Source organism: Beta vulgaris, chromosome 1, assembly GCF_026745355.1.
Source record: "Beta vulgaris subsp. vulgaris cultivar EL10 chromosome 1, EL10.2, whole genome shotgun sequence".
Lineage (NCBI taxonomy): Eukaryota > Viridiplantae > Streptophyta > Magnoliopsida > Caryophyllales > Amaranthaceae > Beta > Beta vulgaris.
The window spans coordinates 44,362,195-44,434,283 of record NC_079202.1 but is presented as its reverse complement, the minus strand read 5'-3'; the positions used below and the strand labels follow the sequence as shown (position 1 = coordinate 44,434,283).

At 37.6% G+C, this 72,089-nt stretch overlaps 2 protein-coding genes and 2 pseudogenes across 2 annotated transcripts; 1 reads left to right on the top strand and 3 right to left on the bottom strand.

Annotated features, from left to right (window-relative positions):
• Window positions 1-19,687: 19,687 nt before the first annotated feature.
• LOC104885115 (heat shock 70 kDa protein 18-like) lies at window positions 19,688-24,184 on the bottom strand (annotated as a pseudogene).
• Window positions 24,185-24,757: 573 nt separating this feature from the next.
• LOC104885114 (heat shock cognate 70 kDa protein) lies at window positions 24,758-28,565 on the bottom strand. The gene is made up of 2 exons (XM_010669825.2): window positions 27,965-28,565; window positions 24,758-26,663 (listed from the first exon to the last, which is right to left on the bottom strand). Exons 1-2 carry the CDS (start codon window positions 28,179-28,181, stop codon window positions 24,985-24,987), a joined length of 1,896 nt encoding a protein of 631 aa, XP_010668127.1. The 5' UTR covers window positions 28,182-28,565; the 3' UTR covers window positions 24,758-24,984.
• A 21,001-nt stretch (window positions 28,566-49,566) lies between these two features.
• On the top strand, window positions 49,567-51,576 carry LOC104894303 (heat shock 70 kDa protein 4-like; annotated as a pseudogene).
• Window positions 51,577-53,654: 2,078 nt separating this feature from the next.
• Window positions 53,655-56,583, bottom strand: LOC104893116 (heat shock cognate 70 kDa protein). Its single transcript, XM_010679199.4, has 2 exons — window positions 56,159-56,583; window positions 53,655-55,376 (listed from the first exon to the last, which is right to left on the bottom strand). The coding sequence occupies exons 1-2, from the start codon at window positions 56,373-56,375 to the stop codon at window positions 53,920-53,922; spliced, it is 1,674 nt and encodes a 557-aa protein (XP_010677501.1). The 5' UTR covers window positions 56,376-56,583; the 3' UTR covers window positions 53,655-53,919.
• Between the last annotated feature and the right edge of the window lie 15,506 nt (window positions 56,584-72,089).

Here is a 72,089-nt window from a genome sequence, read left to right as displayed (position 1 = left end):
AGGGAAAGTTGGGAAGATAATCTAATGCGGTCCTCTTGTGGACTGCATCAGATTAAAAAAAATGATGCGGTTTTTTAAAAATCTGATGCGGTTCAGAGGACCACATCAGATGTTTGTTATTTTTCTCTCAAAATTCTTGGCCCAGCACGGTGAACTCAGATGGCCCAGCACGCAATCTCTCAAAATCCTTGGGCCAGCACGCTGAATTCGGCCCACGCACGCTTTATGGATAGCTTCCTCACTCTTCTCTCCTCCGATCCTAACCTTAACATCCCTCCTCACTCTTCTCTCCTCCTAACCTTAACACTCTCCTCTCTCTAATCAGATACACTCTCCTCTCTCTCAACTCTCACGCCACCACTCTTAACCCTCATCACCCTAACCCTAGCAATTTGCTCTCGAAACAATCGAATATAGATCTGAAATAATCGAACCCTTAATAATCGAATCCACAAGCGCCATTAAAGAAACTCGAAGAACGAAGCGCCATTAAAGAAAATCGAAGGAAGAAGCGCCAATAAAGAAAATCGAAGGAAACGCGAAGGAAGAAGCGCGAAGCAAATTTAGACCTGAAACTAGTGATTGTTCGTGTAATTTCTTTATTTTTTTTGTTTAATTTATCTAGTTTTTTCGTTTAATTTCTGTAGTTTTTTCGTTTCATTTCTTTTTATTTATATTCTCATTTTCTGGTATTTTCGTTCATTATATTTTTGTTTGATTTTGTTTTTATTCTGTTATTAGTTTTTTTTTGTAATTTATTTTCGTTTTATTATGTTATTAATTTATTTGTATTTTTCTTTTTTTATCTGTTACTAATTTTATTTGTAATTTTTTTTTGTTTTTATTCTGTTATTAGTTTTATTTGTAATTAATTTTCTATTGTTTGTATTTTCTCTTAGATTTTATTCTGTTATTAGTTTTTGTTTGTATTTTCTCTTAGATTTTTATTTATTATTTCGGTTGATTTTTGTATTTATATGCGTTATTAATTCGGTTCTAGATTTATTTGTAATTTTTTTTAATCGATTTTATTTGTATTTTTTTGGCAATGATATGAACATTGTAACATGTTTCATCGGTTTTATTTTTGTAATTTTGTAATTGTTGTTGTAACATTGTTGTTGTTGTAACATGATATAAACTAATGCGGTGAAAATGAAACGTAGTAGTGCAGACCTGCAGTTTGCAGGTCTACACTTTTTTCTTTGACATTACTTTAGACAATCTGATGCGGTTCTTAGGTAAAATCGCATCAGTAAATATTTTGGATCTGCTGCGAGCCTACCTGATGCGGATCAAAACTGCATTAGTACGTCCGATTTTGACCGTATCAAATGGGCTTTTTTCTATTAGTGTTGTGCTTGTTTTTTTTAGAACTTTGAGATATGTATTGTATGGTGCTGAATATTTTTAAAGATGATTGTCTTTTTTAGAGAGTCTTGGTATTAAGAATATATATTATTTATGTTCAGAAAAATTTGAAATCTAATATATAAAATTAATAAAATAATTTGATAAAACTTGAGTAATAGTTAATGGTTAACCGAAAAACCATACTGAAAAGTCGGTTAACCGTTTATGTGATTACCAATTTGAACAGTTACGAATACGGTTCACAAAAATGATGAACCAATACTTTCGGTTATCGAAACGAAATTTTATATCGTGACGGTTAACCACCTATGTACACACCTAGATGAGAATATCTAGGTTATTTATAACAAAAATATGGTTAAAACTTCGATTTTTGCCAAAAATTAATAAAAAAGATATAGTTAGGCGTTAAAAGGCTGTGTTTCGCAAAATAAAGTAGTATTTACAAAGGTTGTTTCTAATACTTCCTCCGTTTCATATTAAGGCCCTCTTTTATTCAATTTATTTTAACTTACATAAGATCTTATAAGATAAGATAAGATAAGACCAAATAAAATCTGATAAAATCAGATAAGATGTTTTGTTAATTTAATTATCTTCACTCATTTCAAAAAAAGATAAGATAAGATAAGTTCAGATAAGATAAGAAAAAAGAAAGTGAATCAAACAGACCCTTACACTTTCTATAATAGGGTGTTTCAAAATATATGCTAGACTTCCTTTCTTGGGAAATAAATCATCTTTATCTCTCTCCTATCACATGGGTCTCCACTTTTTCTTTCTCTTTATCTCTCTGCTCTCAAAAAATTGTCTCGGAGTTCGCAATTTTGAAAGTATATCATCTAATATGAAATGGAGGAAGTAAAAAAAACACATAAAATATAGGATTTTTTTTACAGAATTATAGGATTGTTAATTCATAGTGTTTACCTTTTTTTTTTTTAGGAAATTGATTTTTAGAGTTATTTTGTTTGGTTGGCTAAGAAAATTATGAGAATTTCTATTTCTGAAAAAATGTAGGATGGGGTTGTTGTTTCCTTGGCAAAAAGTTTACAAAATGGGAGGAGTAAAACTTCCCATGAAAATCTACTTCCTATAAATGGAGGGAATTAAGTAGCTTACTTATAAGTGTGTGGGCCAATCTGGCCCAGCCCGCCTCTTGGGCCTTGTGGGATGAGCCCGCAAAAATCCCATTCTAGCCCAACTCGAACTATGAAATTGGTGTGTGGACCATGAGCTGGATTTTTTTAGTTCAACCCACGAAAGCTCGTTAATAAAAACCACCCACTCGGTCCACACGAAACCAGTCTAGCTCGTGAAGGAGATTATTAATCATAAAATCCATATAACCATGTAAATCCATAAAAGGTATGAATTCGATTTGATTGGAAAACTTACATTGAGTCTCCATGGCAGCCATGAGATAGATTTTTCAACTATGTCTCTCCTAATTTCAAATGCTCTATTATGACTTTCCAGTATAATATTTTTCTAATTTTTGGTGATGTTTCTTGAGTCTTCATAGATGGGATTATAAAGACCCAAAACTTGTAATGGTTGAAGGTAAATAATTAACTCTCAATTACTCTCCCTTACCCATTATAACATAATAAGCCTTATGAACATCCTTATTAAATACACACTGGGGCCATAACCACAATCTAATAAAATCACTTATTGCAATATTTCTAATTTGATCTGTCACCGAATTAGTGATATTGCTCCATTATCTAATTGTTGTAGCCTGAAAATCAATGGCTCTCCAAGGAACATGTGGATCCATCTGGAGCGTCCACGTTTCTCCTATCTGCAAAAGAAATACAAGGCAAAAAGAAGATGACTGAAGTACAAATTTCCACTAAGGGAAAGTACCAGCCATCTTTTTGGCCTGACATACATCTATCCACAAACCTCAAAAAACAAAAATATATGATTGGTTGATGTGTACTCCCCAATCATTGTCCGCCACATGTCATGCTCTAATTGTCTGGCCAATTAGGTGCCCTTAAATTAGGGTGACCTCAAAGTACAACAATTAGACTCCAAACACTATAAATAGTCCTTGAAATCAGGAGAAATGTACCGTTTTTTAGCAGTGTGTACTATTACTCTCTGAAAACTCTCTCTACTTTCTCTCTCTAAATTCCACCTTTTCTTATTACTCTTGAAACCTGACTTAAGTTTTAGAGGGGGAGCCACCACCCAAACCTCCAGGGTAGGTCCCTTTTTGCAAGTTCGGGAACGAAGCTCAGGTTTTGGATTATCTCACCAGGACATCGTTGCACAAGTCTCCATTCAAGAACCTGTTGAGGGATAAAGTATATTTACTAGTCCAAAACTACGTAATAATAATTATTTCATGATAATTACAACTTTAAGCCAAGTTAAATTATTCATGGACCACTTTAGTTACCTTATTTATATGACAATTCACATTTTAATAAGTAACATATGTGGCTCTGTAATTTTATTCTAACAGCCCGACCCATGAACCGGCCCAACCCTGCCTAGGTAATTATTCAACCAAATCGTGAATATTTTAATCGAATTGCATATATTATAATTCAATCAAATTCAAAAATAATGAAATTATTCACTAATATTAAATTATTGTATATATTTTAATTAATTTTAAAGGTTTTATGTAACAATTGGTAGGCGTGTCGCGCACCTAACAAAAATAAATAACCTAACTAATCCTCCTAACTATGTAGTAGGGTAAGTTAGAGTCGATCCCACAGAGAGAAAGTTATTTCTATGATTACTCTTAAATAATGGTAAGACTAAGGAGATTAATATCAAGAATAATGTGAATTAAACTATACTAATCAATATATAAATAAAAGACTCTACAGTTAAGTATCCCCACTAGCACGAAATAATACAAAATAATTTCTACCCCAAACTAATAAATTAAATGTTCACAAGGAAAAGTACACCCTATAAAGTACCATAGACCTCTCCGAGTATCTATGGCTTCTCTAATATTACTCCCGTGGAATCATGCAAATTAAAGACATTAAACACGACACTTTAACTTCCTAACAATCCATTCTACCTACTCCCGTGGAGAACTTCATGTCCTTAATTGAAATACTCAAATCCGTCAAAACCAACTCCCGTTGTGATCAAGACAATGGAATCATAACAATACTAGTTATCCCTAATCTAGTATTGGCATATGCACAATCAATTAAGCAAGAACAATTAATAATTAATATGAGAATTTAAAGAAACAATCAGAATTAAATCATACTAGGGTTCAACTTAACCATAGATAAAAGAAACTACTCTATCATGAAATAAATAATGAAATCTAAAACTATAAAAGAAACATAATTAAAGAAATAATGAAAGAATAATAAAGACTCATGAATTAATGAAAAATTATGAAAACTAGGGTTTACACTAAAAACTAGAGAGAAAAAGAAGAAGAGAGAAAACTAAAACCTAAAACCTAAAATAACGTGAGAGGGGGGAGGAGAGAGAAAGAATGAAAACCTATATAAATAAATATTCAATAACCTAATATAACTTGGAAAGTAATTTACAAGATAAGGAAAATCTTAAATAAATCATTAATACGCGGATTAGTGATCCGCGCGTACGCGTGCATATTCCAGCAGAATCAGTGCAATCTTCCGAAAGGCATAACTCCTTGACTAAAGTCTCCTCGGGGCGTGCCACCTATCGTTGGAAAGCTCTTCAAGTCTAGTTTCCAAATCTGGTGGAATTACTCGATTCTAAGAATCACATCAAAAGTTATGATCAGAAGAGTAGACGTGACTCTTTTTCACATTTCTTCTAATGATTTTCCGCTTCGTTTTTGCTCAAACTCGTACTATGCATATCCTACGATCCTTATGCATTGTAACTCCTTTCCAAGTGCTCCTAATCCTCAAGTTTATCTAATCATATACAAATACGTTCTCAATGCCTGAAATTCATCAAAAACAAGAAAACATACCGAATAGAAGTAAAAAATAACTTAAGAATATAATGCAATAATGAACCTAAATATGAAACTAAATGCTCTAAAATGCAACCTAAATGCACTAAAAATATATAAAAATGACTTATCAAACTCCCCCAAGCTAAACCATTGCTTGTCCTCAAGCAATAAGACATAGACATTGGAAAAGTTAGACAACCTACAATATAGGACTACAACAGGGCTAAACACTCAATTGAAAACACAAGAGATATAATCACTAAATAAGCCAAGCATCGAAACAAGCTCGAACAAAGCCGCATAGCATGTCATGTATCGCAATCGACTCTCCAATCAAACCACAAACCATCTCTCCCAAACTGGATTTAACCAAACCTGTAAGACCTCACTATAGTTATGTGCACTCAAATCTCTCATGTGTTTAAGGGATGAAATAATGACTCTCAACCTAAATCAGTCGACTCAGATGAAGCAAATATTCTTTAACTTTGACTTTTTGACTCACTTAATACTCAACAATACAATACATAATGATCAAGAGGACTTTTAAGGGTTGTAATGGGGCTGAGGTTAAAGGTATGGAAATAATTTGGGAATTGTGGTGGAAAAACCAAGAAGGGGGAGCATCATATAACTGAAAACATGACCATAAAAGGTCATAACAACTCCATGCAACAACCAACATCTCCAAATCTAATCAACAACCTTTTTCACTTAAGAAACTCAATCATAACCCTTTTTATTTCACTTTATTCACAACTCTTTTTTCACTTCTTTTTCATTTCATTTTTCACCTTTTTTTTGTGTTTCTTTTTCACGAACATTCATTTCAATTTCCAAGCTCACTAAAAATATTTTTCATCCTTCTAACCACTAATAGAGCACTTCAATTCAATACAAACTAAACCAAAACTAATACTCGCTCCCCCAAGCTAGGCTTGGGACAAGAATCAAATGAGGTCAATGGCTTATAATGTTGGTATCAATCAAACACAGTCAGAAAAGGCTCAGCGGGGGTAAAAGGAATGATAATATGAAAACAAGAATAACTCTGGAGCTAAGATCATCAAATGAAACGCCTCAATCATATCAAAATATAAGCACTATCAAATATCAAGGAGTACCAAGTCAAAGTCAAGATCAATGCAACAACGAGGAACTAATCACACATGAAATAATAGAACTGACACAGATACGTCAGTTTATAGGCACAAAAGCTCACTTAGGTTAAGGGTCTGCATAGTAATGTTAAATCGAGCCAGAGAGAGATCAACAATCTTACCACAAACAATCAGTTGCGAAACAATCGTGCTATGAAGTATCATGAACAAGATGATGACACTTAACAAATGTAGTAAAATATCAACAAGGTTCTCAACAAGTTTTAGCAGTAGTCCCATAGATGCAACTAAAATGAGATGAAATCTAATATGAGATGAAATATGCTAATGCAACTAAGAAAGCAGTACAATTTTTTTGGTTACACGTAAACTCCCACTCCTAATAAGTAGTACAAACCGTGCAACATCCTACGAAAGCAATAAAATCTACACTAAAAAGCAGTAAAAGATAGAATATTCCTCCCCCAAGCTAGAATTTGCAGTGTCCTCACTGCATAAACAAGTTCAGAAAAGGAACGAAAACCAACCCCGAGATCACCAAATCACCAAAGTTGCCCACCAAAAGCCACAACACACCACCAAGATCACACACAAGTCCCGAAAATCTGGCAAACTAAAAATCAATTAATGTACAAGATTCTCAACAAAATGGCATCAAAACAAAAATCCAAGCAAAAATCTGAGATGAACATTAACAACAATTATAGGTGAGAAAAGATGTACGACCCAATTAATTGGGAGAAGACTCAAATATTCTCAAAAATTATGTCGTAATGCTTCACGAAGGTGAACTTGAATCAATTTGGAGCCGTTTGAATAGAATCCTGTAACAATCATTGATAAAAACAAAAAATTAGAAACTCATGGGAGAAAAGTAATAATAAAGAAAATTGAAAAGAAAAAGAAAGGAAGAAAAGAAAAAAAAAAGAAACAGATTAAATGATTTACAAAAGAACAGAAAAAGAAGATGAAAGAAAGAAAGAAAGGAGAAATAAGAAGGTGCGGCAGTGCCATGAGAAGACAGGCCGTATGGAGGGTGGTAGGCCGACGGCGATGCTGCGCGGAGATAGGGTGCGGCTGTGCGGGCAGGAGATGCGAGGGAGGTGGGAGCGTGGGGGGTGTCGGCCGGTGGATAGCAGAAGGGCGGTAGGACGGTCGTTGCGATGTGGTGGTCGGTTGTAGGGCCGTGGTGGGTTGTGAAGAGGAGATAGAGGACGCAGGGGTTGGTATTGGGAGAAGACGAGAAAGGAGGGAGACTCGTTAGTGGTGGCGATACGCGGATAGGAGAAAGGCCGGTGGTCTGGCAGTGGTGGTCGGGGATGGTGGAGAAGATGAAGGGTTGGTGTTGACTGAAGCAGGGAGGACGACGGAGTAAAACAGGGGAAGGGGGCTCGAAAAGAGAAGGGTCGTGTGTGGTATGGACGCGCGGCGATAAGTCCGGTGGTAGTGCGCCGGTAAAGGTGACGGTGATGGCGGGGTGCCTGAGAAACAAGAATTGCGTGCTGGGCAATCTGCTGAGATTTTTTTTTTTTTTTTTTTTTTTTTTTTTTTTCTAAAACTCGCTCCACCTAAAAAAACACATCAAAGTGGTTAAAAACACTAGAAACAAAGATGAAACAAAGTCAAAAATCAAAAAAAAAAAAAAAGTAAAGAAAAGAGAAGAGAAAATAAGTCAAAACTCGGGTTGCCTCCCGAGAAGCGCTAATTTCAAGTCTTGCATGACCGCTGAAGATTAGTAGATCACTCATTTTAATTCAACGCTCTAAGAAGCTTATCATATGTTCCTGCAGACATCTCAAAGCATATTATATAAGAGTGAAAAGGAAAAATGAAAAAAGTTAGTACTAAAAAATTACTAAAACTACAAAAAGAAAAATCAAACGAAAAGTTATATTTACAAGAAGAAAAAGAAAAATCGTTAGTCTTTTTACATGACTCAAAAGAATGAAAAGAAACGAATTGTACATTATTTACATTATCATGAAAGTCATTCAAAAGGGGAGAAAGAAGGAACGATGGAGGATATATATAGGGGAAGAAGATATAAAATCAAGTTTCTCAGAGAATGGAACATGAGACTCAAAAACAATAGGTGATACCGATAAAGACTCATAAATCACCTCACGCTCAACTTGAGTTTCCTCCAAAGAGGAAATTTCAACCATGGCTTCTTCCTCCCGCAAAACATCCATCACATTAGTCGTTCTTTCAATCTTTTCATCATCCCAATAGCTCTCATTTATTATCCACCCCTCATTATCATCATAAATAAACGGATCGGGGCTAGAATTCTGAGCAGATTGACATTCAAATTGGGAAGAGGGGTCGAAACCATCTATTAATGTCACATCACAAGAAGAAAAATCATGAGAAGTAGACTGACAATTCGAACAATAAGGGGGTGGTGACATGTAAGTTTGGGGTGAAAGAGCAGATGAAGACATCTCCCACTCATAAGTATCTCTAGCCAACCACTCAATTAAATCCCAACAATAATCAGGCGATTGGAATAGAAATCCTCCATCACACGTAGATTCTACCACCATCCTAGTTTCTTCATTTAACCCCTCATAAATCACTAGGCACATATCCCATAATTCAATTCCATGATTAGGACATATAAAATCACCAAGTCTGTGATAGTAATTCCAAAACAATTCATTCTCATATTGAGGAAAAGAAAAAATTGCTCTAGAATTACTAGCATATACATGGGATTCACATAACATATGAGGTAATTCAGGAGAACTCATGCAAAAATTGGGAGGGTTTTGATATGCATCAAAACTGTAAACATGAGAATCCCAAGAATTTCGACTATGTTTCCTAGCAAAAGAATTATTCCCATCATGAAAATAACATGACTCCATGATACAGAAAAGTTATAAAAAAAAATATTCACAAAAGAGAGAAAAAAAATATATTTACAATTTAGTCTCACCAACAATAAAAAAAAAACTAAATAGAACAAAACCGTCTCCCTGGCAACGGCGCCAAAATTTGGTAGGCGTGTCGCGCACCTAACAAAAATAAATAACCTAACTAATCCTCCTAACTATGTAGTAGGGTAAGTTAGAGTCGATCCCACAGAGAGAAAGTTATTCTATGATTAACTCTTAAATAATGGTAAGACTAAGGGAGATTAATATCAAGAATAATGGTGGAATTAAACTATACTAATCAATATATAAATAAAAGACTCTACAGTTAAGTATCCCCACTAGCACGAAATAATACAAAATAATTTCTACCCCAAACTAATAAATTAAATGTTCACAAGGAAAAGTACACCCTATAAAGTACCATAGACCTCTCCCGAGTATCTATGGCTTCTCTAATATGCAGTCAAGCCTACTCCCGTGGAATCATGCAAATTAAAGACATTAAACACGACACTTTAACTTCCTAACAATCCATTCTACCTACTCCCGTGGAGAACTTCATGTCCTTAATTGAAATACTCAAATCCGTCAAAACCAACTCCCGTTGTGATCAAGACAATGGAATCATAACAATACTAGTTATCCCTAATCTAGTATTGGATATGCACAATCAATTAAGCAAGAACAATTAATAATTAATATGAGAATTTAAAGAAACAATCAGAATTAAATCATACTAGGGTTAACTTAACCATAGATAAAAGAAACTACTCTATCATGAAATAAATAATGAAATCTAAAACTATAAAAGAAACATAATTAAAGAAATAATGAAAGAAACTAATAGAACTCATGAATTAATGAAAATATGAAAATAGGGTTTACACTAAAAACTAGAGAGAAAAGAAGAAGAGAGAAAACTAAAACCTAAAACCTAAAATAACGTGAGAGGGGGGAGGAGAAGAAAGAATGAAAACCTATATAAATAAATATTCAATAACCTAATATGACTTGGAAAGTAATTTACAAGATAAGGAAAATCTTAAATAAATCATTAATACGCGGATTAGTGATCCGCGCGTACGCGTGGCATATTCCAGCAGAATCAGTGCAATCTTCCGAAAGGCATAACTCCTTGACTAAAAGTCTCCTCGGGGCGTGCCACCTATCGTTGGAAAGCTCTTCAAGTCTAGTTTCCAAATCTGGTGGAATTACTCGATTCTAAGAATCACATCAAAAGTTATGATCAGAAGAGTAGACTGACTCTTTTTCACATTTCTTCTAATGATTTTCCGCTTCGTTTTGCTCAAATCGTACTATACATATCCTACGATCCTTATGCATTGTACTCCTTCCAAGTGCTCCTAATCCTCAAGTTTTCTAATCATAATCAAATACGTTCAATGCCTGAAATTCATCAAAAACAAGAAAACATACCGAATAGAAGTAAAACATAACTTAACAATATAATGCAATAATGAACCTAAATATGAAACTAAATGCTCGAAAATGCACCTAAAACTATATATAAAATGACTTATCAAACTCCCCAAGCTAAACCATTGCTTGTCCTCAAGCAATAAGACATAGACATCGGAAAAGTTAGACAACCTACAATATAGGACTACAACAGGGCTAAACACTCAATTGAAAACACAAGATATATAATCACTAAATAAGCCAAGCATCGAAACAAGCTCGAACAAAGCCGCATAGCATGTCATGTATCGCAATCGACTCTCCAATCAAACCACAAACCATCTCTCCCAAACTGGATTTAACCAAACCTGTAAGACCTCACTATAGTTATGTGCACTCAAATCTCTCATGTGTTTAAGGGATGAATAATGACTCTCAACCTAAATCAGTCGACTCAGATGAAGCAAATATTCTTTAACTTTGACTTTTTGACTCACTTAATACTCAACAATACAATACATAATGATCAAGAGGACTTTTAAGGGTTGTAATGGGGCTGAGGTTAAAGGTATGGAAATAATTTGGGAATTGTGGTGGAAAAACCAAGAAGGGGAGCATCATATAACTGAAAACATGACCATAAAAGGTCATAACAACTCCATGCAACAACCAACGATCTCCAAATCTAATCAACAACCTTTTTCACTTAAGAAACTCAATCATAACCCTTTTTATTTCACTTTATTCACAACTCTCTTTTTTCACTTCTTTTTCATTTCATTTTTCACCTTTTTTTTGTGTTTCTTTTTTCACAACTTTCATTTCAATTTCCAAGCTCACTAAAATATTTTCATCCTTCTAACCACAAATAGAGCACTTCAATTCAATACAAACTAAACCAAAACTAATACTCGCTCCCCCAAGCTAGGCTTGGGACAAGAATCAAATGAGGTCAATGGCTTGTAATGTAGGTATCAATCAAACAAAGTCAGAAAAGGCTCAGCGGGGGTAAAAGGAAGGATAATATGAAAACAAGAATAACTCTGGAGCTAAGATCATCAAATGAAACGCCTCAATCATATCAAAATATAAGCACTATCAAATATCAAGGAGTACCAAGTCAAAGTCAAGATCAATGCAACAACGAGGAACTAATCACACATGAAAAAAGAACTGACACAGATACGTCAGTTTATAGGCACAAAAGCTCACTTAGGTTAAGGGTCTGCATAGTAATGTTAAATCGAGCCAGAGAGAGATCAACAATCTTACCACAAACAATCAGTTGCGAAACAATCGTGCTATGAAGTATCATGAACAAGATGAATGACACTTAACAAATGTAGTAAAATATCAACAAGGTTCTCAACAAGTTTTAGCAGTAGTCCCATAGATGCAACTAAAATGAGATGAAATCTAATATGAGATGAAATATGCTAATGCAACTAAGAAAGCAGTACAATTTTTTTGGTTACACGTAAACTCCCACTCCTAATAAGTAGTACAAACCGTGCAACATCCTACGAAAGCAATAAAATCTACACTAAAAAGCAGTAAAAGATAGAATATTCCTCCCCAAGCTAGAATTTGCAGTGTCCTCACTGCATAAACAGTTCAGAAAAGGAACGAAAACCAACCCCGAGATCACCAAATCACCAAAGTTGCCACCAAAAGCCACAACACACCACCAAGATCACACACAAGTCCCGAAAATCTGGCAAACTAAAATCAATTATGTACAAGATTCTCAACAAAATGGCATCAAAACAAAAATCCAAGCAAAAATCTGAGATGAACATTAACAACAATTATAGGTGAGAAAAGATGTACGACCCAATTAATTGGGAGAAGACTCAAATATTCTCAAAATTATGTCGTAATGCTTCACGAAGGTGAACTTGAATCAATTTGGAGCCGTTTGAATAGAATCCTGTAACAATCATTGATAAAAACAAAAAATTAGATCTCATGGGAGAAAAGTAATAACTAAAGAAAATTGAAAAGAAAAAGAAAGGAAGAAAAGAAAAAAAAAAGAAACAGATTAAATGATTTACAAAAGAACAGAAAAAGAAGATGAAAGAAAGAAGAAAGGAGAAATAAGAAGGTGCGGCAGTGCCATGAGAAGACAGGCCGTATGGAGGGTGGTAGGCCGACGGCGATGCTGCGCGGAGATAGGGTGCGGCTGTGCGGGCAGGAGATGCGAGGGAGGTGGGAGCGTGGGGGTGTGGCCGGTGGATAGCAGAAGGGCGGTAGGACGGTCGTTGCGATGTGGTGGTCGGTTGTAGGGCCGTGGTGGGTTTGTGAAGAGGAGATAGAGGACGCAGGGGTTGGTATTGGGAGAAGACGAGAAAGGAGGGAGACTCGTTAGTGGTGGCGATACGCGGATAGGAGAAAGGCCGGTGGTCTGGCAGTGGTGGTCGGGGATGGTGGAGAAGATGAAGGGTTGGTGTTGACTGAAGCAGGGAGGACGACGGAGTAAAACAGGGGAAGGGGGGCTCGAAAAGAGAAGGGTCGTGTGTGGTATGGACGCCGGCGATAAGTCCGGTGGTAGTGCGCCGGTAAAGGTGACGGTGATGGCGGGGTGCCTGAGAAACAAGAATTGCGTGCTGGGCAATCTGCTGAGATTTTTTTTTTTTTTTTTTTTTTTTTTTTTTTTTCTAAAACTCGCTCCACCTAAAAAACACATCAAAGTGGTTAAAAACACTAGAAACAAAGATGAAACAAAGTCAAAAATCAAAAAAAAAAAAAAAAGAAAAGAGAGAGAAATAAGTCAAAACTCGGGTTGCCTCCCGAGAAGCGCTAATTTCAAGTCTTGCATGACGCTGAAGATTGTAGATCACTCATTTTAATTCAACGCTCTAAGAAGCTATCATATGTTCCTGCAGACATCTCAAAGCATATTATATAAGAGTGAAAAGGAAAAATGAAAAAAGTTAGTACTAAAAAATTACTAAAACTACAAAAAGAAAATCAAACGAAAAGTTATATTTACAAGAGAAAAAGAAAAATCGTTAGTCTTTTTACATGACTCAAAAGAATGAAAAGAAACGAATGTACATTATTTACATTATCATGAAAGTCATTCAAAAGGGGAGAAAGAAGGAACGATGGAGGATATAATATAGGGGAAGAAGATATAAAATCAAGTTTCTCAGAGAATGGAACATGAGACTCAAAAACAATAGGTGATACCGATAAAGACTCATAAATCACCTCACGTCAACTTGAGTTTCCTCCAAAGAGGAAATTTCAACCATGGCTTCTCCTCCGCCAAAACATCCATCACATTAGTCGTTCTTTCAATCTTTTCATCATCCCAATAGCTCTCTATTATCCACCCTCATTATCATCATAAATAAACGGATCGGGCTAGAATTCTGAGCAGATTGACATTCAAATTGGGAAGAGGGGTCGAAACCATCTATTAATGTCACATCACAAGAAGAAAAATCATGAGAAGTAGACTGACAATTCGAACAATAAGGGGTGGTGACATGTAAGTTTGGGTGAAAGAGCAGATGAAGACATCTCCCACTCATAAGTATCTCTAGCCAACCACTCAATTAAATCCCAACAATAATCAGGCGATTGGAATAGAAATCCTCCATCACACGTAGATTCTACCACCATCCTAGTTTCTTCATTTAACCCCTCATAAATCACTGGCACATATCCCATAATTCAATTCCATGATTAGGACATATAAATCACCAAGTCTGTGATAGTAATTCCAAAACAATTCATTCTCATATTGAGGAAAAAAAAAATTGCTCTAGAATTACTAGCATATACATGGGATTCACATAACATATAGGTAATTCGAGAACTCATGCAAAAATTGGGAGGGTTTTGATATGCATCAAAACTGTAAACATGAGAATCCCAAGAATTTCGACTATGTTTCCTAGCAAAAGAATTATTCCCATCATGAAAATAACATGACTCCATGATACAGAAAAGTTATACAAAAAAAAAATATTCACAAAAGAGAGAAAAAAAATATATTTACAATTTAGTCTCACCAACAATAAAAAAAAAACTAAATAGAACAAAACCGTCTCCCTGGCAACGGCGCCAAAATTTGGTAGGCGTGTCGCGCACCTAACAAAAATAAATAACCTAACTAATCCTCCTAACTATGTAGTAGGGTAAGTTAGAGTCGATCCCACAGAGAGAAAGTTATTCTATGATTAACTCTTAAATAATGGTAAGACTAAGGGAGATTAATATCAAGAATAATGGTGGAATTAAACTATACTAATCATATAAATAAAAGACTCTACAGTTAAGTATCCCCACTAGCACGAAATAATACAAAATAATTTCTACCCCAAACTAATAAATTAAATGTTCACAAGGAAAAGTACACCCTATAAAGTACCATAGACCTCTCCCGAGTATCTATGGCTTCTCTAATATGCAGTCAAGCCTACTCCCGTGGAATCATGCAAATTAAAGACATTAAACACGACACTTTAACTTCCTAACAATCCATTCTACCTACTCCCGTGGAGAACTTCATGTCCTTAATTGAAATACTCAAATCCGTCAAAACCCAACTCCCGTTGTGATCAAGACAATGGAATCATAACAACATACTAGTTATCCTAATCTAGTATTGGCATATGCACAATCAATTAAGCAAGAACAATTAATAATTAATATGAGAATTTAAAGAAACAATCATGAATTAAATCATACTAGGGTTCACTTAACCATAGATAAAAGAAACTACTCTATCATGAAATAAATAATGAAATCTAAAACTATAAAAGAATACATAATTAAAGAAATTAATGAAAGAAACTAATAGAACTCATGAATTAATGAAAAATAATGAAAACTAGGGTTTACACTAAAAACTAGAGAGAAAAAGAAGAAGAGAGAAAACTAAAACCTAAAACCTAAAATGACGTGAGAGGGGCGGAGGAGAGAGAAAGAATGAAAACCTATCTAAATAAATATTCAATAACCTAATATGACTTGGAAAGTAATTTACAGAAAATCTTAAATAAATCATTAATACGCGGATTAGTGATCCGCGCGTACGGTGGCATATTCCAGCAGAATCAGTGCAATCTTCCAAAGGCATAACTCCTTGACTAAAAGTCTCCTCGGGGCGTGCCACCTATCGTTGGAAAGCTCTTCAAGTCTAGTTTCCAAATCTGGTGGAATTACTCGATTCTAAGAATCACATCAAAATTTATGATCAGAAGAGTAGACGTGACTCTTTTTCACATTTCTTCTAATGATTTTCTGCCTCGTTTTTGCTCAAACTCGTACTATGACATATCCATACGATCCTTATGCATTGTAACTCCTTTCCAAGTGCTCCTAATCCTCAAGTTTAGCTAATCATAATACAAATACGTTCTCAATGCCTGAAATTCATCAAAAACAAGAAAACATACCGGATAGAAGTACAAAAGCATAACTTAAGAATATAATGCAATAATGAACCTAAATATGAAACTAAATGCTCTAAAATGCAACCTAAATGCATCTAAAAACTATATATAAAAGTGAATTATCAACAATAATATATGATTCCAATGAATAGATAATTTTGAAAATAAAAAATTCTCATGCGGCCCGCCAGCCTTCTAGGCCCACGAACTGCTATAACCGTTTCCTGAACCGTAAAAATCGGTAACAGAACGGTGTAGGCCAAGATTTTTCACCCCATGACCGGCCCATCCAAACCATGAATTTCATAGTCTAGTCTCGGGCCGTGAACTCTCAGTCCGGCCAACTAGGGCCCACGAACCAGCCCGCACTAGTGACCATCTCTACTACTCTCCTTAAATAAGTAGAAATTCATGTAAAGTTCTATCTTTCCTATCATGAATAGCCAAAAAATATTTTGCAATTCCATAAATTTAATGAAATAACTTAAATCATAAATGTATTCAAAATTCATGGGATTTTAACTTCCTACTCAGAACCAAAATTGTTTTATATTTTAGTTGCATATGTTCACAATCTTCACATGTTGTGTTATTCATTTCAAGTTTGCAAGAAAAATAAAATATCTTCTTTTCTATAGTTTGGTCTTGTGTTTGATGAAAATCCAAAATTACTCTCACCTTTCTTTCAAAGTTTGCACAATATCCCCTTGGTTTTACGAAAGTCTCAATTATGCTTATATTATTGGAAAAATGGAAACCAATAATCTCACCTTTTCGAAATCTGAAAACAATCCCACCTTTATACTCCCATCTTCTCAAAATGAGCCTTTTACCGGTTTGTGAAATTGGTAATTTGTTTTAGAAGGTGACTTGCCACGTATCACCTTCTGATTGGTCTTCTCTCCCTTGCCTTTCCATATTTTCTGATTCTCTCACTTCACCACCCCTACCTCCATAACAAACACCATATCACCACCATACCTCCACTCCACCACGACTAACTCCCGCCAACCCACCACCTGAGCACTACCCCACCACAACCCACAACCTCACCTCCTCCCACCACGACTAACTCCCGGCAACCCACAACATGACCACTACCCCACCACAACCCACAGCCCCACCTCATCCCACCACGACTAACTCCCGCCAACCTACCCCCAACCGCTACCCCACCACAACCCACATCCCCACCTCAAAACCTCACTAAAACCAACCGAAACATATCCTACCCACTTGAAAACCCACCCTAGCCACAGCCACTAAAATCCCGCACATTCCACCCAAAACCCAATCTCGATTAGGGTGGCGCAGCGGTCACGGAGGGGGATCGGGGTTCAGGGAAAGGGAATTAGGAGTAGCTAATCTACAAGGGAGGGGGGATTGGGATTCATGGAGGAGGATCGAGGAGCGGGGTTGCGGGACTGCAGTGGAGGGGGGTGGGGACTGGGATTAGGGGTGGTGGTGGTGCCCATGGTGGGAAGAGAGTGGGAAAAGAGACATTAAAGGGAAAAAATAAAAATAAAATAAAATTATAACCTATTAAACAGGTTGGAGATAAAAAGGCTTGTTTTGAGAAAAGTGGGATTGTTTCCAGATTTTGAAAAAGTGGGATTGTTTTGGGCAGAAGTGGCAAAAGTGAGATTATTTGTTTCCATTTTCCCTATATTATTTTTCTTTTCATTAATTTCGTTAGAGACATGTTTTATACTTCCTCCATTCCATTTTAAATGAAACGTTTGCTTTTTCACGCAACCCAATGCGCTTCTTTAGTCATTAATATCTTTAGTTGTGTACACGTAAAAAATATAAAAAATTATAATTTGATAGTATGCATCGAGACGAATCTAACAAGATCCCACTTGACTATGTTTTTTCTTTATATAATAGCGATAAATTGGAGTCAAAATTGATCAATGAATAGTGTCATTTCACCCAATGTTTCATTTAAAACAGAACGGAGGAAGTATATGTTTTCTGATCTCATTTTGAGGTTTGAAGTCGATTTAATTACTTAAGAATTCTTATTATAAAGGGCAAGCGGGTATATAAAAACGTACCCTTTGTCTTGTGGGTATTGTTTTGGTTTCTTAGCATTTGGCTTGGCTATCTGTTATCTCACTAATAAATTGGAAAGCCATAAAGCTATCAAACTCTACAAAACAAGATCGAGATTTGGCATTAAGAGTACAATTAATTCATATATCAAGTGAACTTATCTTGTTTACAGATGCAAAGAGGCTTATCTTGCCAGTTGGCACAACTGTGAAGGATGCTGTTATCAGTGTTCCAGCGTACTTTAATAATTTACAGCGACAAGCGATAAATGATGCTGGATCCATTGCAGGACTAAATTTTATGCGCATTATCAACGAGCCAACATCTGTTGCCATTGCGTATGGCCTTGATTAGAAGGCTGCTGGAACTGGAAGCAATGGCCTTAAAGAGAATGTACTGGTATTTGATCTTGGAGGTGGTCCTTTTGATGCCTCTTGGTTACTATTGAGAACGATGTACTCGAGCTAAAGATTTTGATAGGATAATGATTAAGCGTATGCTGAACTCATGAAGAATAGGCTCTGATGTTATGGTAAGAAGATTCGACTAAAGGACGAGAAAAATGGGGAACATCATAGACAACTAGGCGGTTAGCCTGAAATTTTCTTCTTTCTGATGTTCAAAAGATTGAAGATAAGATGAAAGAACTTGAAAGCATTTGTGACTTGTGAGTCCATTGTAGCAAATATGTCACACTCACAGCAATAGGATGCTGTCACTCAAGTAAGCAACACTGCCCCAAAAGATTGAGATCATAGCAGTAAGAAGAGTGTATCTTCCCCTATCTTATCTTCCTTCGAATCTTTTAGAAGACGAGTGCCACAAATATTACACTATTGAAGAGAGTGTATAATCTTGTTTGTGCAAAGATTAACTTGTAAAAACGCTACTAATTCTATCAATTGTTGTCACCGATTTATCATCACTTGTAGTAATTTTTTCTTTACTCTAGTTTATGAACTTTCGTGACGTGAATTATCCCTTTATTTTTTGAGAAGACATTGTTCAGGGAAGACTCATTCCATTTATCTTGTTACTGCCTTACTCGTAATTTTTTTTCCTCCAGACTACTATTGTATACTTTTTACTTTTGTAACACAACATTACTTCTCACAAGAAGATAAAGAGGATAAAAGCCATATTGTTTCTTAACATTCATCGCTTATAATTGTGCATTATCCAAGACAAGTTGAGATAAGAGAAGCAAACAGAAAAAAGAAGCTCCATAAATCAAACAGAGCAAGAAACTAAAAGTGATCTACAGTAATACTTCCAAGTTGACTAGTTAGATTCATTATAATAAAGAGGTACCAACATTTTTTCCTTTTTCTGAACTGAAAACGGCATACTTCCAATTTCAACTTGCTTGTACTGCAATAACTTCTAATTTGGCGAAAAAAAGGTGTCAAAAGTCAGTGTACTAGATCCAATCACAATCGGAACGAGCACTAGCTACTGCAGGCAAACCGCAGCTTACCACACTTCTGGACGCATCTTAGGAGCAAAATGTCCGCAAAGGATTTCCAGCTCTTTCAACTTCTCCTCGAACTTAGATGCCTCGGCAAGATCAGTCCCTTCCAACCATTGTAATGTCTGCTTGACAGCATCCTTTATCTTCTCCTCATTAATACCAATCTCCACATTCCTGTTATCATTCACAACTTCCCACATGTTATTGGCATAGCTCTGTAAAGCATTCTTAGCTTGCACCCTCTTCCTGTGTTCCTCGTCTTGAACCCTGTATCTTTCAGCAACTTCTACCATTCTCTCTATCTCCTCCTTTTGCAGCTTCCCATGGTAGTTCACAATGGTGATTTGATCCTTGATTCCAGTTCTTGTTTCCTTTGCAGACACATTAAGAATTCCATCAACATCAATTTCAAAGCACACATCAAACTCAATGACACCTTCTGGTTCAGGAGGTAAGTCATAAAGGCAAAACTCGCCCAAGAAATGGTTGTCCAGAGCTATAGGTCTCTCACCCTCATACACCTGGAACCTAACTCTGGTTTGATTGTCCTTAACAGTAGCACGAGTAACATTCTTTTTGGCTGGGATGGTTGTATTCCTCGGTAATATAACATGCAAATCGCCAGTAACATCCTTCACACCAAGAGATAAAGGTGTGACATCCACAAGCACAATATCTTTATTACTCCTACCAACACCACTTAAAACAGAAGCATGGATGGCAGCACCATACGCAACAGCCTCATCCGGGTTAACGCTTTTGCAAAGTTCCTTCCCACCGAAGAAGTCTTTCAACAACTGCTGAACCTTTGGAATACGAGTTGACCCACCAACAAGGACCACATCATGAACTTCATGCTTTTCCATCTTGGCATCTCTTAAGCACATTTCAACAGTGTCTATACAACTCTGAAAGAAATTCATGTTCCATTTCTCGAAACGAGCTCGATTTATAGTTGATGTAAAATCAATGCCCTAAAAAAGGCAATCTATCTCAATACTAGTTTGAACAGTTGCCGAAAGTATCCTTTTGGCTCTCTCTGAAGCAGCCCTCAACCTTCCAAGAGCCCTAGGATTATCACCAATATATTTTTTGTGCTTCCTCTGAAACTCCTCTACAAGATTACTAACCATTCTGTTGTCAAAGTCCCCTCCGCCAAGGTGGGTGTCCCCATTAACAGCTTTGACTATAAATCTACCCTTTTCAATCGCTACCAAGGAAACATCAAATGTCCCACCACCTAAGTCAAATATGAGAATACTTTTTGCAGCGGCATCACAATTGATAGCCTGTGACTAGCATATGCCATGGAGCAGCTGTTGGCTCATTGATGATACGAACAACATTAAGCCCTGCAATGGTGCCAGCATTTTTAGTTGCCTGACGCTGGGAATCATTGAAGTATGCTGGAACTGTGACAACCGCATTCTTCACTACCATGCCAAGGAAAGCCTCGGCAATGTCTTTCATCTTCGAAAGGACCATCGATGAAATCTCCTCCGGAATGAATCTCTTCTCCTCACCCTTATAGGTAACAACAATCATTGGCTTATCTTTACTTCCTGAGCTTGTTCCAGCTCACCTTAAATGGCCACAATTTCATGTCTTCTTGTACAGTTTCATCACTGAATCTCCTACCAATTAGCCTTTTTGCATCTGTCATTGATTAGCATTTATAGAAGATTGTTAGAAGGAATAGAATGCTATAACCAATAAGCATATAGAGGCAGAACATATTTCATAAAGTTCAAGTTTTTTGGTACAAAATCCAACATAATTAATTGACATAATGGAGCTTCGATGAATTGTAAATTATGTAGGTTCCGACATCCATTATAAACATTCATTATAAACCGAAAAAAAACATTCATCATAAACAAAAAATTAATTAGAGTAGTTTTTTTGTCAGCAAAGACAAAGTGGTGCTCTAATTTTCCTCCAAATCTCTCCAATTTAGGAGGAATGGTAATTATTAAAGATGGGATGAAAATGGATGCTTCCTTCCCCCAATACCTTCTGCAAACAAGGGAACTTGTAAGTGTAAGGGTCTATTCTTTTCCACATATTTTTGTTTATCTAAACTTATTTGAACTTATTATTAGACCTTATCTAAACTTATTTAGACCTTGTTTGTGAAAGGATCAAACTTAATATTTGCTATTTTTGTTAAATTAAACTTATTTGAACTTATTAGTTCTTATCTAAACTAATTTTTTATTATAAGAACAAAAAATAAGGTGACAAAACAAACTCTAAATCAAGAATGTGCATATAATTATAGCCATATAACAAAGTCACAAGTTTGAATCCTCCCTTTCTTTCTCTATACCGCCTTCGTGGCTTATATGGATAAAAAAAAAAGTCTAGTTTATCATCATATTCAGTTTACAACTTGACATACTTAAATCTTAGCAAAAATGCAGAAATAAGGTACAAGAGCACAAATAAATAAAATTAAACCAGGAGAGATGAAAAAAAAAAAAGTAACCGTAAATGGTATTGGTGGGGTTCTTGGAGACTTGATTCTTAGCAGCTTCACCAATAAGCCGCTCGGAGTCGGTGAAAGCCACCCAAGACGGTGTCGTACGGTTACCCTGGTCGTTAGTTATGATTTCAACACGACCATGACGCCATACTGCAACACAAGAGTAGGTTGTTCCGAGATCGATTCGACACTGGCCATTCACATTCTCCTACTTTACTTCCCATTTTTGCTGACCCACAAAGAATTTTAAGCTTTCAAAAGCAAGAATTGTACAAGGAAATGGTTGGATGGATCATGGATGTCTTCTCAGTTCCCGAGTTCTGAATATGGTTCGCCAGCCATTTTAAAGTAGGGGGTAACAATTTTCAGGGTAGTTCAACTTTTAATTTCCGCGGGCCTTGATTTGGCTTTTGGCCTATCCCCAATCTCCCTCCACGGCCCCACCCCTCCACCTTCCCAAATACTCCCTCCGTCTTTTTTTATTTGCTACATTTTGCCATTTAGGGGTGTTTCAATTTATTTGCTACATTTGCAAATATTTTCATATATATTACATAAGTCCCACACTTTATTTACAAATTTGCCATCACTCCCTTCTTGATTTTGTAAATGTTTCCATATATAATACATAGGTCCCACAATTTACCTATTTGCTTTTTTGTTAATTCCATTTATGTCAATGGTCCCCACTCCCTCTTTGGTCTTTGTGAAAAAGTACTTGTAGCAAATAAAAAAAGACGAAGGGAGTACTTACTTATTTTCTCTGTTTTTTTTTCTATAGCAGCAATGAGATTTTTACATTATTTACTTATGTGGAGTCTTGTTAGATTCGTCTCGATATGTATTTTACAAATATTGAATTTTTATAATTTTTACTAAAAAGTAATAAAAAATATTAATAATTAAAGTTGTACATTAACAAGCGTGAAAACTCAATTGTTGTGATAGAAAAAGGACTGAGAAAGTATTTCATTTGGACACATTTGTCGAGACACTATTTTTAATATTTATATTTATATTTATCAATAAGCAAAAAGTAGATATTTGGAAAATCGAGCCCCCTAACGGGCGCCCAAAGGCGTTAGATAAGTATTATCATTTTTTATATAGTTACTTAGAGGGTGTTTAGTATATAGAAAAATTTGATGTAGAAGACAGATTCAAATAAGCGTTTCCATTTCTAATTGCTTGATATGAGTGTTAAGTAACAAATACCGTTTTAAGAGGGATTCACAATCCCACCCCCCATTTGTTACCCTTATCAAACTAGTGGAAACAAATCACGTTTCCTTCTTCAATCATAAACCTCTTAATTGTTTTCATTCCATTGAGATATCAAACAACTATGAAAGGTAACAATTATTATTCCATTTCCCCTCCTTATCCAAATCATTTCCATTTTGTTTCCATTAATCATATCAAACGCTCCCTTATTTAATTAATAGTAACATTAATTCTTTTAATAATTTTTCTTTTATAAAGCAAACCAAAAATAAAAAATTCCTCCTTCCTCCTTCTTCTTCCTCTTCCTCTTCCTCTTCCTCCTCCCCATTCATCCATCACCTAATAATCTTATGTCTCCTCTACCATCATCATCAGATTCATCACCAACCACCACACTCTAAGTACAACAACCCCACCCTTAAAATTACCACACCCCCCCGTTTAGGGGTGGCAATGATGCGAGTCGAGTTCGAGTTTGAGTTAGCTCGGGTGGACTCGTTAGCATTTTAAGTCGAGTTTGAGTGGAGTCGAGCTCACTCGAGTCAAGTTTCGACCGAGTTTTGTTCGAGCTTTGACCGAGTAGATTTCGAGTCGGGTCGGTTTTGAGCCAAGTCGTTCACCAAAATCTAAAGTCAAGCTCGAGTTTTATTCGAGATCACTCGAGTCGAGCTTTGACCGAGTTGTCTCATTTAATTGCCACCCCTACCCAATATAGCCACCAAAACCCCAATACCACTAGCCCACCACCTCTACACGAAAACCCATGAACCTCACCATCAGAAAAAACCATCGATCTTAAAAGCCCACTACCAACCACCTCCATGAACCACCCAAGCCCTTCTCTTTTTTTACGGTTCTGCCCCCGCCCCTGCCACGACGTCAATCTCCCTCTCTTAGGATCTTTTCACCGCCACTAACGCTCCTTTTCGACACCACCACACACCACTACTTTCTCCCTCTATAATTCCTCTCATCAAACTTAAACCTTTTTGTTTTTTGTAGAAAAAGAAAAAACCTATTCAATTTCTATTCTAATTAAAAGGTATTTTATCGTTAAAAAGTAATTTATTTTAGACTATGATTAATATAGATAAGATATATTAGTATTATCTAATGTCCGGGAGCGCTTGTTAACATTTGCCTTTATATTTATATCAATGACATTTTACAGTCAATTTTTCTTATTTTGACGACAGTTCGCATAGTTTTACTATTACTCCGTAAAGATGGGGAGGTAGTGTGCAAAAACTTGACCAACGCTTCCATAACTTCTTCATAAGTGTAATGCTTCCCTTAGCCTTAGCTTATCGGCTACACCTGCTAGTAAGCTATTTCAAATTATACGTGAGTAAACAACATATAGTCAGACATAAGTATATTATAGCATTGAAAGAAAAGCAGAGATTTTTTTCCACAGCCAACAACAAATGGACAATAACTGAAAATCTATAATACTACTATAATGAACCAAATGACCCGAACTTGAAAATATCAAAAATTTCAGTAAATTCTTCTATCTGGGAATCTAAAAGTTCAAAAGCAACAGTGATTACTTCAATATGAAATCTAAAAGACTTGGATTTATCCTCTTCACTGCATCTTAGAAACAATCGGCTTGCACATTTTCTGAAGCTCCTCTAGCTTGTCCTCGTACTTGGCAGCCTCAAAAACTTCCTCCGAATAACAGTCTAGCCACTGCAGTGTTTGCTCAATCGCATCTGTCATCTTCTTTTTGTCCTTGGCTCCAATATTCTTCCCACAATCTTTCAACATTTCCCACATCTCATTAGCATAATCCTCCAATGTGTTCTTAGCTTTCACCATCTTCTCATGATCCTCGTCCTGAGCCTTAAACTCCTTGGCTTCTTTCATCATCTTCTCTACCTCTTCCTTTGACAGCCTGCTGCGGTTAGTAATTGTGATTTCATTCCGATTCCCAGAGCTCATGTCCTCAGCTGATACATTCAAAATGCCATTTACATCAATCTCAAAGCAGACATTTATCAATGTTGAATCTTTGGCTGATGATCCAATGCCTGAAAGTTCAAAAACTCCCAAGAAATTGTTGTCTTGGGTTTTCTGCCTCTCACCCTCATAGACAGGGATTTCCAGGATAGAGGCATTGGAAGAGTCAGTAGCTTCACTCATAAGTTTCTTTGTTTTTATAGCTCCATATACGCGCTCTTGTTTTGTTGGAATGGTTGTATTTCTCGGAATAACAACAGACATATTGCCATATCCAATTTCTACACCAAGCGACAGAGGGATAACATCAACAAGAACCATATCTTTGCTAGATGTATCAACTGCACCGCACAAAATCCCGCCATGAATGGCTGCCCCATGAGCAACAGCTTCATCAGGATTAATGCTTCTGCACAGCTCCTTGCCACCAAAGAAATCCTGCAGCAACTGTTGAACTTTTGGAATCCGAGTTGACCCCCCTACAAGTACAACATCATCAACCTCACTCCTTTCCATCTTAGCATCCCTCAAACACTGGTCAACAAGGTCCATACACTTTTTGAATAAATCCATATTTAGCTTATCAAATCGAGCACGAGTTATGGTTGATGTAAAATCAATTCCTTCATGAAGGCAATCAATCTCGATTGTTGTTTGTGCAATGGATGAGAGTGTTCTTTTAGCTCTCTCAGCAGCAGCTCTTACTCGCGCAAGACACCTAGGGTTCCCACTCATGTCCTTCTTGTGCTTCGTCCTAAACTCCTCCACCAAGTAACTCACCATTCTGTTGTCAAAATCCCCCCCACCTAGGTGAGTGTCCCCACCTACTGCTCTCACTTCAAATATATCATTCTCAATTGTGACTAATGACACATCAAAAGTCCCACCCCCAAGATCAAAGACCAAGATATTCTTCGCAGACGTTCTAGAATCCTTGTCAAGACCATAAGCAACAGCAGCAGCAGTAGGCTCATTGATAATACGCAAGACAGTAAGCCCAGCAATCGAACCGGCATCTTTAGTTGCCTGACGCTGAGAGTCATTGAAATAGGCAGGTACAGTGATAACAGCATTTTTCACTGTTGAGCCAAGATAGGCCTCTGCAGTCTCTTTCAACTTCATAAGCACCATTGAAGAAATCTCCTCTGCAGCAAATTGCTTCTCTTCACCCTTGTATGTAACTGCAATAAGTGGCTTTATTGCTTCACCACTATCAGGACCAGCAACGACCTTAAAAGGCCATAGTTTCATGTCATTCTGTACACTTTCATCATCAAATCTTCTACCAAGAAGCCTCTTTGCATCTGTTATTTAGTATAAAATACTAAAATGTAAGAAAGATTGGACTCTATGCAAAAACAATTCTAGTACAACTTCAGAATTTAAGTATTTGTTTCGCATTAGAATTAACGCTAATTCTCTTCGTCAAACTTTCAGCAGCAAAGTTACATTCAAAACAATATCCACATCAAATTTCTTACCTCTCTTCACAGAACTAACACGCGGATTACATATTTGCATTGAAACTGAATTACACGGGATATTTAGCAAGCTATTCCAAAAAAATATAATGCAGATATGTTCACATTGCTGTGTATATACATCAAATGACTAAACAGTTCCTACAATTTAGCATAGAAGAATAAGTCTTGACATTGAATCTAACTTTATCCCAGAACCTCATTGCTAGAAGTAAAATCCTGAAAGGAGAGGTTGGAAATCATCATTGGATATTTAGTGAAAACCTAAATTCAGCAGCATTCTACATATGTAGATCAGTGTTTGTACAAAAAACAACATAGCACCGAGTAAATAAACTCGGCTGTGAAACAACGAATCAACCAAAAACCATATAAGCACTTGAGCAGAACAAAATATTTTCTACTTATTCTGTTATTCATAAGTACAAGGTAAACTAGCACCAACTAAATCCTTGTCATTTAATCCTATAATGGACTCGCGAGGCCTCTAGACAAGCCCTCAACAAAATATTCATCATTTTTGCTTCATAGTTTGAAGTAGTTTCAGTCCATAAACGAAGTGATGAAGTAGGTAGCGAAAAAAGCACTAGTTAAAGTTTTCAGATGTTCAACATGTTCCTAGCTATTGCGTAGAGACTTATCTAGAGGAATGTATTAGTAATGACAACATGGTTTGCTCCCATGAGCTGTATGATACTAGTATTTAAACTTTAATGCATCCATTTTTCACCAAAAAAAAAAAGTTTTCAGATGTTAAACTTTAACTAACATATATGGTAAGCATATTTTAGTAAAGATTGAATTTTATACTTCAATAAAAGTAACTTTAAACAGTAGAATCTTTTTAGATAACTTTTTAAATCAGGTGGTTAAAGAATGAACCAAATATTGTCAAATTTACCATAACATGTTAGATGAGAATATCGATTCGGGATATATAAAAGCATCAATGAAGTAACTAGTAACGCATTCAACTATAGAATAAAAATCCATCCAAATTCTTTCAAATTCCTATTAAAAAAGGATGTTATTTTTCTTACTAATTCTTTCACATTCTTCGAAAAATACAATCTTTTTTTTTTAAAAAAAACATAAAATTAAGCGAAATAAAAGGAAAAACAAACCAAAGATAGTGTTCGTAGGGTTTCTGGAAAGTTGGTTTTGTGCAGCTTCACCAATAAGGCGTTCGGTATCAGTGAAAGCGACCCAAGACGGCGTCGTTCTGTTACCCTGATCATTGGTGATAATTTCAACACGATTATGGTTCCAAACTCCTAAGCATGAGTAAGTGGTCCCAAGATCGATTCCTATCACCGGCGATTCTATGTCTTTAACTCCCATTGAACAAAACAAACTTTCGGCACTCTAACTAGTGTAGTGTAGAGAAAGAAGCAGGGAACAGATGAAGAGAAAGGAAATTGCTCTGTGTGTTTCAGGGGGTGTAGAGTTGTAGTACTAGGAGAATACTACCTAAAGCTTTATAATTTATATGCACTCTTTTTCTGAAATGGCTTTTGAAATCCCCGAACCAAGGTGCTGATTTTGGGAAATGAAACCTAGAGTATAGACTATGGTGATCGTCGAGAATCGAAAAGTGGAGTTAAAGTGCAATTGGAATTTTTCAATTTTTTTTTTTTATGAGAGGGACTGAGTAGATATTTTGAAAGTTGAGTTGGAGTTTTAAGAAAATTATCCTTTGTTTTTTAACTGTTTAATCCTTATAGTTTGGACTTTTTTTTTGTTTTGTGAACTGAACGATCAAGGTGTCCACCTAAATACCACCAACAGCAATGATTAATCCTCTCATCCCAAGTACTCTAATTAAGGATAAATGATGTAGGCTCTGTTCTTTTGAATCGAGGAAAAGTAAACTAAAATAAGCTGAAATGTAGAGAGTAATTGAAATGAACTGAAAATAGATCTAAAAGAACAGGGCCTTAACAATTAAGATATTGTCTACGTATTTTTTTTATACGTTAAGGAGGACCCGAGTTGGAGAGAATAGAGGGAAATCCAACATTGATAGGGGTGAGAATTGATTCCATAATCCCAAGGATTGAAGATGATGCCTACAATATTAGGTTAACACATGCTGCTTATATTAGCTAGGTATGGACTCGAGTGCACATTGAACATTGTGAACCTGTCACAAGATTAAAGCCCTTATGCACTTATAAATAGAATACACAAGCTATCCAAAATTTTAGCTACTCGCAAATCGGGTACTAGATTTTATCAGCTTGAGTGATAATGTACCAAAAGTAGAGTTAAGTACACAACTAGGTACTAAACTTTACCTTTTGTTTCAGTTTGGATACTCAATTTTCAAAAGTTCCAGTTTGGGTACTCGTTTTGGACGTCCGATACTTTTTGGAGAAAATATGTTAAATGCCCCATTTAATGCGTTTTTCTAGTCGTGTGTGAGACACGGACCGCCACCTAATCATTATCATCATTTGTGCAATTTTTTGGGCGGATTTTATTAACTCCTTGTCTTCCTTCGTTGTACTTATAACTTGTTTCCTTCTCATTCACTATTTATTTAACTCATTGCTATCTTTGTCGTCTTCATTTACTCCATATTTTAACAGAGCATGTGGCCAACATCACCACCAAAAAAAATTTCAAGAGTAACTGAGAATTCTGAACAAGGTATATTCTTCATTTACTTATTTTTTTAACAATTTTTCATTTATGTCTTTTGATGGTAATTTATGTTTTCCTTTTTGGTTGTTGTGTTTGGTGGAGTAAAAGTTGTTTTTGGCTTTGCACGCATTGATTCTTGTTAAAAAGTTGTTTTTTGGAACTAGTTTAACCTAATTTTGTTAAATTTATTTGTTTGATGTTGTTAATTATGTTTAGGGTTTGATAATTAGGGTGAATTTAGAAAGGAAAATTTGTCTGGAATAATCCCACCTTTGGGCGATCTTCTGAAAAAATGGACGGTTCATATGTTGTGAAGAGTCATCTCCTCGCACAGTTTAAGAGTTCTAGTACAAATGATCTCCATGACCCAACCCCTACACTTTTCCTTTGTTCCTCCCACCAACTGTCTCCCAATACAGCAAATCAGGATTCGGCTGTGACCCATGAGTGGTACAATCATCCAGTTTTTTGTTGTATGTCTCCTGCATTTGGTTAAACAATATGGTCTAAAATGAGCTAAAATGACCTATATTTGATTCTAACTTGCCTATATTTTGTAATTTCAAGTAAAACTACAATCCAACACATTAAACTGAGTATATATATGATGTTTTAGGTGTTTATAACTCAAGCAAACTTAAAACTATTTATTTTCACGCATTTTCAAGCAATATGGGCTAAAATGAGCTAAAGTACCTATATTTGGTTCTAACTTGCCTATATTTTGTAATTTCAATCAAAACTACAATCCAACACATTAAACTAAGTATATATATATATATATATATATATATATATGATGTTTGAGGTGTTTATAACTCAAACTAGCTGAAAATTTTCATCATTTTCAAGCAATATGGGCCAAAATGAGCTAAATGACCTATATTTGGTTATAACTTGCCTATATTTTGTAATTTCAATCAAAACTACAATCCAACAGATTAAACTAAGTATATATATATATGATGTTTGAGGTGTTTGTAACTCAAACTAACTTAAAACTACTCATTTTCATCATTTTCAAGCAATATGGCCTAAAATGAGCTAAAATGACCGATATTTGGTTCTAACTTCTAACTTGCCTATATTTTGTAATTTCAAGCAAAAACTACAATGCAACACATTAAACTAAGTATATATATGATATTTTGGGTGTTTATAACTCAAACTAATTTAAAACTACTCATTTTCATCATTTTCAAGCAATATGGCCTAAAATAAGGAGAATAAAAAGTTCCAATATACTTTAAAATGGACGAAGAAAGGAGGTTAGAATACTTATTTTGGTGTCGATCAAAGTTTTAATTGGTATAAAAATTACGGTGATGTAGTCGTGTTCGATACCACTTATTTTGGTGTCCGGCTCAAAATTTTGATTGGTATGACATGCATTGTGGGATTTTTGTTGGGATCGACAATCATGGAAAAACTATTTTGTTCGGGTGTGCGCTCCTCCGTAATGAGACAACTGCTACTTTTTCATGGTTAATGAAGGTATGAATTTAAATTGTTTTCCTGAGATATAAAAATCTATCACACACATTTTCATGGTGCTTTAACTTACTAAATATTTTCTTATCATTGGTAAAATAGACATTTGTTAGTATAATGAAGCATCCACCAAAGATCATTACCACTGATGATCAAGACCCTTGGATGTCTAAAGCAATTGCATAAGAAATGCCAACTACAAAACATATATATCTATTGTATATGACATATCACATCAAAATTTAGCTCTTGGTTTGTAGCTCTTCTACGGGAGGATTGTCACAAATGGTGTGCTGATTTTTACAAGATGTATAAGTTGACTGATCTAGAAGAGTTTGAACGTAGTTTGACTCTGATTTTTGCAAAGTACAATTTGCAAGAAAATAAACATGTCCATGGCTTGTACAATGTGAGATATTTTTGGGCACCGGCTTATCTTAGAGATAATTTTTTCGGAGGCATGATAACCACTGGAAGATTAGAGAGCATTAACGCTTTTATTAAGAGATTTGTTTCCTCTCATGTATCTTTGGTTGATTTTGTGAAACAGTTTCAGTTACTTCTTATTTTAAATTGTATTTTAATGCTCTTATGACATTTACATAGGGATCTAATTAATTAGAATTTCTTGTTTTGAATTTTCAGATGGCCCTAGTTGTTCAAGAAATTTGTCAAGGACACTCACATAACAATATGGTTGCTACACTTAAACCCATCACTACGAAAACAAAATCACCCTTAGAAGGTCAAGCTCTTGAAGTCTTTACTCCATTTGCCTTCAAAAAGTTTCAAGATGAATTTTCTGCATCTAGTCAGTATTCTACGTGTGGAAAGTCATGTCTTCATAGTAAGATTTTTTGAAGGGGAAAAGGGTATAACCCGTAGTGTAGCGATATATATATTATGGGCCGTTCTCCGATTTCTTGGAAGACGAAGAAACAACATACTGTTTCTCGATTGTCTGTCGAAGCTGAATATCGCTCCATGGCCAATATCACGTGTGAATTGAAATGGTTGAAGGGGTTGCTTCTCAGTTTGGGTATTCATCATCCCAAGTCCATTCCCCTTTTTTTGTGATAGTCAATCTACGCTTCACTTAGCTCAGAATCCTGTTTTCCATGAACGCACAAAGCATATTGAGGTGGATTGTCATTTTGTGCGTGATGCGATTATTGATGGTCTCATTGAGCCTTCTTATGTCTCTACTAAGGCTCAGCTTGCTGATATCTTCATCAAGGCTAGCTCTTTGGCAAAACACAGTTTGATCTTCTCTTGTCCAAGTTATTGGGCATTTTCGATCCCTCCCCTGCTCCAATAACTTGAGGGAGGGTGTAGCGATATATATATTATGGGCGTGTATACTTAGCTAGCATTGTATTCTAGTTGGGTTTCCTATTTTATTGTAACCTATATATATTGTGAAGATATCAATGATAAAGCAAGCTTTTCACCCTATCTCAATATTCTACACGTAGAGTTTATTAGGACAGGACAACAATGTTATGCTGTTGTAAATTTTGAATTTTGGTGTATACTTTGTCGTCATATATTTCGGGTGTTGCTGCATAATGATTGTTTCAAGATCCTTTCCGCCTACCTACATACCTCAAAGATGGCATTGTGATACATTGAAAATTACTACTGAAAATCATGAGGTAACAAGGGATGACATAATTTTCGAAGAAGAATTTGAAACTTTACACAATGACATTGGAGATAGCGGGGTGAATGCGCTATTTCCTCCCAAATGCAAAACACGTACAGGGTCGTCCACCAAAGAGGCGAGAACGGGGTGGAAAAGAATTGGGGAAGAAGAAAATTAAGAATTGTTCCATATGTAAGCAGCCCATACTAAACTAACATGTCCTCACAAAGAAAATGTGTTTTCTTTGAATAATATGAATGAAGCTGCTACATCTACCTCACCAAAGCAAAAGAAACAAAAGATGATGGCGACATATTTAGATTTAAATCCTATCTTTAGTCTGAAGTGTTAGGTAATCTGTCAAATTTTAAATCTCAAAATTTCTTAGTATTATATTTGTTAGTATTATTTTCTTTTTAGAAGTGATTAAATAGTTCCACTTTCAATCTGGGTCACAACAATTTATTGTTGTACTTACAAATTTTTATTTATTTATTATCGTACTTTGGTAGGAAATGGAAAGCATGTTGTACTACCTGATCAAAGCTCAAAAGGACTTGATGAATCAATATTGAAGATTATATTCTTGATGAATCAATATTGAAGCCATGCATTAGTTTAGTGAAAAGTGGAAAGCTTTTTATGGGAATAAAGTTGTACAAATTAAGGCTGTAATTTTTGTTGCAACAATTTGGTTTGATGTAATTTTTTCTTCTTTCAATGGATCAATTTATGCATATTAGTGACAACTTATTTTATTAATAGTATTACATTAAATGATTTATTTTCTTTAAATAAGTATACTACTCCCTCCGTCCCAAAATATAGTTCCCATTTCCCTTTTTTCACGGTAATTTATGCAAGTTGGGATAGTAAAGATTTTTTGTTTATTTAAATAAATGTGGTATGGAAAAAGATGATTTTAGGAGAGAGAATGGAGATAATTGGTGAAAGAGCATTAATTGTAACATTTAAGTTGAATAAATAAAGGAAAAAACAAATTTCAAGAAGCAAATAAATGATGGGACACGATTTTTCTAGACAAATTACGGAAAAATATGGAACTAAATATGAAAATGGGAACACTCAAAATAGAAATGGGAACTGTTTCTGTCTAGAAATTAATGTTAATGGTCTGTGCTGAACAAGTCCTTAGGTCCGAGCTGGGCTGGATATCAGTTCACCGGGAACCTGCAAAACACAGAAAAACTACCCCGGGGGTTGTTCCGGGATCGCCCCTCCGTCGCTCAAGTCAGTTGATGATTGAGGTAGAGAGAGAGTCTAGAGTGAGAAGCTCAAGTTAGTTAGGTGAGTATTCAATACCTTTGCATTGATGGGACAAGAGGTATTTATAGTGGTGAGAATTTCCATAAAGTGGTGTGCTGGACATGACAGCTCACTTGGGATTGGTGATACCTTTTCATAGGGTGATTCTGGTGGGACCCACGATCCTTAGGTGGCGGTGCCACGTGGCATGATTTCCTTGGAAGGATTTAATGGGCCCAAACATTTAGCCCCACGCCGGGAAGGGGCAGAAGGGCCGTCCGACCGGGTGAAGCCCCTTGGTGGCGTAGAATTCCCTCATCTGACCAACCTTAGTAGGGAAAGCCAGAAGGAGACCAGGTCGGACATGCGCCGACCAGGTCTTTGATCCGCAGGTCCAATTAGACCGACCTCCATGGAGGGAGGTCAGAAGGAGACCAGGTCGGGAAGGCGCCGACCAGGTCCATGACATTCGCCGGTTCAATTAGGCCGACCTCCATGAAGGGAGGCCAAAAGGAGACCAGGTCGGGAAGGCGCCGACCAGGTCCATGATATTCGCCGGTTCAATTAGGCCGACCTCCATGAAGGGAGGCCAAAAGGAGACCAGGTCGGGAAGGCGCCGACCGGGTCCATGATATTCGCCGGTTCAATCAGGCCGACCTCCATGAAAGAGGGGGTCAGAAGGAGACCAGGTCGGGAAGACGCCGACCAGGTCTGAGATTCGCCGGTTCAATTAGGCCGACCTCCATGAAGGGAAGCCAAAAGGAGACCAGGTCGGGGAGGCGCCGACCGGGTCCTCTTAGCCCCAAGTAGCTCGGACAGGGGCTAACAAGCCCTGGAGAGACTGACCAGGTGCTCCTTAGCACTTAGCAACATTAGCTAAGCGAAGGGAACAAGCAGGGACCTGGTCGGGCGAAGGGTGATGGAGCCCCAACTTGACCGACCGGGTTCCAGATTGGAGGATGCTGCTCGGACAGGGGCTAACAAGCCCTGGAGAGACTGACCAGGTGCTCTCTAGCACTTGGCAACATTGGCTAAGTGAAGGGAACAAGCAGAGACCTGGTCGGGCAAAGGGTGATGGAGCCCCAACTTGACCGACCGGGTTCCGGATTGGAGGGTGTTGCTCGGACAGGGGCTAACAAGCCCTGGAGAGACCGACCAGGTGTTCCCTAGCACTTAACAACATTGGCTAAGTGAAGGGAACAAGCAGAGACCTGGTCGGGCAAAGGGTATGAAGCCCCAACTTGACCGACCGGGTTCCGGATTGGAGGGTGCTGCTCGGACAGGGGCTAACAAGCCCTGGAGAGACCGACCAGGTGTTCCCTAGCACTTAACAACATTGGCTAAGTGAAGGGAACAAGCAGAGACCTGGTCGGGCAAAGGGTGATGAAGCCCCAACTTGACCGACCGGGTTCCGGATTGGAGGGTGCTGCTCGGACAGGGGCTAACAAGCCCTGGAGAGACCGACCAGGTGTTCCCTAGCACTTAACAACATTGGCTAAGTGAAGGGAACAAGCAGAGACCTGGTCGGGCAAAGGGTGATGAAGCCCCAACTTGACCGACCGGGTTCCGGATTGGAGGGTGCGGCTCGGACAGGGGCTAACAAGCCCTGGAGAGACCGACCAGGTGTTCCCTAGCACTTAACAACATTGGCTAAGTGAAGGGAACAAGCAGAGACCTGGTCGGGCAAAGGGTGATGAAGCCCCAGCTTGACCGACCGGGTTCCGGATTGGAGGGTGCTGCTCGGACAGGGGCTAACAAGCCCTGGAGAGACCGACCAGGTGTTCCCTAGCACTTAACAACATTGGCTAAGTGAAGGGAACAAGCAGAGACCTGGTCGGGCAAAGGGTGATGAAGCCCCAACTTGACCGACCGGGTTCCGGATTGGAGGGTGTTGCTCGGACAGGGGCTAACAAGCCCTGGAGAGACCGACCAGATGCTCCCTAGCACTTAGCAAACTTGGCTAAGTGAAGGGTGCGAGTAGAGACCTGGTCGGACGGGGTGATGGAGCCCCAACTTGACCGACCGGGTGTTGAATTGACGCTTGTAAAGCCCGAGAGGGTGGCTTTGAGCTGGAAGCCAGTGGCCTGCCACATGGCGCTTCTCAGCTGGGTAGTTGAGCTGGATGGGACTTTCTGGAAATTTTGACGTTTCATCTTCCATTGGCCATGTGGAGGCACCTGATAGGTTTTTGGAGAGACGCGTCCCGAGGCACGCCTATATATTTGTACGGAGAGGAGAGAGAATTCATTTGTGCAAAATCTTCTAAAAATTCTTCACTTTCTCTCTCTAAAAGCTCTCGCTTCTCTCTAAGTTTCTGCAATTTCTCCGGTTTCCGTCGTCCGACCAGGTACGCTCTTGCTTTTTTAGTTTTATTTCGCTTTTTCTTTTCAATAACCTCGGCCGACTCCCTTGTCAATACAATAATGGGAGAATCGTCCGAGTCGGTGACACCTCCGACCTCACCTCCCTACAATCGGTTCGAGGAGGTGAGGGGGATGGGAATAACGTTGGTGTCGACCTTAATAAGTTGCCCCAACCCTCGGCCGTTCCTGACGCGGTTCTGCTTCCGAGCCCCTCATCGTCACTAGAGGAAGAGGCCGAGGACGCTGTTCCCTTCCCTTGGGAAGTGTCCCTGGCCTTTTCTTCTAAAGCCAGTTACTTAGATAAATACCTTGCTGATGGTGTAGTGAGGGTGACGATGTCGGATAGCGAAGAATTGTCAACCTCTGGCCGACCGGAGTTTCCTGACCCGGATCCGAAGGAGGACCGGGGTCTAAGTTTCCGCTCCCTGCTTGATGAAGGCCTCTTGAGGACCCGAGGGGGCAGGCTGCAAGGTTTCAGATAAGGGACCCTATATGCTTGTCCGACCAGAGGCCCATCATACTGTTCTCACTCCCCTCCGGGCTGTACCGCGGTTTATTACAAGTCTATGGAGATGGGGCTCCGGTTTCCATTGACTCCTTTGTGAAGGAACTCCTCAACGCCTACAATCTGTGCATAAGTCAAATCTCTCCGAACTCTTGGGGAAGTATTGTTGCTGTTCAGACAGTATGCGCTATGCTGAGCGTCCGACCAACCATCAGACTATGGCGAATATGTTTAAGCTGGTCGAGATGTCGGCTGGGACAATGGCCAGGTTGGTGGTATTTCAAGCCCGACAGGGTACAAGGTGGTGCTGACTGCCCACTTCTCAGAAAGGGTTTAGAGAGGAGTTTGCCTTCATCTTTTTGGAGGGGACTGGGGATCCCACAGTCCGACCGGATGTCGAACCCAACCACGAGCTTAACTTTAGGGTTCCGGAGATGTCCGAGGAGGAAGCCATTGCGGCATTTACTACAAACCGAGGCCCAAATGTTCAAGGGGGGAGGTTTAGTGCCAGCAACTGGATCCGAGCTGCCGCTTTTCAAGAGCGAGCACTTGCTTCGCGGTCGGGCTAGCCGGACATTTCCCCGGGGTAATCGGCCGAGGGGGTTGTTTAACTTGTTTTTTTGTTTGCACTTGCAATTTCTCATATTTGGTTGTCTTTGCAGCTTGCTCTTTGACGCGTCTTTGGAATCCGACCCGAAATGGCTGAGAAGTTAAACTATGCAGCAATGAGGGCGGCCCAGCTCAAAGCTGAGTTGAAGGCAAGAAAATCGGAGTTCCCAACCCTCCAAAGGTATGTCTCGGGTTTTGCCGAGTACTTTTTCTTGCTAGTTCCGAGCTGATCTTGAAACTTTGCAGGATCCGTCGAAGCCCAAGGCTTCAAGAAGAAAAGAGCGGGATCCCAAAAGGTGGCCAAGACCGAGAAGGCGTGGCCAAGTCCAGGACGAAAAGGCTAAAAAGGCCAAATCGTCGAAGTCAATAGTCCCGACCGGAGGAGCGGGCAGACAGGTCGAGGGGACTCGGATTTCGGTCCACTCTGAGGATTTCCGACCGGTTCAGAGCCTCAATATACACCGGCCACCCTCGCCTCATGATGACCCGGAGGAGCTCAACCTCGCGTGGCCAAACCGTTCGCCGAATTGGATGCCCACGGGCTCGACACCCGTGGATGAATGCGGTCGAGTGCCTGTACAGTCCCACCGACCGGGAGTACATTGCGCAGTCCAGCGGCCCGGAGGAGACGAACGACCTCTTCCGCAGCTGGGTTGAGGTGAGCCCCTTTCGCTTTTAACTTCGCTATTTTTCTTGCCAAGTACTGAACCTTTTTGTTATTGTAGTTTTCTGCTCGGCTTGTCAATGTGGCTCGGAACAAAGTGCACTTGGCCGACAAGGTCTCCGACTTGGAGGCTCGAGGCAAGAAGCACTATGAGGAGCTCCGCGCTGCAAGGAGGGCCAAAGGATAGCTGAGGCCGACCTCGTCAAGCCAAACGCTGCATCGACCGGGACCAAAAGGACTTCAAGGCCGAGCGGGAGCAGTGGGACTTGGCTAAGCAGAAACTCATCAAGGAGAGGGATGAGGCTGTGATTGCCAAGACTGCTGCCGAGGCCCGAGTGGTGGAGGCGGAGAGCCAAATCACCCAGCTGCGATTCCAACTTGCGAGCTGGAGAAGGCTCCCAAGACCGAGGACCAATGGTTTGCGGGTTGGAAGGAGACCAAGGCCTGCGAACTGTTCGTCAATGAGGTCGGCTCACGCCCAGAAATGGGGGTAGATGACGCCCTCAAGGGATGAAGCGGCCTTGGAGAGATCCATCCTTCTCTCTCCTTGGTCCGAGGTCATGGGGAGCTAGAAGCTCTTTGAAGGAGGAGGATCAGGCCATACTCTCCGAGCTGCAATCGCCCTCTCTGAGATGATGATGATGAGAGGATGCGGAGGCAGCTGAGGAGGATCAAGGCCAAGGGGTGGCCAGGTCTGAGGAGCACCATGGGAGTACTAATGATCAGACCGACCCCCCTGTAGCTTAGGCTTTGCTTTGCCTTGAGTTGTTTTTTTTCTTTTTGATTTTAACCTTGGTAGTACCAAGGTTTTAGGATGTAATATTTTTCTAACTTTAATGAAAGTCTCTTTTATTTTATCCGAGCACCTTTTATTATTGTCGATTGCAATTTTTGCTTCAAGTATAGATTCTCGAACTGGTTAAGTTTTGCTTGATAATGCTGGTCGGATTTAACTCGAACAACTTGTGTTGAAACTGGTTAAGTTTGAAGAATATAGTTGTCGGACTAAATTCAGCACTGAAACTGGTTAAGTTTAATTCGAACAATTGAAATGACTGGTTAAGTCTTTTTATTAACTTAGAAGATTGACTGGTTAAGTCTTACAACCGAGTGACTACATGCCACGTCTGGCCAGTATCTCGGCTATATGCCCCTAATTGCAATTGACTATACATAGTATTTCTTTAGTTGTCCAGATTCCATGGCCGAGCAAGTGGTATGCCTTCAGGATTCTCGAGCTGAAATGTACCAGGCTTGATACTTTGGTTACTTTGTAAGGACCATCCCAGTTGGCCCCTAGCTTGCCTTTCAGATGTGATAGCCCCGTAGCTTCGACTTTCCTGACCACCCAATCTCCGAGCTGGATCGGCCTTGACTTGACTCGACGATTGAACTGCCGAGTTACTCTTTGCTTGTAGCGGATCGACCTTAACAATGAGTTGCCCCTTGTTTCTGGCAGCAGGTCGAGGTTGACAGGCTTTTCTTCTTCATTTTGCTCGAAGTCATAAAAGGTGATCCGAGGCGATGGGATACCGACCTCTACGGGCAGTACTGCCTCACTACCATAGACCAGTCCGAACGGGGAGTGTCCCGTTGCTTCCTTTACGTTGTCCGAGCAGACCACAAGACTCCAGGAGGTCGTCCACCCAAGCCCCTTTCGCTGCGTCAAGGGATTTTTTATCCCCTTGAGCACTATCTATTAGCTGCTTCGCTTGGCCGTTAGTTTGTGGTCGGGACACGGCGAGAACTGGTCTGTATTCCAAAACGGCACAATATTCCCGAGTTGGTCCACTTTAAATTGCCGACCATTGTCCGAGACCAGGGCTCGGGGCACTCCAAACCTTGTGATTATGTTCCTCCAGATGAAGGCTTGGACCTGTTTGTCAGTGATGGAGGCAAGGGGTTCGGCTTCAGTCCACTTGGTGAAATAGTCTATGGCCACTATCAAGAACTTCCGCTGACCCGATGCTGGTGGGACGGGCCGAGCAGGTCCATGCCCCATTTGTCAAAGGTAGAACTGCTTGAATGGGATTGAGGGGGGTAGCTGGGGATCTGGGAATATCCGAATGGATTTGGCAAGATGGGCATCTCTTCACCAATTCTTGTGCATCTGCCTTGAGGGTAGGCCAGTAATACCCAGCCCTTAGAGCTTTTCCTGCTATGGTTCTCCCCCCTTGATGGCTACTACACGCCCCTTGGTGTATTTCCCTTAGGATGTAATTTCCTCTCTTCAGGGGTTACGCATTTCAGCAATGGGTGCGTGTATGACTTCTTGTAGAGCTGCTCGTCATGCCATAAGAACCAACCTGCTCGGTGCTTGATCCTTTCGGCTTCTTTGACATCTGTTGGGAGGACTCCATCCCTTAAGTATCCGACCACCTCATCCATCCAAGTGGCCGTTCGGTCTAGAATCAGCTGTTCTTTGGCATTGATGCTGGGCTGGCGAAGCACCTCCCACATGATAGTCCGAGGGGCTGACCCCTCTGCTGAACTAGCCATACGAGCCAGGCGTCGGCTTGCTGATTCTCCGACCTGGGTATGTGGCTGATCGGAAATGGGAGAGTTTTTTGATGACTCTTGTGCCTTAGCCAGATACATCCTCATATTGTCCTCCTTGGCCTCGTACTCCCCAGAGACCTGACCCACATAAGCTGTGAGTCTGATCGGGCCTCAATGGCCGTGGCTCCTGCAAGAATGCACAGCTGAAGTCCGAGGATGAGTGCCTCATATTCGCTTCATTGTTCGACCCCAGGAACTCGAATTTGATTGCATACTCCATTTTTTCTCCGACCGGGGGCTTAAGCACTAGCCCCGCCCCACATCCTGACTTGGTGGAAGAGCCATCCACGTATAGCTCCCACTCTTCATTCTGGCCGACCGGGGGCCGAGTTGTGCATTCAGTTATGAAGTCCGCCAAGGCTTGAGCTTTGATGGCCCTTCTGGGCTCATATTCCAGGCCGAAATCAGCCAACTGGTCAGCCCAATCAGTCATCCGACTGGAGTGGTTCCTGCTTTCTATGACCTTGCGGAGAGGCTGTCCGGTAAGGACCTTGATTTGATGGGCTTGGAAGTATGGTTTCAGCTTTCTGCTTGCCATGACGAGGGCGAAGACCATCTTCTCCACCTCACTATATTTTGCTTCTGCCCCTCGGAAGGCATGGCTTATGAAGTAGACCGGGTGTTGCGTCCCTTCCCTTTCGGCTACCAGAACAGCACTTAGGGCGTATTCGGATACGGCCAAGTAACAAACAATGTTTCCCCCGGCAAGGGGGACATGAGCTTGGGAGAGTTGATAGATGAAGTTTGAGGGAGGCGAAGGCTTGCTCAGCTTCTTCGTCCCATGCGAATCTTTTCTCTTAAGGGCCTTGAAAAAGAATAGGCTCTTATCAGCCGACCGTGATAGGAACGTCCAGAGGCAGCTAGACATCCGGTTAGGCGCTGCACTTCCCTGACGTTCCGGGGGGATTTCATTTCCAGAACTGCCTTGATCTTGTCGGGGTTGGCCTCAATACCCCTTTCATCTACCAGAAATCCGAGGCACTTACCCCCTTTCACTCCGAAGACGCACTTTTTAGGATTGAGCATCATACGATACTTCCTCAGTGTGTCAGCGTCTCCCTCAGGTCGTCTGGATGATCAGAGTGGGCCTTGCTTTTGACGATCATGTCGTCAACATATACCTCGATGTTCCGACCCAACTGATCACTGAAAATTTTATTAACTGTCCGCTGGTAGGTGGCTCCGGCATTTTTCAGTCCGAATGGCATCATTTTATAGCAGTATACCCCGCGGGGTGGTGAAAGCGGTATGAATCCGATCATGTTCCGCCATGGGAATTTGGTGATAGCCTGCATTAGCATCCATGAAGCTTAGAAGGGCATGACCAGCTGTCGAATCGACTAACCTGTCTATTTTGGGCAGAGGATGGTTGTCTTTCGGACAGGCCTTGTTCAGGTCTGTAAAATCCACGCACATGCGCCAAGCCCCACTCGGCTTTTTCACCAGTACTACATTAGCTAGCCATTCCGAGTACTGACATTCCTCAATGAATCCTGCCTCGAGCAATTTTTTGACCTCCACTGCGGCAGCTTTGACCTCTCCGGACCTTGATGCCTTAGCTTTTGCTTGACTGGCTTGTATCCCTCCTTAATGTTCAGCTCATGACACATAATTTTGGGGTCAAGCCCGGGCATCTCTGAGGCCTCATAGGCGAACACGTCCTGATATTCCCTGAGCACTTGCACTACTTGTGCTCTTGTTTCTGGGTTTAGGGCCTTGCCCACTCTTACAGTCCGACCGGGTTCTGTCCCGATCTCTACTTCTTCGTCTTCCTCAGCTGGCTGAGGCCGTTCGTACTGTTTGGGGTTTTCTGTTATGTACACCCCCAAGTTCCTTGGTGAACTTTCTTCCCTTTTCCTCTTCTTCGAGTCCTCTTGGACGTCGATCTCAGTTCTGCTCTTTAAGCTATTAACATAGCATTCTCGTCCAGCCTGTTGATCTCCCTGAATTTTTCCGACCTTCCCTCATCTGTTTCGAACTGCATGAGGAGTTGGTACGTGGAGATAGCAGCTTTTGTTTTGTTCAGAGTGGGTCGCCCATTATTATGTTGTATGGGAGGGGGATGTCGACCACTAGAATCGATCGGTAGGTTTTCTGCCTTTCTCTCCCATCCGAGTAGGGAGCTTTATCGATCCCACGGGTTGTACCGAGTTACCCCCGAAGCCTATGAGTGGCTGGTCGAGTGGTATGACATCCTCTTCGCTGTATTTCAGCTTTTTCAGGCATTCTAAAGTTATGATGTCAGCGGACGACCCACTATCAACCAAGACTCGCCTTACCCGGGAGTTGGCTACCTTGAGCTCGATGACCAGGGGGTCATCATGGGGTACGCTGACTGGTCGACTGGATTCCCCGAAGGTCATCACAGGACAGTCCGACCGGCTTGGTTTGACCTCGAGTACTTGGTGCTTGAGGTTTTGGAGATGAGCTTTCCTGGCTCGGCCGGTTAGGCCCCCCGAAGCGAAGCCACCCGAGATGACCCCAATGTAGCCTTCAGTGTCCCCACTATTGGACTGACCGACCTTCTGCTTCCCCTTCTCTTCACTCGTGTGCTTGAGGTAGCGGTTCAGCTTCCCCTGGTCAGCTAGATTGTCCAACCCTTTCTTCAGTTCCCTACAATCTTTTGTGGTATGACCACATTCCCGGTGGTACTCGCACCACTGGCTTTTGTCCCTCGGTAAGCTGAGGTCCGGATGGGTTGGGGATTGGGCAGCATGGACTTGTGCTTGATGTCCAGGTATATTTCTCTTCTGTTTTTATTGAAACGAGGGTCGTTTCCATGATCAGTGAACCTATCCGACTACCGCCCGTTTTCTGCTGTTTGGGCTGATCTCTGTTGTTTCCTTCTTCCTTTCTCTTCTTACTTCCCTCTTCCGAGTGGCGGCAAATATCCGCCGCTTGGATGAATCTTTGAGCCTTTGCCATGGCCTCTGAGAAGGTTTTGACCTCACTTTCAGCCAATGTCCATCTTAGCCGGCCAGGTTGTAATCCGGACATGAGAGCAGCAAAGGCCACAGCATCTTGTAGGTCGGATACTTTTAGGGACTCCTCATTGAATCTTTTTATGTAGTCGGCAAGACTTTCGTTTTCTCTTGCTTGACCCCCATGAGGTGCAAGCTAGTTTTCTTCTGCCTCTTTCCGGCCACGAACTGATGGGTAAACATATCCTCGAGTACGGTGAAGTCGGTGATGATTCCGGCCGGCAATTCTTGAAACCAATTCAGCGCGAGACCTTTCAGTGTGGTAGGGAAGAACCGACACCATGTGGCCTACAGCTGGTCTGCACACTCATCTGGGCCTTGTACGTGGCCATATGATCTTCCGGGTCGGTTAGGCCCGCGAATGGTTCGATAAGTGGCGTTTTGACTTTCCCCTGGGTAGGGGTGTCAATAATTTCTCGGCTGAACGGGGTCATGAACTTGAGACTCCCGCTGCCGAGCTTTAGCGGTTTGGACTGAGCGGAGTCACCATGCCCCTCACGCTGAGCAGCCTTTCGATCTAGGAACTGACGGGCATCATACCCCGGCTACGCGTTTCTCGTTAAGGATATTTCGAGCATCTTCCGGTTTGCGGCCGGGTTTCCCCTTGGCGATCTGGAGACATGGGTCTCCTCCCTTCGGAGAGCTGCTTCCCGAGGTGCAACCTCTCGCCCAGAGGTGGGCGCTCATCTTGCCGAGAAGGGGGCCTCTGAGAATGAGTTCTTTCCTTAGCAGCTGACCTTTGCCGGTTAGGCTGGTCATGAGGGGATCGAGGGTTTCGCTCTTCCCTATGAGAGGGCCTCTGGATATTGTCCTCACGTTGCTGGAGGTTGAGCTGGTTGTGCCCCTGCCCTTGCTGGAGAGTGGTCAGCATCTGCATAATGCTTTGTTCAAGGTTTGCTGCAGCTGAGCAGCTATGAGTGCAATGTCAGCTGTGAGTAGAGGTTGGGGGTCAGCACGCTGTATTTCTCGAGAGGGAGAAGGCTGAAGTTCCTGAGAGAGCTCCAGGTTAGGGTCTAGTGTATGAACCGATGGGGATCTAGTTCGTGCTGACCTCCTTGGTTGGGGTGAGGGTTCCCTCTCAGTTTGTTGAGGTTGGTTAGATCTGTTACGGGCGTTCTTGGAAGGTGCCATGGCAGACTAGCACTGAGATTAAATCCTGCTGAGCAGCAAGAGAGTCTTTCGAAATGGTGGCGAAGTAACTTTTTGTACTATCCCCACAGACGGCGCCAAACTGTTTCTGTCTAGAAATTAATGTTAATGGTCTGTGCTGAACAAGTCCTTAGGTCCGAGCTGGGCTGGATCAGTTCACGGGAACCTGCAAAACACAGAAAAACTACCCCGGGGGTTGTTCCGGGATCGCCCCTCCGACGCTCAAGTCAGTTGATGATTGAGGTAGAGAGAGAGTCTAGAGTGAGAAGCTCAAGTTAGTTAGGTGAGTATTCAATACCTTTGCATTGATGGGACAAGAGGTATTTATAGTGGTGAGAATTTCCATAAAGTGGTGTGCTGGACATGACAGCTCACTTGGGGATTGGTGATACCTTTTCATAGGGTGATTCTGGTGGGACCCACGATCCTTAGGTGGCGGTGCCACGTGGCATGATTTCCTTGGAAGGATTTAATGGGCCCAAACAGGAACTATATTTTGAGACGGAGGGAGTACTAGATAGTAGATTCCATTGGAATAAGAAAAGTTGAGTTAATGCAGAAATTTGTTGTTTGTTATGCATAGCCCTAATATCTCTTACCTTTTCACATGAATTTGAAAAAAACTGTGCCAATAAAAACTGAGGAAGTTTAATGTAACAAAAGAACATATAGTTCGCACTTCCCCGCACTAAAAATATACCGTGTATGTGTTGCTTCATGCCCACAAAGGCACAAATACAATGGTAATCTAATAATTATACATCGAAGTCAATCTTTTTCATTAATTTCACCTCAAACCTAGTCTAGAACGCTCTGTATTCTGTAATTGACCAAAATTTGAACTAGTAAGTTAGGAAATTTATCCCGCGCAAAAATGAAGTTGGAAATGTCCATATAAGGCTATGTTCAGTTCACCTTATTTTTGCTTATTTCAGATCTAATCAGATCAGATCAGATCAGATCAGATCAGATCAGATCAGATCAGAAAAAATAAGTTCAGATCAGATCAGATCAGAAAAAATAAGTTCAGATCAGATCAAATCAGATCAGATCAGATCAGATCAGATCAGATCAGATCAGACCAGATCAGATCAGACCAAATCAGATCAGTTCAGATCATATCATGCTTATATTTAAAAACTTATTATTATTAAATATCTTTCACTACATATTAATAAAAATTATAATAATTGAATATTAATAAAGTACTCATTGAGACGAATCAAACAAGACCCCACATGACTATATTTTTTCTTATATATTGAGAAAAATCTAAAAGATTATCTCTTATTGTGAATAGTGTCAAGATTCTAAGTGACAAAGATAAAAAAAATACAAAGGGGTATTATTATTTACTAGTACATTTGTTCAAAAGAATTATTATTATTGTTGTTGTTGTACTTATTAATTATTAATATTGGTAATTATTATTAATCTTATTGTTACCATTATAAATGTCATTGTTATTATTATATTAAGTTATTTTGTTGTTATTAAATAATAGAAAATTAAAAGCCACGTGTTAAGAATATAAGATTGACGCAAAAATAAGAAATATATAAAATATGATATCTCAAATTCATGATAACGAAACTACTATGTTCGGATTACATTTCAAAATAAGCTAAGTGTGAGATACAAATTATAAATTTAGATTCGGTATACCTCTTCCTACCGAATTTCAAATCTCTCTTAGCTATTTGAAGTTGCACGATATTTATTTATTTTTTGCTCAAGTCATAGTTGTTTGTATATCTTGTTCTATTTTATATGGAAAAAAAAGAGTTCAGTTTGCCGACTTCTCAAGTGTGAAACTTTTTTTTAAGGGAAAGTGTGAAACATTATATAAGTGCTCTTATAAAATAATGACTTGAGTTATATAATTATTTTTAGTAATAATAATAATTATGATTATAATTATTATTGTTGTTCTTATAATAATGATAATAATAATTATTATTATATAATAAAAGTTGTATAAAAGTTGTAATAGAAATAAAATGATAATAATAGTAACACTATAAAGAATATCTTATAATGTATTGCATAATAATGATTTACAAAGTAATAATATAATAGTAATAATATATTTTATAAAAGATAAGATCTTGTTGAAAAAATCAGATCAGATCAGATCAGATCAGATCAGATCAGAAAAAATAAGTTCAGATTAGATCAGAAAAAATAAGTTCAGATTATATCAGAAAAAATAAGTTCAGATCAGATCAGATCAGATCAGATAAGTTCAGATCAGAAAATTTCAGGTGAACTGAACATAGCCTAAGGCTATGTTCAGTTCACCTGAAATTTTCTGATCTGAACTTATCTGATCTGATCTGATCTGAACTTATCTGATCTGATCTGATCTGAACTTATTTTTTCTGATCTGATCTGATCTGAACTTATTTTTTCTGATCTGATCTGATCTGATCTGATCTGATCTGAACTTATTTTTTCAACAAGATCTTATCTTTTATAAAATATATTATTACTATTATATTATTACTTTGTAAATCATTATTATGCAATACATTATAAGATATTCTTTATAGTGTTACTATTATTATCATTTTTTTTCTATTACAACTTTTATACAACTTTTATTATTAATAATAATTATTATTATTATCATTATTATAAGAACAACAATAATAATTATAATCATAATTATTATTATTACTAAAAATAATTATATAACTCAAGTCATTATTTTATAAGAGCACTTATACAATGTTTCACACTTTCCCTTAAAAAAAAGTTTTACACTTGAGAAGTCGGCAAACTGAACTCTTTTTTTTCCATATAAAATAGAACAAGATATACAAACAACTATGACTTGAGCAAAAAATAAATAAATATCGTGCAACTTCAAATAGCTAGAGAGATTTGAAATTTGGTAGGAAGAGGTATACCGAATCTAAATTTATAATTTGGATCTCACACTTAGCTTATTTTGAAATGTAATCCGAACATAGTAGTTTCGTTATCATGAATTTGAGATATCATATTTATATATTTCTTATTTTTGCGTCAATCTTATGTTCTTAACATGTGGCTTTTAATTTTCTATTATTTAATAACAACAAAATAACTTAATATAATAATAACAATGACATTTATAATGGTAACAATAAGATTAATAATAATTACCAATATTAATAATTAATAAGTACAACAACAACAACAATAATAATTCTTTTGAACAAATGTACTAGTAAATAATAATACCCCCTTTGTATTTTTTTTATCTTTGTCACTTAGAATCTTGACACTATTCACAATAAGAGATAATCTTTTAGATTTTTCTCAATATATAAAAAATATAGTCATGTGGGGTCTTGTTTGATTCGTCTCAATGAGTACTTTATTAATATTCAATTATTATAATTTTTATTAATATGTAGTGAAAGATATTTAATAATAATAAGTTTTTAAATATAAGCATGATATGATCTGAACTGATCTGATCTGGTCTGATCTGATCTGATCTGATCTGGTCTGATCTGATCTGATCTGATCTGAACTTATTTTTTCTGATCTGATCTGATCTGAACTTATTTTTTCTGATCTGATCTGATCTGATCTGATTAGATCTGAAATAAGCAAAAATAAGGTGAACTGAACATAGCCTAAGTCGCTTCAACAAGAACTCAAGTATCTACCCTCTACACAACGACACATCCGTTTTCGCCTTTTCTGTGCTTCTCTCTTCAACTATAAAATTCAAACTTAGAGAAAAAAATGGAGGGAAAGGAAGAAGGTGTGCGAGCCATAGGAATCGATCTAGGAACTACATACTCATGCGTCGCCGTTTGGGAACACGATCGTGTTGAAATTATAACAAACGACCAAGGTAACAGAACGACACCGTCTTGGGTAGCCTTTACTGAAACTCAGCGCCTCATTGGTGATGCTGCCAAAAACCAGGTCGTCGCCAACCCCACTAACACCATCTTCGGTTTGTTTTTTTACTCTCGTCTTACATTTTTTTTTTAATGTTTTTTCGCTAAGTCAATAATTTCTGTTCGGACTTAAATATGAGAAACTGTGGCTAACAAAATCTGATAATTATGCAGAACTTGGTTATTTTGGTGAATTATACTGTCGTACCGATATGGAAATGCAATTAATTTAATTTTTGAACTAAATTATAAATTGTGGGCAAATGTTTTAAGGAGGGATGTGAATATGTCAAAGTGAAATTTGTGTAGTTTTTACGAATTTAAGTTGGTATAATACTAATGGTTTCTTACAATAAATGGCCTCAATAATCAATATGATGGAAGTTTTTTTTTTTTTGGGACTTCTTATAGCCCATATGAAGTTTTACTTATATAGGGGGATCTAGGTAATCAAACATCTTCCATTTAGGACCCATGTTCTTGTTTAATTGAACATATGAGGTAGTATTTCTACGAAAGTGCTAAAAGGTGTTTGTTGATCATGTTAAGAAAAATTTCCCATATAAGTTCTACTTATCTACGGGGATCTAGGTAAGCAACATCTCCCATCTAGGATAGGATCTAGGTAAGTAACTTTTTTTTCTATCAGTATTATGTTTTCTGCAGAGTGCAATTTCATTTCCTAAGTTTTTAATTTAAAGCAAACCAACAAGTAATACTTCATTTCACTTAGATATTTAGTCTACTCTTTCAATCTTCTCACTCTCATCTAGTACAAGTTGATGATTTAACTGAGATGACTTTTTTTTAATAAGCTAGAAGCTCAACCTTTGTGCCTAAATTTTACTGTACATATCATGTTATGGGGGTTCAAAGAGTACCTTCCTTTTGAATTGATTATTTGATTCTTTTATGCTTTCCATATTGATGATGGGAAGATGCAAAGAGGCTTATAGGGAGGAGATTCAGCGATGAAACAGTGCAAAATGATATCAAGCTTTGGCCATTTAAGGTTATTGCACCCCCTGATTCTAGTGAAGATAAAGAGCCATTAATAGTGGTTACCTACAAAGGTGAAGAGAAGCAATTTACTCCTGAGGAGATATCTTCAATGGTCCTTGTAAAGATGAAAGAGATAGCTGAGGCCTATCTTGGCTCAAATGTGAAGAATGCAGTGGTCACTGTTCCTGCGTACTTCAATGATTCCCAGCGTCAGGCTACAAAAGATGCTGGAGTCATTGCTGGACTGAATGTTATTCGTATCATCAACGAGCCAACAGCTGCTGCTATTGCATATGGTCTTGACAAGAAGGTTAATGAGAGTGACATTGCCAAAAAAAATATATTAGTTTTTGATCTTGGTGGTGGGACATTTGATGTTTCATTAGTATGTGTAGAAAAGAATATCATTGAAGTCAAAGCTGTAAGTGGTGACACTCACCTTGGTGGTGGAGACTTTGACAATATTACAGTGAGTTATTTTGTGGAGGAGTTTAAAAGGAAGCACGATGTAGACATAGGTGATAACCCAAGAGCACTTGGTAGGTTGAGAGCAGCGGCTGAAAGAGCCAAAAGAACCCTTTCGTCTGCTCATGAAACTACTGTTGAAATTGATTGCCTTTTTGAGGGCATTGATTTTTCATCAACTATAACTCGTGCTCGATTTGAGAGGTTGAATATGGATTTATTTAGGAAGTGTATTGATCCTGTTGAGAAGTGTTTGAAGGATGCAAATATGGAAAAAGGCGATGTTCATGATATAGTCCTTGTTGGTGGATCAACTCGGATTCCTAAGATTCAGCAGCTATTGCAGGAGTTTTTCAGTGGGAAGGAGCTTTGTAGAAACATCAACCCAGATGAGGCTGTTGCCTATGGGGCTGCTGTCCATGCTGCTGTCTTGAGTGGTGTATGCACTAAGACAGATATTGTGCTCATTGATGTTACTCCTTTATCTCTTGGCGTTCAATCTGGGAATGATGTGATGACATTCATTGTTCCTCGTAATACTACCATCCCAACAAGGCTGCAGAAACGGTTTACCACTAGATATGACAACCAAACTGAGGCGTTAGTTAAAGTGTATGAAGGGGATCGGAGAGGCTTATAGCACAAGAGAATAACTTACTGGGTAACTTTCTGCTGTCGGACATTCCACCAGCACCTGCTGGTGACGCAAAGATTGATGTCTGTTTTGAGATTGATGCTGATGGGATACTTACTGTATCAGCAGTGGACATTGACACCGGAAACAAGAACGAGATCACTATTACTAATCATAGTAGGCTATCCAAGGAGGAGGTCGATCGATTGTTGGAAGAGGCTCAGAAATACAAAGCTGAGGATGAGCGATACTTGAAAAAGGTGAGAGCCAAGAATGCTTTGGAGAATTACGCAACCAGCACATTGGAGAAGTTAAGAGATTATGCAGAGAAGATAGGCGTTGATGATAGGAAGAGGATGGAAAGTACCATTGAAATGACAATTGGGTGGCTTGATTGGAATTTCCAGCTAGCTCAAGCTTCGAAGTTTGAAGAAAAGATGAAAGATCTACAAGCCTTTTGTGAGCCTATCATTGCTCAAGCATTAAAGCCGGTGGTTAGTACTGTTTGTCCCCTTGCACAAGATGATCGTGCGAGAACTCCAACTCGAAAGCAATTTGGTAGATGGACAGCTGGAATATCTGGATTTATGAAATTTCTTGGTTTTGGAAAAAATGAAGGTGCTTGAGTGTGTTTTGGAGGTTGTTTTCCATACAGTAGCAGAAATCTTTCTTTTTTACAATCAATGTTTGGATTTCAGGATCTCTCTAGAAATTTGGCCCAGATTTTCAGATTACGTAATGTTCCTTAGGTCGTGCTATTGCGCAAAACTAGCCCTTTTGAGCTGATTTTTTTAGGTCAGTCTCATAATGTCATTTTGGAAATGTATTTGGTAACTGTCCAGTTGCAAGCAGCAGTGCACACTGCTAGTTTAAACACTTAGGCTATGTTTAGTTCACCTGAAAATTTTTGATCTGAACTTATCTTATCTGATCTGAACTTATTTTTTCTGATCTGATCTGAATTTATTTTTTCTGATCTGATCTGAACTTATTTTTTCTGAACTGATCTGATTACAAGATCTTATCTTTTAGATTTCTCTCAATATATAAGAAAAAATATAGTCATGTGGGATCTTGTTTGATTCGTTTCAATGAGTACTTTATTAGTATTCAATTATTATAATTTTTACTAATATGTAATGAAAGATATTTAATAGTAAAAATAAGTTTTAAAACTGACAGATCTGATCTGATCTGAACTTATTTTTTCTGATCTGATCTGGTCTGATCTGATTAGATCTGAAATAAGCAAAAATAAGGTGAACTGAACATAGCCTTAATCACTAAGGAGAATATTATTTTCACGGCCTTATTATTGAATGATTGATACCTTTCTCAGCCTTTTATCCAAGATCTAGTGTATAGCATCTGTTGCTAAATAGTTGGTGTTATGAGCTGTCAAACATAGGCTATGTTCAGTTCACCTTATTTTTGCTTATTTCAGATCTAATCAGATCAGATCAGATCAGAAAAAATAAGTTCAGATCAGATCAGTCAGTTTTAAAAACTCATTTTTACTATTAAATATCTTTCATTACATATTAGTAAAAATTATAATAATTGAATATTAATAAAGTACTCATTGAGACGAATCAAACAAGACCCACATGACTATATTTTTTCTTATACATTGAGAGAAATCTAAAAGATAAGATCTTGTAATCAGATCAGTTCAGAAAAAATAAGTTCAGATCAGATCAGAAAAAATAAGTTCAGATCAGATCAGATAAGTTCAGATCAGAAAATTTCAGGTGAACTAAACATAGCCATATAATCACACAAAATCTCTTCTTGCTACTGAAAGGAAAAGCTTTGTTATTTGAACTAGATCACCTTCAAAAGGAGTGCTCATTGCTCACTAATCATTTAAAACATTTCTTGGATCCCCCTTTCCTTTTTAATGCAATTGGTTATTGACTCTTCACGCATCTTTAACGGCTCGTTTGGTATTTGGTACTTCCCATGATAATACTAATTTATCCTAAAGTGTCCACTTTCCTTCTTGAATTTTCATTCCCATCCAATACCACCTTGTAGGTGGTAATGAGTGGTAATGAAAATTGCTTCCCCTTGTAGACAAAACACAAAATTAGGAGTGAGATAGCTTGCTCATGGAGAAAAAATGCCTCCCCATGAAGATTTTAAGGGTGCTTCCCTAATAAAATTACACTTAAACATTACCGCAATTTACTAACGTCTACCAAACGAGCCGTAAAAGTAGATCTTGTAAAACGATGAGTTAGATCAGCAACATTGAAGGAATATTCTAAAAGTATCTAGCAACAATGAATTGGAGCATTCTATAATAATTTTACTGCCAAGCATATCTGTAAAAGGAGATTCTGATCTTAACATCTTTCTGCAAATTTTATGTTGGTTAGTCTGCATATTTTCATGCACCCAACAGCAGTAGTATTTTACATATGGAGAATTCTCCTTTTGTACAGACTAACAAACATCTTATTGCTGTTGGGTGTATACAATACTACTGCAGAGAGTTAACAACAATAAAATTTTATTGCCAATCATAAAAAAAAAAATAGTGTTGAAACATTAAGTGTGGAAGGCAGTGCAAGACACGTACAGCTAGACTGAAGATTGAACGTACATTGACAGCATACCTGCAACGCGCTGTAATCACTTTCATACCACGCAATCGGAGTTTCTAGCAACTATGCAATTGGAACATAAATGAAAGATTATATGAAGAAATCTTTCTCTAACTTGGAGAACTTTTACTTGAGCACCCAAGTTCTAAGCAGTGACGGCTAAACATATATAACTGCTTTTCTGTATCACAGTGAGCCTGTAGTAGTGAAGGAAAATTTTTGTCGCTTGACACAGCAGAGGTTAGCTTCATATCTGCTTACAGCTTAATTCATACCAATCAATGTGAAAAAAACTAGCGATCAAACACTCAATGATTCAATGGGTTAAGTTAACAGTAAGCACCATTGTATTAACCAAAAACTAGTGTGAGAACTGTCAAGCATTTAGAGAGCTCTAAGTGAAAAATTAGTGAAATAACAGCCACAAAACGAATCTGTTTGATTCCACCACTGACATGGAAAGTAGCAGCCAAGTCTCTGCTTGAACAACTTCCTGGACATCTTAAACAAAAAGCTCACAAATGCTCTTGAAATGCCATGTGAATTGCATCCGTCTTCTCATTGTGGTTACTTGCAATCTTCTTATCACTCAATTTCTCGCACGTTTCAAATGATTCCTAGCTTTAGTATTCTTCACATACTCTTGATCCTGAGCCCTGAACTTCTCAGCTCGCTTCACCATCCCTTCAATCTCCTTGTTTGACAATCTTCCAAAGTAATTGGTTATGCTGATTTTTTTCTGGTTGCTGGTACCTCGCTGCCTTGCTGTCACAACCAGGATGCCATCAGCATTAATGGAAAAGCAGACTCTGAAATTAGCTACACCTTGAGGTTCCGGAGGAATGTCATAGAGACGAAATGAGCCAAGTAAGTTGTTCTCTTTGGCTATGAGTCTCTCACCCTCGTATACATCAAATCGTGCACAAGTCTGGTAATCGTAGGCAGTAACAGTTATCTCCTCCATCTTTGTGGGGATGGCTGTGTTTCTTGGAATAACCACCAGCATCCTGCCAGACCAAAGCCGAACACCAAGGGATAATGGGGTGACATCAACTAGTATGAAATCCTTATTCTTGGCTTCACCACACAACATTGCAGCATGGATGGCAGCTCCACAGGCAACTGCCTCATCAGGGTTTATGCTTTTGCAAATCTTCTTCCCTTTAAAGAAATCTTGCAATAATTCCTGAACCTTGGGGATCCGAGTTGACCCACCAACGAGGACAATCTCATGAATATCATACTTCTGAATATTTGCATCCCTCAAACACTTCTCAACAGTTTCCACACAATCCCTGAATAAATCCATATTCAACTTTTCAAATAGGGAACGACGGATAATTGAACAGAAATCAATACCCTCAAAAAGGCAATCAACGATAATAGTAGTTTCAGTAGTTGATGATAGGATCCTCTTCGACCTCTCACAAGCAGCTCTCAACCTTCCAAGAGCTCTAGGATTTCCAGTTATGTCTCTACTGTGCTTCCTCTTGAACTCCTCTGCAAAGTGACTAACCATTCTGTTGTCAAAATCCCCTCCACCAAGATGGGTATTTCCACTTACAGCCTTCACTTCGAATTTTTCATTTTTAATACTTACGAAAGAGACATCAAATGTTCCACCGCCAAGATCAAATATCAAAACATTCTTTGTACTAGACTTCCTGCTAGCCTTTGACTCAAGACCATAAGCCATAGCAGCAGCCGTTGGCTCATTGATGATACGAAGAACGTTGATCCCTGCAATGGCTCCAGCATCTTTAGTAGCTTGACGCTGGGAATCATTGAAATATGCCGGTATTGTGATAACAGCATTGTTCACTTTGGTACCAAGGAAAGCCTCGGCTATATCTTTCATCTTCATCAGCACCATGGCAGAAATCTCCTCAGGAAGAAATTGCTTCATTTCACCCTTATAGGTGACCATAATCATTGGTTTCTTGCCTTTATGTAAATCATGACCAGCAGTAACTTTGAAAGGCCATAGTTTCATGTCTTTCTGCACTGTATCATCCTTAAATCTTCTACCTATAAGTCTCTTCACATCTATCATCAATAAGTAACCATCACGGTGTTAGACAAATCTAAACAATTGAAAGGGAGTGGAAAATGACCTATGTACTTACACTATTGGCTCTATTCGGCAGTGATGACATGAAGAATCAAGCAGAGTATTCTCTATCAGAATGAAGTATATCCAAAATTATTGACAGGCGCGGTAGAAACAACAAACAAGTTCTTCAGGTTTGTAATAATTTTTTGTTTTCAGCAATCACTTTTTTTTTTTTTTTTTTTTGAAAGAAGAGTAAACATAAATGTATGATAAATGTCGAAGATGTAGTACTGCAAAATTGCAATAGAACATGATATTGTAAAAAGAAAATTCATGTACCCGCTAATATTGACCAGCATTGACGAATTTGATCCGCTTAATACCCTGGTCTGAGTGACGTCCGACCCTACGCACCACAGCAAATTTTACAAAGGGAGTGTACGAAATTCTTAAACCATTCTTTATGATACATCGATGATGGTCAATTAACTTGTTTCCTAAGGTACATCACTCCCAAAATTCTACTCTAACTAACGTACCAAACAAATTTAATCAGTCAATGATGTTATCCAAAAATAAAGAAATGATTTTGCACACCCTACTTAGATCTTGTTTATAAACAATGTTTACCATAAATGTTTCCTAAAATATAGAAATCAATTACCGAAATTTGCGCAAATAATTGAGCTTCACATAAGATATGCTTCAAACTTAAAGCAGGAAAAATGCTAAAATAACCGGAATGAGAATGGTCAGAGGAGAGAGAAAATCAGACCGAAAATGGTGTTGGTGGAGTTTATTGCGGCCTGGTATTTTGCAGATTCACCAATTAGACGCTCATTGTCGTTGAAAGCAACCCAAGACGGCGTCGTACGGTTCCCTAGGTCGTTGGTGATGATTTCAACCCGGCCATGCTTCCATATTCCCACACATGAGTAGGTAGTCCCGAGATCGATTCCTATCACCGGCCATTTTCCTTCCTTTATCCCCATTTCTTTCTTTCTTTAACGTGGAAGTGATGAGGGCAGATAAGAGATAACAATCCAATGCGCTTTCCACAATTCGGAATTTAATTGAACGTTTAGATGATAAACTAGTAACTGGTAAACCTCTTTTTCGTTTTCGCACAATCTCTCCAAATGTAGGGCATTTGTGTATTTTTCTCCAAAATTCTATGGCTATTTTATGATTCTCCGAAAAATTAAGATAGTGTTTTTTGAAAAGTTGGACTATTTTCCTAAGTTATAAAAGTTGCATTTATAATATGCACCATAGTGATTAGGGATGCTAATGAGCCATGGTGGCTCGTAAAATGTCCGAGTTCAGCTCGAACAAATCTCGGTAAAATCTCGGCTTGAGAGGGCTCGAATCGAGCTTGAGTTACCTTAAGCTTGGCTCGAGAGCTCGCGAACAGGCTCGACAATTTTTAAATTACTAAAATTATTTCATTAATGTTTAATATTAGTTAAAATAATATATAACTATGGGGAAGAATTGTAATCATAGGGCATGTTCTCTTCGGCATTAAACAACTGAACTGAACTAAACTGAATTGAACTAAACTGAACTGAACTGAAATGAATAGTGATATGTGAGAGTAAAAGTATCTCCAAAGGTGAACTGAACTGGAATTGAACTGAACTGAACTGAAGTGAACTGAACTAAACTGAATTGAACTGAACTGAAAATAAGGTGGAGAGAACAAGCCATTAGTTCTAAGACTACACTAAGAATTCAAAGTTTATACGTTTGATAAACTAGAAAAACCACTAGTAGAATAAATGCTATTTGTTGCAGTGATATTGCTGCGGTTTTACCTATACGCAGCAACATAACACGCAAAAAGAAAATAAAAAAGGAAAAATAACAATATTGCTGCAGTTCCCGCCCAAAACCGCAGCAATATTGTTCAACGGATAAATTTTGAAAAAAATGTGGGGCCTGGAGAGACTAATATTGCTGCGGTTTTGGGCGAAAAACCGCAGCAATATAATAAAAAATATTTTTAAAATATATTACTGCGGTTCCCCGCCCAAAACCGCAGCAATATTGTCTTAAAATTAATAATAAAAAAGCCCATTAGGGTTTCCTTGTCATTCCTTATCTCTCACCCTCATCCTTAGCGTCGTTTCTCTCACTGCGCTCTCTCTCTTTCTCTCTCTCTGTCTCACCGATCTTTCTCACCCTCATTCCTTATCTCTCACCCTCATTAGGGTTTTCCTGGCTTTCTGGAGGTTGTTCTTCGCCGTTGCGCCGCTTATTTTCTGTAGGTTGTTGTAGTGTTCTGAAGTCACAACCTCACAAGTCACACCGACGAAGCCGACGCGACCAGATTTTTGTTTCCGACGAAGTTCGACGAAGCCTCCGACGAGTTCCCTCGGTTTTTTTTCGATTTAAGATTTGTTGATAGATTTCCGACGAGTTCCGACGAAGTCACACCGACGAAGTTCGACGAAGCCTCCGACAGTTCCTTCGGTTGTAGATCTAGAGTTTTTTTTTTCATTTTTAAGATTTATTGGTAGATTTTTTAGATCTGATTTTCTTTTCATCTTTTGCGTCTTTCACCAAGCTGGCGCCATCGCCGTGTATGTAATTTCGCATTTCTGTAGGTTCTGTAGGTTCTGTAGGTTGTAATTTCGATTTTTATATAGTTCTGTATTTTTTTCATTAGTAGGCCAGATCTTGCTAAAAAAAATTACAGAAGGAAAGTGTATATAATTTCGCATTTCAATGTTGCGGACAGATTTTTAGTACTTCTGTATTTTTTTTTAATTCCTCTTTTATTTATGTTATTACTATGTAATTTTACAGAATTACTTGTTATAGAATCATTGTTGTTATTATGTAACTGAAATTCTATGTTAGTTTATATAATTTTATAGTTTTTTTTTATATTTTAGTTATTTTTTTGGATTATAAGTTATCTACTCATTTGTTCTTGAGTATAAGATGTTATTTCATCTTGGATTGATTGCTTAGTTTTATATTTCAAATTTGATTAGGAAAAAAAAAAAAAATTCTGTACTATGACCTGTTGCTGCGGTTTTTGACGAAAACCGCAGCAATATATCTATTTTTTATTATTAAACACAGCATATTGCTGCGGTTTTTCCTAGAAACCGCAGCAATATGTTTTATAAATCTGATAAAAAATAAGTATATTGCTGCGGTTTTCTACAGAAACCGCAGCAATATATTCAAATATTGCTGCGGTTTAAAACCGCAGCAATATAATTAATACCTATTGCTGCCCTCTTAATTGCTGCGCGCCCAAAAACGCAGCAATAGGGCACTTTTTAACCGCAGCAAATAGAATTTATTCTACTAGTGAACAACAATCAAAAAAAAGTAAAGCCCTTCCCAAAAAAAAGAAAAACAATGGATTGGCAACAACGAGATTCCTTAGGAAACTACAGTATAGTGTAATGCAGTCAACGTGTATATGCAACTAGGTTTTGGATCCGTGCAGTTTGCATGAGAACTATTAAATTTAATAAGAATGTTTATGTATTAGCTACATTGAAAACATATAAACTATTCTTTACGTTTATTCGATCAAATTCTTTTTTGTATGATAAAAAGGCGTCTTTATATTAATTATAAAGTTGTTTAGCAGATAAATAACTCATATGTTTTCTTTATATGCTACAATAATCGTAGTATTAGACATCCTATGTTCTTCCTCATAAATTAGTACTATTAGACATCTTTTACTCGTGACTCTAGAAATAATTACGTAAAATTGGTCATGCCTGCTAACTGGTCTCGGGAAACCCACTATGCGATAGAGATTGTCCTTGATTTTTAATAATACCAAAAGAAACTGCCTTTTTTTGAAACATCATAGGAAATTTTGTTTCACTTGACGGAATATCATACGAGGTATAAGTACCTTATTCCCCGTTGCTACCTAAAATGACCACAACTTGGATGATTCAGTTTTTTACATGCTTGATTACCAACCTAGTATTGTTACATAAACCAGATGTTGAGCGGGTCAATATTCCTCAGTATCATCACTGGTGTATCAACCTTTAGTCTTATATTGTGATTCAATAGACCGGAACATCTAATGGTATTTAGGAATTCAATGGAGTAGATTTTCATGCATTTCTAAGTTGCATTTTTCCTTAGAAATTGCATTTTTAAACTTAAATCTTCTCTATTAATACCCCGGGTAATTTGGACAACACATGATTATTCACAATCTCCACTATCTTATGAGTCGAAGCAAAAATATCTATCATTTGAAAATACTTAGTTTCCTCTAAATGATCCTATATGTGGCCGAATATATGTTTTCTACTATAGCTGATATAAGATTATTTCCACCATCTATAAAATTGACAATGAGTATATATATAGTACTCGTACGATAATATTTGCTCTCTTGTTACAAATAAATAATTTACAAATCATCGTAAGTTCAATTATGATAAGGATGATGAACAAAATTTCAAACTGAATATTGATCCAACTTGTTGCAATTCAAAATTTCAAATCCTTATTTTACATTACTATTTACAATATAAAATTAGTCAGTACACAATTTTGATTTTCATGTTATATTGTAAACCCTTAAAATGTTATTGTTGTGGATGAATTTCAATCTTTCTTTAGTATTTAGTGCTATGCTCCCATTTGTATCTTCATTTATTCTAAAAATTTGATATTTTTATACTTTTGAACTGCATAATTGATCAGAGTGATTAAAAAATTGATAAATATATTTTTCCCCTTGTTGGTTTTTGTTCCTCGTAATTTCTTTTAGGGTGAGACATTTTCGTACTTCCCACTATACTTTTCGCCTCCCAAAAATTAGACTAAATGACGCCAGTGGCCTACAGTTAACCCTTACTCCTTTATTTCTTCTCATAAGCAATCCGAAAGAACAGAAAAATATAAAAGTAGATTTTTTAAATATATCAAGCCAACACCAGTTTTTGATATTAATTAAACTAATTTAGAACATATAAATATGTAATACCGTATTATATATGTGTGTTTTGTAGGTTCTCCATATGATTTACATTTTTTGGTTATCCTTTTATATAAGAAAAAGTGAAAACAAAAATAAATAGACAAAATAACAACTTTAACAATTTAATAACTTTATCCAATCCTTTCAAAACAGTTTCACTCTCTTTCTCTGTGAACATCCCGGACAACATATTCGTTCTTTCAATTCATCTTTCTCTCTAGAAAACCAAAAAGTGAAAAAACAACCAAACTTGGTGTTCATTTATTGGGAGTAAAACCGACTAATTTTGAATACTTACAATCCCTCTTTTGACATATAATGCTAGATAATTAGCTAATTTTGTTGATAAAATTATGTCGAATAGTATCCCTCTTGCTTTCTAGTCTAATACCCATGTGATGTATGGTTACAAATAGTTTTATTACTTTGTGGAAAATTATAAGATAAATAGTTATTCTTTTCAATATCAAATTCATCATTATATCGTATTTATCCCCTACGATTTAATATCGGCGACATATTATTTATGATAATGCTCCTAATCTAACCTTTTTTCTCTTAAAAACGATAAATAGACAAATTACCCTCATTCTATTTTAGATGGGATGAATACAAAGGAAGTCTCATGTTATTTTTATGATGCATACCATTTCCTCATCAACTATGTCATGTCATTTCCTTTGGTTTAGCAATTTCAAAGTTTAATGTAAATTTAATTATAATGTCAATACCCATGGTATTGAAACTTCTTTAATGTATTCCAAAACTGTGACTCTTCTCCCATTAAGAATCCTTCTAAACTGATTATAACTACTACATGAGAAGAAAAAAATTTAAAACATACATTTTTTACCACTGCATATGTATTCTCTTCATCGCGATGGAAATAAATAATAATTTGATTATTTAACGATGGCCAAATCACTATGGTCAAATCACAATGGTCAAAATTAAATTTGTAAATTTTAGAATACTAACTAATATACTTGGAGCTCTATGAAAAAAAAAGAACACAAAATGAAACCACAAATGAAGAAAATAATAACGTCACACTTATTATTAGCATAGTAAATTGTAGTTGTTGCAGTGACTACTGCACTATTACATAGTTTTTAGTCACTCGAATATTGCCCCATAAAAAGATAAATAAGAACAAAAACATTTGAACCATGAAAAAAACTATCCAACATCATCAAATTCATAGTTTTTTCATCATATCCTGTATTTTATCTCGAGCTTTCTTGACTTTCACTAAAAATTTGCACTGGCAAAATCGTTTTCTCTCTAGATTAATTTGTTGTTCTTATCAAATTTCTAACCCAACTTTTTGGCGAATATGAAGCAGCAATCTACATGTAGAAAATTATAGCCATACTTTGATCTTTCTCGTGCTTCTTCCAACACGATCAAGTGCTTAAGCTCTTCCGTCATCTTCTTTTATTATAGGTTAATGGCTTTTGGCCATTAATACATGTAGAAAACTATAGTCATGAGTCCTCCTACTTTTATTGTTGCACTTACTAGTTTTTGTTGTTGCTTCAATTTTTTCTTGAAGTGCTTAAGCTCTTCCTTCATCTTCTTTTTCTCTGAACTACCTCCTTCATCTCTGCATAGTGGAGATTCATGTTGGTTGCCCAGATTATGCTCCACACTCCCTTTGCACCATATGAAATTGTTGAATGTATCACACTTGTAATACAGTCGCCGAGGATTTGTTGTGGTTTCAAAGCTTCGTATTGCAAATTTTTTTCTACAAGTACAGTAGGAGTTACGTACTCTTATGTATGAAGATTGTGTGGATGAATTGTTTGAGTAACTCATAGCAATTCTCCTTACAATCGCAATAACAAAAGGGTAAGGAAAGTGTATTGGATCCATGTATTTATAAAGGCAACATAAAATTAACGGCTAGTTTTTTAAACTCGAAAAATAGCTGTTACAAGTCATTCAAAAATAAGGGTGTGTGGTGCATAACTATTTTACTTAGGGATATATGGTGAATATATACTTACCACTAACAGAGCACTAACGTCCGTTAACCAAAAATGGCCTTTTGGGTAATTTTTTTAAAGTATCAGGGGTATCTGGTGAATTTTGTTAAAATGTCAGGAGTATATGGTGAATTTTGAATAAAAATTAAGGTATTTGGTGAATAAATTTTTTTGTCAGAAATATTTGGTGAAAAAACTGGTTCATATAGTGCATGTATCAATTATAAGTGAGCATTGAAACAAGCTATATATCTCTTTTGTATATACACTATGTTATACTCCCTCCATTGCATTGTAACTTCACAAAGCTTTGAGACAAAATCTATTTTATGATATGTTTATCAGTTTACAAGTAGAATAAATATTAGAATTAATTAGATCATTTTATAATTGTTTGTCTTTTTTTGAAAGAGTTCTACAATTACAATTGCCAAAATAAAAAGAATATGAAAATTATCAAAATGCCATATGCCAATTACCAACCTATTAGAATGCTAGATAATTAGATAAATATGTGAAGCCAGTCACTAGGTCAAGTTAGTAAATTACACGTCTCTGCTTTTAATTTAATTTCAGTTCAATTTAATTAATTTCAAAAAAATAGGACTTTAGCTTTTAAGGTCCTAACAATCACTTCTCATAATTTAGGTCTTTAAGAATAACTTTTGTAACAATTTAGGTCCCTCTAATAATCTAATGTCATTAACTCTATTATATTTTTAAGAGTAGTGAAAAACGACTATCATTTTCTCCTCTTGGATCCATCCCTTTTATTTTATTTAAATCATTTCTTACTAACCCTTTTTCCGTTAATTCTATAAATGAATCGTTTTAATAATGCCTACTTGTAACTAATAATTTTAATACGAATCTTAATCATATTACTTGATATTGTGCATTTAATAATCTTAAGAACGTTTATTAATTATAATATTCCATTTATTCAGGAAGACTATTTCAGCCTTGGGGAGGAGTCCTAGCACACTACCAAGTGTTAGATTAATGATTCAAACGTGGTGTTAGTTGCTATTTTTTAGGTTAGTTGGAATTAGTAATGTTAGTAGTACGTGTTGTTTGAATTGGGAGTACATGCAGTATGTAGTGGCTTTAATCATGGGATTATGGGAATATTTTTCCTCTTTATTAGGATTAGTTGGTTATCCTTATTTCTATAAATTAGGAGTCTTTGCTGTTTTGTATTTTACGCTGAACATGAGTAATATATCAGTTTGAGAAATTCTATCTATTCTCTTCTTGTTATCTTTAAAATATCATCATGGTATCAGAGCCAATGGTTCGATCCTAAACCTTAAAAAATACTGTCGTAAAAAAAATCGTGAGTTTTTGAGTATTAGTCGTGAGTTTTGAGTGTTAAACACACTGAGTGTAACTATGGCAAATAATGGAGTCAATTCGTCCTTTCAACCTTTAATTACAATCTTTAAGGGTGAGAAGTATCATCTATGGAGTATCAAGATGCAAATTATGTTTCAATCTCAAGAGTTATGGGATATTGTTGAGAATGGGTACAAAGAACCGGTCGAAGCACCGGTAGAACCCGATCAAAGTCTGCGTGAAAGTCGAAAATGGAATGCGAAAGCGTTATTTATTATCCAATCTTCAGTAGATGATGAAATATTTCCTCGAATTTCATCCAGTAAGACATCAAAAGAGGCATGGGAGGTGCTCAAACAAGAGTACTTGGGTGATCAAAAGGTATTGAAGGTAAAGTTGCAAAACTCTTCGTCGTAGTTTTGGAGAGTTAGTTATGGGTGATAGAGAATCTGTTCAAAGTTATTTATCTAAAGTAATTGCAATTGTAAGTCAAATGAGGTCTTATGGTGAGAATATTAGTAGTGAAGAAGTTGTGAGTAAAGTTTTAAGAAGTTTGAATTAAGATTGGAAACATATTGTTCCCGCAATTGTGGAGTCAAAAGATTTGTCTAGTTATTCTTTTGATGAGTTAATGGGCTCTTTGTTAGCTCATGAGTCTTGGGTAAGTAAAAGTGAGGATATTGTAGAAGAAAAAGCATTTCAAGTTGAAGGGCAAATATCGGATGATCAGTATTATGATGGAAGTCGTGGTCGAGGTAGTAATAGTCGTGGTCGTGGTAGAGACGATCGTGGTCGTGGTTACGGTTATGGTCGAGGTGGTGGTGGTCGCGGTCGTGGTCTTGAAGAAGGTGGAGGTCGTGGTGTGAGTAGTGTCCAATGCTACTATTGCAAGAGGTATGGCCACAAAGAGGATAGGTGTTGGGACAAACAAAGGAATGAGAGTGGGAAAGAGAAAGAGCAAGCTAATGTTGCTCAGAAAGTTGAAGAAGAAGAGGATTTTCTCTTCTAAAGTCGGTTGTTGTTAATTAACCGGTTGTGGTAGCTTGTGTCGGGAATGTTGAGTTCAAGTCGTGGATTAAAGTCGTGTTCAAATCGAAGTCCGTGGTCGTGATACAGCAGTGATTGAAGTATGAGTTTATGCAGTCCATAAAATTTGATTAAGTTAATGTAATTGTTTGTAAGTTTCAATCAAGGGGGTGTGTTAGATTAATGATTCAAACATGGTGTTAGTTGCTATTTTTTAGGTTAGTTGGAATTAGTAATGTTAGCTCATGAGTTAATGCTTTGTATCCTCACATATTGTTCCTGCAATTGTGGAGTCAAAAGATTTTTCTAGTTATTCTTTTGATGAGTTAATGGGCTCTTTGTTAGCTCATGAGTCTTGGGTAAGTAAAAGTGAGGATGTAGCAGAAGAAAAAACATTTCAAGTTGAAGGGCAAATATCGGATGATCAGTATTATGATGGAAGTCGTGGTCGAGGTAGTAATAGTCGTGGTCGTGGTAGAGACGGTCGTGGTCGTGGTTACGGTTATGGTCGAGGTGGTGGTGTTCGCGGTCGTGGTCTTGAAGAAGGTGGAGGTCGTGGTGTGAGTAGTGTTCAATGCTACTATTGCAAGAGGTATGGTCACAAAGAGGATAGGTGTTGGGACAAACAAAGGAATGAGAGTGGGAAAGAGAAAGAGCAAGCTAATGTTGCTCAGAAAGTTGAAGAAGAAGAGGATTTTCTCTTCTAAAGTCGGTTGTTGTTAATTAACCGGTTGTGGTAGCTCGTGTTGGGAATGTCGAGTTCAAGTCGTGGATTAAAGTCGTGTTCAAATCGAAGTCCGTGGCCGTGATACAGCAGTGATTGAAGTATGAGTTTATTGACATAGGAAAAACTAGGTCGTTACTAGCCTCCTAAAATCAAACAAACCTAACTAAATCACTAAACTAGGTAAAGTGATAAGTAAGGGTCGAAATCCACAGGGACTAAGGAACACCAAAATGTATTGATAAAACAATAAGCTAGGCCGGAATCAAGTCGGAAATTGTCAATAACCAACTAAGAACTACGAAAAAGCTAAATATCAAAGATAACTAAAGTTAGGAGATGGGATTAAACACCAACTAATCATGAAATAGGCAAAAGAATATCAAACATAGAGATAATACATGAACACTACTTGAATTAGCTATTGACCCAACACACAACTCCCATCCTATCTAGCTCATAGGCGGAGAAATCCTCAAAGACATCAAATAAGGACTCTCATCCATTACTAACATATCCCGAGGTTCAAGGTAACCCAAGTCAATAATAGAAATCAATAGGTCACACTCTCATGCCAACCTAAATCAATCAACTCCATCTAATATGACATTCAAGTGATCAAAGAGAATGCAACATAGATTAGAAGAGCTAAACAAGCAATAATTTAATCACACAAATCTCTAAATCCAATTTCAAATGCCCAATTCAATCATGGTTGGGTTTTCACCCAAACCCTAACCAACAAACTACTCCATAAATACAAAAATGAGGATTTAGAGAAATTAAACTTTAATAACATGATAATAATCATTAATCTAACATTAAACTAAATAAAATAAATCATAAATAATTAAACTAATCAAGAACAACTAATCTAAGAAAAACAATGAAAATAAAGCAAAAAAAGAGGAGAAAGAGTAAGAAATGCTCATTGATTAATGGTTGAAAGTTTCGATACAAATGTCACCCTTGAATCTACAATCTTCCATCTTTCTTTGAGTTTTCTCCCTTTTCTTCCTAAACTAATCTATGGAGGCTAAACCTCCTTAAAACCCTAAAAAGTCTAAAACTAAGAGTGGTGAAAAAATAAAACTAGGCTAATAATAAAAACTCCTAAAAAGATGACATAATGAGTATTTATATTACTCCTAAATAAAAAGGAAAGAAAAATATAAAAATGAAAATAGCACTAATAACTAATAAGGGAAAAGATAAAAAAGGAAAAGGAAAGTAAAAAAAAAGGAAACCAAAAACGTGGAGATTGAAGTACAGATAGTTAACAAAGGGGTAAAAAAAACAATAAAAGAAGAATGGAAGGAAAGGATTCACATCAGCCAGACTCACCTCTTTTTCGTATTGTTCAATCAAACGTATGCTCAGTTTTAGTAGACGGAGCCTGGAAGAGACATAAACTAAATTATCCGAGAGCGGGAATAGGGTGGACAGCCTATATGAACGGTTATAAGATATTTGAGGGTAACGACAAAGTTTTAGCTTCTTCTTCTCTACAAGATGAAGCCCTAGCAGTGTATCGGGGTCTCCATGAAGCTTTCTCAAAAGGATTCCGAAATATTCAAATTCAATCAGATTCAGCAGAGATTGTGCGTGCAGTGACTAGTCCACATCAGCCAGTCGAGATTGCCACAATTATACATGATGTCAGGGCTCTGGCTCATCGTGTTCCTCAATGGGGAATTACGAGGGTTAAGAGAGAAAATCTAGTTGTAGCGCACAATTTAGCAACAACGGCTAGGCTAGGTAAATTACTTTAGTTTGTCTATTTGCTCTTGTTGCCAAAAAAAAAAAAAAAAAAAAAAAAGTAAAAATAAAATTGGAAATTGAAAATCAAAACCCATCAAACTTCTTTCTGTTTTCTTCTTCGTCGCTCCAAGTCTCTGTTCTGCATCATCAGCGACATCGACGCATCATCATCATCCATCATCAATATCAACCGTCCATCATCATCATCCATTCATCATCAACCGTCCATCATCAACGGGAATAAACGACCATTGATTTTCGAAATCAATGTGATTAATCTCTGCCGTTAATTCATGGCGTACGAAGTAATCTTAGGATGCCAGGTAAGACCACATCACGTGCTGTTAGTAAATGGGTGAGATTGATGAGCGCCCGCTCCATGGTCGCTCATACATTCTGGAATTTCACTGTTTTGTGGAAAATTCAAACGGAGCGCCCGCTCCGTTTTACAGAGGAGCGCCCGCTCCGTTTGCCTGGGACAGATTGCGGAGGTGGAGTAGGCGGTGTTGCAGGCCATGGTGATGGTGGTGCTGCGGTGTTTGGACTTTGGAGTAGGGAAGATGGTGGTGGATTGGTGTGATGTATTGGGGGAGATGGTGGCTTGTGGTGTAGTTTAAGGAATGGTGTGGTGTAGGTTAAGTCATGGTGTGGTGTAGGATATGCCTTGTATATGATAATTCCAAATTGCTCATTATAGCTCCAACAAGTTCACCTACAAGCACAACCAAACATAGAAGGACGGAGAAACGAGAAATGTACAAATAATAATAACTAAAAGGAAAGAAAAATAGAGAATTAAACTAAATAATCTATAAATTAACAAAACAAAGAAAATACATAAATTATGAAATTAAGAGATAAAAGCTAGTAAAAATAACTAAAAACTCCAATTAAGCTACAAAATATAAAAAGAAGAAATAAAGACTAAAATAGGTAGAAATTTATGAAAATAACTATGAAAATAATGTAAAAACTACTTCTAGAAGTGACATAAATGTCACTTATCATTTATGCAGTCCATAAAATTTGATTAAGTTAATGTAATTGTTTGTAAGTTTGAATCAAGGGGGTGTTTTAGATTAATGATTCAAACGTGGTGTTAGTTGCTATTTTTTAGGTTAGTTGGAATTAGTAATGTTAGTAGTACGTGCTGTTTGAAGTGAGAGTACATGCAGTATGTAGTGGCTTTAATCATGGGATTATGAGAATATTTTTCCTCTTTATTAGGATTAGTTGGTTATCCTTATTTCTATAAATTAGGATTCTTTGCTGTTTTGTATTTTACGCTGAACATGAGTAATATATCATTTTGAGAAATTATATCTATTCTCTTCTTGTTATCTTTAAAATATCATCACCAAGGAGGGTGAAGTTCAAGGGTGAACTTAGGTGCGAAATCCGACGTTCAAAGGCGAATTTCCGCGCATATACATAAGTTCTTTTCTTCTTTCTCTTGTACTTTCGAATTGGTTTGATATTTCCCGATTATGTTTTGGATGTCATTGTTGGTTTGAATTTATAGTTTAGATTGAATTGTTGAATTATAGTTTGGATTGAATAGTTGAATGTTAGTTGAAATTCAAGATTGTTTGATCTTAGATACATAAGTTATATTTGTGTGTATGTTTTAGAATTCAGTTTTATGCTTAATTTGCTATCTTATTAGGTATAAAGTTGAGATTATTGCTAGTTATATGATTTAGCCTAGTCTAAATTGTATAACAACAAGTAGCAATTAGTTTAATTTAGGCCTGCAAAGATGGTTCTAAGTTCAAACTAAATTATAACTTGGACTAGCTCTTTAAACATAAAGATATGTTATGTTTAGATCAACTAGGGATTAATGAGGTACTTCTAGTTCAATGAGGTACTTCTAGTTCTATAATGCTTCTAGTTTAATCGTCAGAAGTTGCGAGATACTTGTGGTGATTAGATCAGTTTAGAATCGATATTCGGCCTAGTTCAATGTTGATTAAAAAGTATGGAAGTATAGGGGACTTTGGCTATTTGAATTCCTGCAGTTAATCTATCTAATCAATCTTGGATTCATGAAATTCGAATGAAGCATACTCAAGGTTAAGAAATTATAAATCTCTGAAAATATTATGAGCGTAAGGTGGAATTACTTGTCATCACTTGTAAATATAGGATAGATTTATCTTTCGTAGTTTTTAAATCCATCAAAAACATCTTGTCACCCCCCAAAACCAGGTGAATATGTATATATTCGTACATAACATGTATGTAATAGTTAAGTGTTCTTAATTAGTTGAACTTGGATTTTAGGATTATATAAACCTCTCCGTGGGATCGACCCTTATTTATCGCTGTACTAAACTTAGATAATATTAATGTGGATGAAATAAGGTTTTAATTTGTACGCATAACGACACTTACCAGACAACAAGTTCCATTTTTTCAGTTGCTTTCTTTTTGCATTTCTCTATATATTTCTCCAAAGTTTCGGTGCATTCAGTGACCCCAATCCAAATAATTAATAATCCATAGAAGTAAGAAATTCTCTCTCTTAGGGTAATATGGTTTTCTTTGAGTGATAATTGTTGTTGAAGAAGATGAAGATTCAGTGTAACGTATGTGAAATAGCGGAAGCTACGGTGCTTTGTTGTGCTGACGAGGCGGCGTTGTGCCATGACTGTGATGAGGAAGTTCATGCTGCTAATAAGCGTGCATCAGCCGTTCGCCGGAAAGTATTGGGTCAGACGGTCTGACCCAATACTTTCACATAGTAAAATTGGTACCAATACAAAAATAACTCTTATTTTGGTACGTAGTATAAGTGAACTTTGGTATCAACTTTGAGTTTTGATACCAATTATATTTACATAGCACCAATTATGCTTACTTTGGCACCAATTTTACTTACTTTGGTATCAACTTTGAACTTTGGTATCATTAATACCTCCTTTGGTACACTCATTTGGTATCAACTTTAAATTTTGGTATTAATAATACCTTATTTTGGTACAATAACTCTTACTTTGCTGATATCTCTATTTTATATAGAGATTCAACCTCCATTCCTCATTGATTACTGGTCTTAATTGCGCTCTTTGGAGTCATTTTTACTACTAATATGCTCCTTGTAGTGTGTTTGTATTTTCAGGTTGATCATTCATTGTAGGAATTAGCATGTTTAGTGCATTTCCTAATCATTTATATCACTACAAGAGGAAATATACTTTTGAGAGCACGAGAATGGAGGTGGAAGAGTTTTGAAGCAAAGCGAATAGTGAAAGAAGTAGAAAAAAATGACTCCAGTCCACCCTTTTGATTATATCTCAAGTTCTACAAATCCAAATGCAGTGATTTCAATAGTGTTTTAGATTCTATATTTCAAGAGCTTTCCAGCCACCGGACACTTGCCTAATTCCGACGAAAAACGAAGAAGTTATGACGTTTTGAATATAGAGATTTTGTGCAGGTTGACGACCGCTCGACCGGGAGGAATCCGCCCCGGATGCCCGGGCGGCAGGAGCCCTTACTTAACCAAATTTCATCATTTGGAAAAATTTGGAAGAAAAGAAAATATTTTGTTGCGGGCTTGACCGGACGGGGCGCTATTTCATATTCTACTATTTATCACCTGACAACCGCTCGACCGGGCGGATTCTGTCCGGGTTGGTTTCAATTCCTAACTTGGCCTAGTTAGGTGATAACGCCTCGAAATATAGGTTTTGTTGCCATAATTAGGACTCTAAACTCCCTAACAACGATTTTAGAGGTGTTTAGGTTTGCTTATTCTCTTTGCATATTCTCAATGCATATCAACCCTCTTATCTTTACTTGGTTGTTGGATGTGAATCTATGATTGTGGTGATTTTCCATTCGTAGTGCTTTTTCCTATTTTGATTTTAATAGTTTATACCCTTAGTTTAACCAAAAACTTGACCATTTCTTCGATTTAGCTTACTCTTAGCGATTCTATCTTAGTAAGACCCTCCGATCCTTGTGGTTCGACCCTTGCTTACCACTTAAGTAGTTTAGGTGGATAGTTAGATTTTTATTTGACATTAGGGAAGTTAGTAACGACCTAGTTTTCCCTACGTTCAGAGCTTTAATGGGTTTTAAAATAATATTGCAAGTGCAGGATATCTGTTGTTAGTAAAGACTTAGCAAGATGTTCAATTATCTAACTACTTCAAGAGAACAATTGTTGAATGATTATAACTAAACTAAAACAAACTAGATCACAAAAGTATGGATGTTTATCAAATAATTAAAACCTATGGCATTAGATTGGTCCACTATGCTTATACCAATTTAATCACTACAACATAATTCAACAATATTTGGATTGAGTTGGAGTAATTAGAATATTTTGTTAATCCTATTGTTGGGTCTTATCACTCTTAGATCAACATATGATAGTATGATCGCTCAACATAATCAGATCTACCAATTGTAAAAAGCCTCTAATGGATATGATATTTCAATTCTAACTCCTATTATCTAAGTATAACCCATGATATTGCGCAATTACATGAATTAAACAATTATAACAAATCAATAAGAATTACTCTAGTTCAACCCAAATATCGAAGAATTTTAAACCATAATCAAATAGGTATGAAAATAGAAAAAGACTACTCACTTATGATATTGAAAAAAACAATAAACATAATGAAAATAGAACAATTTATCTAAATAGATCCAGTAGAAAAATACCAAATGATTGAAGAGCAATTGAAGGTAAATCGATGATCTTTATAATCTTCCCAAGCAAAGAGTTAAAACAAACTACAGAGAAAGCGAAGTGTTTTTGACCTAATAAAACGAAGAATAAAAAGATGACTAATCGAATTTCCCAAAAAAAAACTATTTATAGTCTTCGCAAAATCGGCTAAAAACCACTAAAAATTAGCCTCTC

Coding starts and splice junctions, on each gene's coding strand:
- LOC104885114 (XM_010669825.2), bottom strand. CDS start 28,181: ATGGGAGTTAAAGACATAGAATCGCCGGTGATAGGAATCGATCTTGGG. Junction 26,664..27,964: donor CCCTACGAACACTATCTTTG/GTTTGTTTTTCC, acceptor ACTAAATAACAG/ATGCAAAGAGGCTTCTTGGT.
- LOC104893116 (XM_010679199.4), bottom strand. CDS start 56,375: ATGGGGATAAAGGAAGGAAAATGGCCGGTGATAGGAATCGATCTCGGG. Junction 55,377..56,158: donor CTCCACCAACACCATTTTCG/GTCTGATTTTCT, acceptor TATTGATGATAG/ATGTGAAGAGACTTATAGGT.